This window comes from Phocoena phocoena, chromosome 6, assembly GCF_963924675.1.
Source record: "Phocoena phocoena chromosome 6, mPhoPho1.1, whole genome shotgun sequence".
NCBI lineage: Eukaryota > Metazoa > Chordata > Mammalia > Artiodactyla > Phocoenidae > Phocoena > Phocoena phocoena.
This window is the reverse complement of record NC_089224.1, coordinates 64,480,894-64,552,982: the sequence shown is the minus strand read 5'-3', so window position 1 is coordinate 64,552,982 and position 72,089 is coordinate 64,480,894. Positions and strand designations below refer to the sequence as shown.

General features: G+C 37.4%; 2 protein-coding genes across 13 annotated transcripts; both read right to left on the bottom strand.

Moving 5' to 3' along the window:
* Positions 1-9,263: 9,263 nt before the first annotated feature.
* Positions 9,264-10,826, bottom strand: LOC136125056 (forkhead box protein D4-like). The gene is given in 3 exon segments (XM_065879894.1): positions 9,264-9,660; positions 9,720-9,928; positions 9,930-10,826. Coding segments are annotated over 3 exon segments (1,503 nt in total).
* Positions 10,827-18,854: 8,028 nt separating this feature from the next.
* LOC136124345 (zinc-regulated GTPase metalloprotein activator 1A) lies at positions 18,855-62,466 on the bottom strand. Of its 12 annotated transcripts, none has more exons than XM_065878980.1 (15): positions 62,239-62,466; positions 58,424-58,510; positions 56,480-56,576; positions 55,255-55,346; positions 49,140-49,199; positions 47,911-47,948; positions 42,385-42,431; positions 40,437-40,523; positions 37,325-37,369; positions 32,470-32,526; positions 29,618-29,669; positions 22,109-22,177; positions 21,941-22,006; positions 19,691-19,820; positions 18,855-19,169 (listed from the first exon to the last, which is right to left on the bottom strand). In XM_065878980.1, the coding sequence occupies exons 1-15, from the start codon at positions 62,393-62,395 to the stop codon at positions 19,099-19,101; spliced, it is 1,155 nt and encodes a 384-aa protein (XP_065735052.1). In that variant the 5' UTR covers positions 62,396-62,466; the 3' UTR covers positions 18,855-19,098. The 12 variants fall into 12 exon arrangements, with proteins under 12 accessions (XP_065735052.1, XP_065735053.1, XP_065735057.1 ...); XM_065878981.1 differs by having other exon boundaries at positions 19,099-19,165; positions 19,687-19,820; positions 62,239-62,395; XM_065878985.1 differs by lacking the exon at positions 22,109-22,177 and having other exon boundaries at positions 19,099-19,169; positions 62,239-62,395.
* Positions 62,467-72,089: the final 9,623 nt, after the last annotated feature.

The following is a 72,089-nucleotide window of genomic DNA, read 5'->3' as shown; positions in this document are numbered from 1 at the left end:
AAGGACAGAAAGAATAGTTACAGAAATAAAGGTTAATAATTGTCCAAATGCTCAGGTAAGACCGTGAACTAGTTACACGCTTACGTTTAAACACGTAGATTACCATGACAGCAACAGCTACAAATGCAGACCATTGCAGAAAGTGATTCAAACTCAAATACCATGAATGGTTTTTTGCCTTGGGTGGGACCCTCCGGTATATTTCAGGATGTTCCTCAACCCTAAACCTCACCCGAAAAAATGTCAGTAATGCCTCCCAATCACTGCACCCAAAACACAAGAATCCCTCCCTAGAGTGAGGTGCCACTTCTCTGAGGGCCATTGGGCTACAGTAGACAAGGACCAGCAAACTATGGGCTGCATTTGTATGGCCTGTGACCTAAGAATGATTTCACATTTTTTAAAGATTGTGAAGAGAAGGAGAAGTACGAACAATAGTAGAAGGAGGAAGAGATGAAATAAAGGGAAAGAGACAGATTATAAGTGGCCCAAGAAGCCAAATATAAGATTTTGCTGACCCCTGGTCTAGACTCCAGAGGGAAAAGGACATCACGTGGCCCATTCCTGCAAGGCGTTTATAACCTAATGGGGAACGCATCTGTTAGGATTCAATCCAAGAAGCAGAACCATGATAAGCAATATGCAATAAGGGATTTAGTACAAGGATTAGACTTTGTGCAACTGTGGGAGCTGGTGAAGAAGCCCATAGCAGGCTGATGCCTTCGTGCCCAGTGAAGGCAGGAGGTCACTGCAGGTAGACAATGCATCCATCTGGAAGAAAAGCTACACGCGATGTTGGGGAAAGCAAGGACAAACGGGAACCCACCAGAGCCAACTGCAACCGATGCAGACAAACTAGAATCTGCGTCTGTCTCTCTACATGTGCTAATTCTATTTTTTTTTTTTTTTTTTTTTTGTGGTACGCGGGCCTCTCACTGTTGTGGCCTCTCCCGTTGCAAGGCACAGGCTCCGGACGCGCAGGCTCAGCGGCCATGGCTCACGGGCCCAGCCGCTCCGCGGCATGTGGGATCTTCCTGGACCGGGTCACGAACCCGCGTCCCCTGCATCAGCAGGCGGACTCTCAACCACTGCACCACCAGGGAAGCCCGCTAATTCTAATTTTTAACGTGTTGTGGTGACGCCGTGTTATTATGCGGGGCTTCATTGACAGGCAAGAGCATTTCTCGTTGTAAACAAGGAGAGTTTGCCCAAAGGCTATGTACTTCACTATGCTGGTCCTTGGGAAGCAATGGTGTACATGCTTGTCCCTCACACCAGAAGGCTGAGCTAAGCTAGCAGGAGACCTACACTGGGAACCTTCCAGCAGGAAAGAAACCGCATGCCTTGTACATCACCCATATGAGGCAGGAACTACAGGACGCCCACCATGTAAAGACTGACCAGGACTCAAGAAAGAGGGTATCAGGGAAGGTTCCACCGATACTTAGGGACACATTACAGTTATTATCATCACTAAATAATAGCTGACATTTATAGAGCATTTAGCCCGTGCCAGGCTAACCATTCACATGCATTATTTCATGTAGTCTTTACAATGAAATCTATAATTATCACCATTGGATAGATGGGGAAATCGAGACTTTGAGAGGTTGTTTGTCCAAGATTGCAGCATTAGTAAGAGACAGAACTGGAATGCAAACCAACACACTTTTCATCCAGAGACCCAATTCCTCACTACCATCTATCCTTGGAAACTGGGCTAGTCCCTGAGAAAACTTGAGTCTAAGTTTTATTTTAACAAACAGAAGCTGTTTCCCTACAGTAGGTACTTTTTTTAAATTGGGGTATAGTTGCTTTACAGTGTTGTGTAGGTTCTGCTGTACAATGAAGTGGATCAGCTATATGTGTACATATATCCCCTCCCTCTGGGACCTCCCTCCCACCCCACCCTCATCCCACCCATCTAGGTCATCACAGAGCACCGAACTGAGCTCCCTGTGCTATACAGCAGGTTCCCACTAGCTATCTATTTCATACATGGGGGTGTATATATGTCAATACCAATCTCCCAATTCATCCCACCTGCCACCGCCCGTGTCCACATGTCCATTCTCTCCCTACAGTAGGTGTTTAAATGGTTTTAGTAAACATGGGAAATCTACTCCAGGATTAAAGTTTCAAAGCTATTGAATATAAAATATATACATATATTTGTATATGTCATATACAGATATGATATGTGATATCATATTAATTAAGTGCTGAATGCTGTGAATCTGGAAATTCAGACAAACAAGAAATACCTAACAGCATCATATAAAACACCAGCTGCTTACCAAACAGGTGTTGAATGGTTAAGAATGTGACCTATTCACAGGGATATCGGCTGGGTGCTTTGTGACCGCCTGGAGGGGTGGGATAGGGAGGGTGGGAGGGAGGGAGACGCAAGAGGGAAGAGATATGGGAACATATGTATATGTATAACTGATTCACTTTGTTATAAAGCAGAAACTAACACACCATTGTAAAGCAATTATACCCCAATAAAGATGTTAAAAAAAAAAAGAATGTGACCTATTAATTAAGGTATTAGAATATCCAAATCTAGTTCTACCTAAAATCTCTATTTGTTCTAGGCAAATAATACTTTTTGAACAACTATAATTTGAATAATATTTACATCAATCTAAACTTAAAGCAGAGCCCAATATATGTACCCCCCTTTTACCCACATCAATATTATAGATACAATAGATTCAAATTAATTTCACGTGTAGTTTTGAAAACGTGCTGGGAATTGTTTGAGATACAAAGATGACTAGAATTTGGTCTCTACCTACATAGGATTCCAGAGATTGGGGGACACAGAAACTTCTGCAAAGAACTGCAGAAGGAGACAAATGGTAATAAAAGCCCAATGTACAATGGAAGAATGGAAATGGAAATTGAATTTAGTACGCATACTCATTAAAAAAATAAGGAGCCCCCAAAGTCGGCTACTTTTAATTTTTATTAAACATGGTTCTTACATTAAAGTGAATTTTTTTCTGTTCAGTCTAATTTCTTTCATATCCTAAGTCTGTGCGATTTAGCGTTATCCTAAAATGAATTTTCTTCTCATGAGCACATTTATGAGATTTAATGTTACCACTTTTCGTTCTCAAATACGTAACAATATAAAACATAAATTTTTTTTTTTTTTTTTTTGGCCATGCGGTATGCAGGATTTTAGTTCCCCGACCGGGGTTTGACCAGGCATCAAACCCGTGCCCCCTGCATTGGGACCACAGAGTCTTAACCACTGGAGCACCACGGAAGTTCCTAAAACATAAAATTTTGCAACATAAAATGTCTTTGGAACTTCAATTAATATTTTAAAGGTGTAAAGAGCTTCATTCATGCCAAAATAAGACTAGATTTAAATTTTTAGATGAAGTATTTGATTGGTAATTTTATATTTCTATAGATACATGGGAAATAATCTCATTTTTAAAGTTGTAAGAAAATGTGATCTCTACATTTAGGAAAAAATTACAAAGCTTTCCCAGATCCATGCTTACCCTAATAATATAATATTTTCTCAACAGCTGACTCTTAAAGGTATCTTAACTAAGCCCTGCCCCTCTACAAACAATATTATTATCAATATTTGCTAGTATTCAGAAGTCTAAATAAATTATCCCCGGTAATATCTTTAAATATCATAAAAATATTGCTTGTAACCACAAGATCAAGAAAGTCAAATTCTTCCACCTAGAGGGGTGGGATACCGAGGGTGGGAGGGAGACACAAGAGGGAGGAGATATAGGGATGTAGGTATATGTATGGCTGATTCACTTTGTTATAGATATAGTTATATAACACACCATTGTAAAGCAATTATACTCCAATAAAGATGTTTTTAAAAAAAGTCAAATTCTTGAAGATAGTCCAGTTTCTTCAACAAAAACAAAAATACAATTTTAAAAAGAGGATTGATGAAACCTAAAAGGAAGAGACTATAAGAGACTATATCAGCCAAATATAATGTGTACCCCTTATTTTCATCTTAATTCAAACAAGCCAACTAATCAAAAACAGTTTTGAGAGAATTGAGGATATTTAAGTATAGCCTGGATAACTTGATCCTATTAATGAATTACTTAGGCGTGGTGATTACTTAGGTATGGTGATATTGTGGTTACGTCAATGGAATTCTTATCTTTTAGAGAATTGTTCAAAAATATTTGTGGATGGAATGATAAGATATCTGGGATTTGATTCAAAATAATCCAGTGGGAGAGGACTGTCAGAGGGTAAAGATGAAACAAGATTGGCCTAACCAAGGGGTACACAGAGGTTAATTATATTAATCTCTTTACCTGTATATATGTTTGGAAGTTTCCATTATAGTAAACTTTTTAATAAAGGAAAAAATAATCATTGCTTGAAATATAGCACAATATCTCTTATACAACAGATACCTTGAATAACATAATAATACAGTCACCGTCATTTTAAGAACAAATGGTCGTAAGCATGGCTTTGAATACAAACATAGCTATAGGTATCAAAATGACAGTACCTGAAGAAAAGGAACTCTCTCATGCTTAATTTAATCTCATTGTTCTCTTTGCCTGGAATTGGGAATAGAAACTGCTTCGCTGGCTGAATAAATCATAACTATCCCCAAATAGTCTTCATTACTGATTTCAATAAGCATACCCCTGCATTCTAAGGACAAACAAGTAAAGGAAGTTTATAACCAAGTACTTCTTTTATAAGCATTCATTTTAACATATAAATCTTGATTATGTTAAGGTAGCTGAGCAGCAGGAAACCGGTGTTAAACTGATTTTCAGACTGGGTCTTCAAAACCTTTTTTTCTGTCACCTAATTTTCTTGGGTTTTTATTGGGGGGGCAAATTTTGGTATTAATAGATAAAAGCTATTTAAGTTCTTTGCACCTAGTGATGTATATGACATCAATGAATGTTTAAACCAGAGAATAATTTCAGTGCTGATATGAAAATTAGGCCATTAAGACTAACCAATTTTTGTAGAAATTACAAGAAGGTGACATTAGCAATTAGAGTAGGATTACAGTTTAGACTGGAATAATATGTTAACGTGGGAAGACATTTCTGAACATTCTTACTAAGTGCTGGGGGGAATGAGAGCTAGGAGTTCCCCACACAATAAAATGTGAAGGACGGGTGCAAATTCTTAGAAAACAAAACTTGCTCTACCTCCCTCCCCCAGCCTTAGTTAAATCTTATCATCGTTTTGATTCTATTTATCCTAGCGTCTGCTGTGTCTCTAGATTTTCTGCTGTCAGTTATGGCATCCAAGTCAAAATGAAAGACAGGGGGTGTCCGGTTTAGGCAGACAGGAGATGAGAGAGGTTCCTGAATCACTGGCTACACTCCACTGAATACACAAGAACCATACAGCCGATGTACGCAGGAACAGGGCCAAAGTCGTGTTACCGCGGTGCCAGATCGCACCTGCGCGGGGCGTGCAAGCCACCGACAAGCGCCCAGGCTTGCAGCCTTCGACCACCTCGGGGGACTCCAGTCCGCCCGACCCACAGACGCCCTCCCTTCTTCTCTGCGAGGGTCCGCACCTGCACTCCAATTCCTGCCGGCTGGGACCTTCTAACCAGATGGTGACTGAGGGCTGGTCGTTCCTCAGTCCGGCGTCCCCCACCCCTCCCTCGCCTCTCCCCAGGCCGGTGGCGCCCAACAACCTGGGCACATCAGGGCCCCTTTCGCGCCGCCAGGATCCAGTGCCCTCACGGGGCGCGAAGCAGAGCGCAGGGTCCAGATTCCGGAGAGGAACTGTGGTTGGGCGCTTCGCGGGGCAGGAGGGAGCCCACCTCCACCGCCAAGGGCGGACGGCAGGGAGGAGGCAGCGGCTCTGGGCCTGCAGGCGGTCGGGGTTCGTGGTACCGCCGACGCCTATGCGCAGGGGTGCCTGGGCTGCTGGCGACCACGAGGGGAAAGAGCGAAAGAGGGAGGAAAAACTCACTCTCAGGACTCTGCTGACTCCTCACGGGCGACCTTGGGTTAAGCGAAGTCCTCGAGTTTGGCGAGGGCCGGTGCACTTGCCAGGGCCGGGCCGGCCGTGACCTTCCCGTCGCTCCGCTCAGGCGCTTCCTAGGGAAACGCAGAGCGGAGCCGGAGCGCTGGGCTGAGGATATGACCGTGCGCGGCCTTGGGGCGTCCGAGTCTTGCGGAGAGAAACGCGCTTCCTGGCGCGCGAGGCTGGATCCGGGAGCCCGGATGTACGATCTGTGACCGCGGCCCTCTCCCTGCCTCAGCCTCGGCGACCCACTGGAAGCCCAGGCATAAGAAGGTTGCTGACGCCCAGGGGGCTAGTAGTTGAGAAACCCGACAGAGCCCGGTGCCACCGCCCAAGGTCCTCGGGCGAGTTTCTTAATTTCTCCAAATCGCAAATTTCTTATCTGTGTAATGGAGATTCCATAGTGTCTTCTTCATTGGGTGCTGGGAGGGTTAAAGGGGAATCCATTGCCCCGCAGAGAGCAGGAGATAAGGATTAGCCGCTATTGTTACTATTATTAGTGTTATTATTAGCGGGCTGGACCTGAGGGACAGTCACTGTTCTTTGTTTCTCCTTCTGCCCTCGCCCGGCCTGTCTGCGCCTCCCAGCTCCTTCGCACTCCGCTCGAGCCCTTTAGCTCCACTACTCAGGCAGCTCTGGACGCTTCCAGTCAACCCGTCCTCAGGAAGACGATCCCGAGCGTAGGAGACGACCCCTGACCCTCTAGTCCTTTGCGTAACTCGGAAGCGCCGTGCACGCGGGGGTTTAAAATGGACCAGCGTTCTTATCCAAGCCTGGGGCCGAGGCCAACCGCGGGGCGGACAGAAGCCCCAGACCCGGAAGGTGTCCTGACGCCCCTACTCCGACCCCCCGGGGCCTGGGAACCAGAGCTGCGACCTCGAGCTCGACGCGGTACAGGACGCGGCCCGACCTGCTCACCGTGCCGAGCACCACGCGCCCTCGGCCCATTCCCGCTCCCGGCCGCCCCTGACCCGGGCGCTGCGCCGCCACAAGGCCGGCCTGAACGCGCTAGCCCGGCCCCGTAGTAGCAGCGGCACCAGGCGCCGGTCCGTTCGGGCGAGCCCCAGTGAAGGCCGGAGCCCTCTGCGCGGTCGCGGCGCTTCGTGCAGGTGGACCCGAGCGCCACGTGCGCTAGGAGAAGAACGTTTAATTTATTCTTCGACGGAATCGATATTTTTCTTGAAGATTGATCGTTCGATATGGTTTCATTCGGTAATAATTAGGAGCTTAGGGGCCGGCTGGGGCCGGATTCCGGGCCGCAGTCACCCACGTTTGTGGCTTCGCTGGTCTGGCCTGGGATCAAGGGAAGGAAGTAAACGGCGTCTCCTGCAGGGGGCGCGGGAGAGAGAGCCTCAGGGTCGGCTCTGGGCTCATCCGCGGCTGTACCCGGCGCTCAGACGTTTGTTGATCGAATAAATGAACGAATGTAGGCCTGGAGAGTTTCCACACAAAGGGCAAGAGGAAATTGGAATGTGAACGGGTGTGTTGTTGGCATGAAATAGGCTCCCGTTATATTATCCCTTGTTTCCAAACTCTTAGGTGAGCCACAACCCGCAGAATTTGCTAAAAGGATCTTAAAGCTGAGGTGATGAGGGCGAGACAGACTGAGTTCACGATTTGGCAAAGCCTAAGGAGGGAGAGGGGGATGAAGGAGATGAAGGGGGTTTGGAGGATAGCCTACAAGCCGAGGATAGGGGTCGACGTAGTCAACCGGTGGTGCTTGCCCTGCGGGCGAAGGCTGCAGGTGCAGAGCGAGGACAATTGAATCGGAAGCTCGAGAATGGCGGCTACCAAGGGTTGGGCTTGGGAACTTTCCAGAACACCCTCGGAACGAACTACTGCAAGCCAGGAGTCAGTGGGGGTCGTAGGCAGAAGTTCCGAGTGATGGGATGGAGATGTGAAGCTGGAATAAAAATGGGCCAATTAAACGGCTGTAAAAATGTGTGTCTCTATATGTTCCCTCCCTCCTGGAATGAGAAATTCAAAACTGGGGCTGAAGAGTAGATGAGGGGGCACGAGCTTCTTACACTCACGGGGGGGGGGGGGACTTCCTCCAAACCCGTGCGGAATACAGTTCTTTTGAAACGTGAGCCCTGGTCAGGACCTTGAGAGCTGCAGGGTCTCTAGAAATTTGCGTTCTCTGGCAGGAGTATTTCTTGATGGACATCTTCGTCTTGTTTGCCTCCCACCCAGTCACCTGAAACCGAATACAGTGAAACCTTTCTGGTTGCAAAGTCTTTTCAGAAATTTTTTTGAAAGAGAGAGAAAGTTCTTTCTGTTCTAAAGAAAAGGAATAGAAGTTCCTAGAAGGTACCTGACCTGGGAGTTTTTAAATTGCAAATGTCCGGGATCCGAGTGCTTCATTTGATATTCCCCTTTTCTCTGGGCCCTAGTTTTGACATTTCTAATTTTTTAAATTGCCTTTTATTTTTCCCGAATAAACTTTGGCCATTACATCTAAGATTCATGTCAAATCGCCCTTCAGCTTATTCAGGAGAAAAATCAACGCTTTAGAAAGATGGAAAGTAAATGGAGGATATATTTAGATGACCTCTAATTATTTTTCACTTATAGATTTCATACATACTAAATCCCATATTTTAAAAGCCAGAATTTTTTCAACTTCAAATATTCGGAAGTTTTAAAAAACATTTTGAAAATGGATTGTTTCTGACGTCTATAATAAATATGAATTGTAAAACAATTGTTTAACTGGGAGGAAAAAACTAAGTTTTAAAATAAGTTCCATTTAGAAGGCGAAATAATATAAAATAAACAATGTTGTGTAATGATTTAGCACTTTATTTAGTCCATATAGTTAGCTTTAATTTTAACACCTCTCCACGGAAGATGGCACATCAGACATACAGATCAGAAATAAATCCTCTGAAATTAAAATTCTACTCATATTACACATTGATTTCAGGAAGACAAAAAGGGCACAAGGATTCTGCACTGGATTTGGGAATAATACTTGCAGTTCCTAGGGAGTGAAGATGGGGGAAACGTTGTGCATTGGACGATTTATTTTCTTTGTTTTTCTTTTAACAACAGAACAAAATGCCCCACTCACGTTCATAGTTCCTCTGGAAATGTGCAAATCGGAAAAGCCTTGGAAGTCACGACTGGAGGCTGGAAAAGAAATGTTCGACGCTGACGCCATCGAACATTTACGTTCAGGTTGTCTTAAGGGAACAATAACCACTTTTCCTTTGTAAGTATTTCGCTGCGAACCGAAATTAGTGGTTGCTCCGCTGTAGGATGCAGGTACACACTCTTGGTCCCGGCTGTGGAAGGTGGAGTGCGCCAGGGCAGGCGGCGAGGAAAGCGTGACCCCGGGTGGCTCCGCCCTCCAGGATGGCTCCCTGTCCGCCCCAAGGAGTCGGGTCCAGGGCAGGTGTGGGTGCTATTCAAAAGGCCGGTGAGGTCCCCTCTCCGCCCGAAAGGGCGACCAGCGACGTCAGCCTAGAGCCCTCTACTCCAGGCTGACACCCCAGGAGCGCCGCGGTGGCGGACAGGTGCCGGCCCAGCAGAGCGCCCTTGCTGGGAGCGCAGCCGCTGGCAGAGTCCTGCTGCTGCTCCTGCTGCTGCTGCTGCTGCTGCTGCTGCTGCTGCTGCTGCTGCAAAATCGTCCGGGCAGCGGATGCGGCGGCGGCGGAGACATGGAGCAAGGGGGCAGCGGCCTGAGGATGCAACAGGCACGACGGGCGCTGCAGCAGGTGGCGGTAACCCCACGGGGTCGGGGGCAGACTCTGAGCGGCGCCTGTACCAGCTCCCCGGACCCCTTGCAGGATACTCTCGATGCTAAAGGAGGTGCATCCGCCTGCTGGCCGCGACGCCGGCCCCTTGCCCTCCTCCCAAGGCTGGGAGCCTAGCGTGGGCTGCAGCGCCGGAAGGGCGCTGGGGGTCACCAGATCCGCGCCTTGCGCTTTCCTGGGCACCTCAGCGTAGGCCGGGGCAGAGAACAGCAGGTAGCGGAGGGGATGAGGATGCAGCAGCGCGCACGGGCGGCTCCCGGGAGTGGAGGCGGGATAGGCCCCCGGGACAGGCTGCGGCGGGGCCGGGGGCCCGAGCAGCATGCCCGGGTAGGGGACATGCAGGGCGGCGGGCGCAGCGGGCAGGGGGAAGGGGTGGTGCAGGTGGGCTCCCGGAGGCGGGTGGTGGCGCTTGAAGCGCTTCCTGCGCCGAAGGAAGCTGCCGTTGTCGAACATGTCCTGGGAGGCGGGGTCCAGGCTCCAGTAGTTGCCCTTGCCAGGGTGTCCCGGCTCCCGGGGGATTTTGACGAAGCAGTCGTTGAGCGAGAGGTTGTGGCGGATGCTGTTTTGCCAGGCGGGGAACTTGCGACGGTAGTAAGGGAAGCGGCCACTGATGAAGGCGCAGATGCCGCTGAGCGTGAGGCGCTTGTGTGGGCTCTGCAGAATGGCCATGGTGATGAGCGCGATGTATGAGTACGGGGGCTTCGCCGGCTGCGGGGCGCCCGCAGAGGCCGCCGCAGACCCCATCGGTGCCCCGAACTTGGGGCCAAACTCGGAGGAGTCGCTTGGGCCGCCGCCGCCGCCGCTCTCGGTGCGCTCTCCGGGAAGCGCACCCGCGCCCGCGCCCCGCCGCGCCTTCTGCGGCTCCGGCTGGTGCAGCGGCTCTAGGACCCGCTGGCTTCCCTCGGGTTCCTCGTCTTCCTCTTCCTCCTCCTCTTCTTCATCTTCCTCCTCTCCCAGGATATCGATCGCACCGTCTTCCCTATCGGAGCCCCGGAGGCTGCGCGGAGGTGTGGAGCGAAGGCGCTCCGCTCTTGGCAAGTTCATGAAGGAGCAGGTCTTGCAGATGCCGGAGAGGTGGCGGCCGCTCACCTGGCTCTGGGTGGGTTGGGCTGGAAGCCTGTGTTAAGAGCGTTCCAAGAAGCAGAGACGCTCGAGGTTACCCTTTTAGGTGGTGTTCTTTTTCTTCTGCCGATTTCTCCTTTCCTATACCATCCGGCAAAGATGCACTTTGCCTTTTATTGAGGCTTCTTCTGAGTCCTTGTGTGGTGGACTCCCCCGTCCCCCTTTATACCCTTTCTTGCCCTACCGCAGAGCGCTCTTCCTTCCTCCCGACGCCGTCCAGTGATGAGGGTCCTTTGAGCATTACCCGACGCGGCAAGAGCCTTCAGCTGGCCCCCTCCTTAGCCAGCAAGGAAGGTGCTTCACTCCTCAGGCTCAGCCAGCCAATTGCGCCAGGAGTTGCATAGGCTCTGTTAACGCACTTTGAAAACCGCGCAGATGAAAAAGGGGGTAGGAAAATATGTACCCGACAATCTAAGGCCACCTCCATATTCAGGCCTCTCTCCTGAAGGATAAAAATAGGAGGTGGGAGAGGGCACTAAAATATACACGGTGTTTGGCTGTAAAAGAATGTGTAACAGTAAATATGTTTTTGTGTTTCATAGCTGGTTAGTTACCCACTTTCACTGGCGGATTGTGTCCTCCACTCAGAATGAGGGGCTGAAATATTTTTAATGTTCTCACTACTTTCCCGAGCTCAGAGTGGAGTGTGAGAGGGTGTGGCCTTGTCCCTCTTACCCGCCACCTCAGCTTCCCAAAATGCTTTCCCTGACCCAAGTTTTCAGAAAAGACTGAAATGTCCTGTCATGAGGTTGTGGAAGTTCAGGGTGGAGAGAAAGCAGGAGGGCTAGAGAGAAGTCCCCTTCCGGCAGTGATTCCCAACTTCTTTGAACATTTAACCTCAGTATGAAGTAAATTTTACACCACGATCTTGCATAGACTTATGTAACTAAAATGAGTTTCATAAAACAGGTGATCACTGATATTCTTTCATTTCTTTTTTAATGGCCATGACCAACTAAACTGATTTTGCTGCATACCAACCAGTACAAACCCAGTTTGAAATATCCTTTTCACAAAAATGGCCCAACAACTCCAAAGTATACACCCAGTCTGAGACTCCATCTTTCTCTCTCTCCCTTCTTCCTTCTTAAAAAAAAAAAAGCCAACATTAAGCATTTTTTCCTATAATAATAAATTCTAATCTTGAAACTTATAGGAGGCAAAAAAGGGCTGCAGTTTCAGTGTCTTAAACTAATTCACCAGGTCATCATTCCTTTCTCACACTAGAGAAGAACAAGATGACAGAGACGCTCTGTGTAAGTCACTTGACATCCTTGGAAGTAACATGATTTTTAGATTGGCTTCAGTTAAATTAGTTCAGAGAATAAAGTAGCAGTGCAGTGCAATATCATTTAATGTGTGTTATATCACTAGGTATCCTATGGTAAAATACTAACAGTATATACTCATAATTTAGTACCTACCTACTTGTGAAAAGAATTTGAGGTGGCATCTAATAAAAATTCAGCATAAAAATATTGTATTATGCCATTGATTGTTACATAGTAAATCTTCTATTAGAGTTTGTAAAATGACAACAAATTTTCAGTGAGAAATCAGAAGCCAGCTAATATAACAAAAAATAGCTTAAAGGAGTTAGTTTCTTCAGGATAAAATTTTGAAAACAGCTTTCTTACAAGTCTTTTTAAAGTCTTATCCTCTATTTCTGAGGTGTTTACCCTCTAAGGCTTCTCAGTTGTATGTAGTTTGTTGAAGTAGAACAAATAACAGAAGTTTTCGAGCCTAACAGATTTGTGTTTGAATCCCAAATTAACCAATTACTACTTGTGTGACCTATTAAACTAAGCTTCAGGAGGGCTGGGACAGGTGTCTTATTCAGCCTTAGATTCCCAGATGCCTCCCCCTCAACCCCCTGTAGGTAAGGCACATTTCTTCCATCAGCATAGGAATCCGATTACCTGGGAAAGGGAGCATTGTTAGTTTTCCTACAGTCAACTTCTATGGGGATTTGGGTTATTTAAAAATGAAAGGAGAAAAGTAAGGGCACTAAAAAAAAAAAAAAAAAAGGCAAAACCACCCCCAATGATGGAAGTATGTCAAAGAGGGCACTGGGAGACAAGAAAGAGCTGCCAATGGCCAAAGCTGGGGCAATTAGAGCATCAAAATATAGTATTAGATTATTAACCAAAGCATAAAATATTCATGTGTCTATATTGATAAAAAATAGATGACTGAGTAAATTAATACATGGGGGAAAGAGGCAAATCTCCCTTGCAGAAAACTTCCAAATACATTATGTAGATATTCCACCCGCTAGGAGGTAGAGCATAACCCCCCAGTCTCTTACTGTGGGCAATGCACAATGACTTCCTTCCAAAGAGAACCATATGAAGTGGGGGAAGGGGGAATAAGTTACCGTGGAGAAACCTGACAAAGGTTTCAGCCAGGTGTCAGGTAATCAATGTCAACATCAACAGTCATAAATCAGGTTGATAGTATGTACCCTTGATATGAGGTGATAAAAATGGGAGACATGACTACCCATGTAGTCATGGTGGGGGGGTGGAGGAGGGTGGATGGATATGGGAATTCCCTTCTACTATCTGCTCTGCTCCATTTTTCTGTAAATGTAAAACTGTTCTGAAAATTCTATTTTATCAAAAAATTAAATGGGAGAAAAAGGGCCTAGTAGCCAAAAAGTAGAAACTCAAATGTCTATCAACTGATGAGTAGATGAACAAAATGTGGTATATAAATAGAATTTTATTCAGCAATAAAAAGAAACAAAATGCTGATACATGCAACAACATGGATGAACCTTGAAAACATTACAGTAGAAGAAAGGAGTCCAAATAGGCAAATCTAGAGACAGAAAGTAGACAAGTAGCTGCTGGGGAACAGGGGCAGGGAGAAATGGGGGTTAGCTGCTAATGGGTACAGAGTTTGAGAGCTATGAAAATGTTCTGGAATTACTGATAGATAGTGGTACTGGTTGCCACTACCTGTGGATATACTAAAGCCATGAATTGTATACTTTAAAGGGTAAATTTTTTTGCTAATTATATCTAAATAATATTAATATACAAAATATATCAATGTAAAAATAAATAGCTGTATCAAGGAAAACTAAGTTGAGTTCTTTGGAGATACTCCATTATGGCAAGTAATTCCTTAAGGAAAAAAAAAGGGTGGGGGGACTCTTTCTGTCCCACCTGATTAATTCTTTAATGTTGTGTTACTTTGTGCTCATGAAACACTAAAACATTTAACATGGGGTCCGGTGCCTAGTGGGCACTCAATAATATTTGGAGATTACTTCTTTCCTAACACTGAATAGGTTTTTTTTTCCTGAACAAATCTATCAGGGGGTCATAAATGCCATCCATCCCACTTTGAAAAACCAACCTCTCTAAACTACTGTACAGTAAAGAGGATGTCTGATCTCTCTCCATTTTGCTCTGAAAGTTAAAGGCAATTCAGTTATCAACCAAGTTGATTCTAATTTTAAATAAGTTGATTCTAATATTAAGACTAATTCTGAGAAAAAAGTCTAGTTCTTCTTTCTCATCAAAGTAGGGCAAGTTGCTAGACATTCAAAGACAGAATTCACTTCTTTCAGTATCACCTCCACAATGTATGGCATTTCTAGAACTGGGAAAGTCCTTTCAAAGAAATCTTAAAATATAATTTTCCACCTATATTACTAATCCAAAGGAGACATTTATTCAATTTGTAGCAAGCAACCAAGCCCACAAATGTTTAAAAGCCTTTTAGCTTTATTTTGTTGATAATTCCCTTCAAACTTCATAATCTATTAGGAATTAGAGACCCTTTCAATCCCTGGCCTTCCCTCACCCCCTGGGCTGACCCTTCCCACAGCTATCTCACACTCAGTACTAATGTTCTTGCCCCTTTCACTAAAAGCTGGAAAAGCCTAGGAAAGAATCATGTAAGAAGCTGTGCAGAAGCTTGAATGTATTATCAAGTCTTGCTGGAAAAGGAGAATTTACATTTACTGAAACTCGATAGTCAGGGTACTTTAAATTTAATCCCTGAGAGATTTGCACCTGAACTTTATGAATAAGGAAGCAAAGGTTTAGAGAGACTTAGTAATTTATCCTACATATTACTCAGTAAACTATAAACTTACAGATGAACTATGCCTAAACCCTGATTATCATCATTACCATAATCATAATACCCTGAAAATTTTCTATGCTTAGCAGAATAATGGCCCATGTTATTTATTTGTTAGTGATCTCCATTATAAAAATAAAATCTTCTCTCGAGGATATCTATTGGAGGTTCCAAACCCCTCTGAAGTACAGGTTAAACTGGTAATGTCTCTGATCACTGAAAAATACTTCATTTTGGGAAAAATAAGAACGAAGAACAGGGCAATGCATATTTAAAAGAACTTATAAATAACATAAAAATACAGTAAAAAAAAATCTAAATTAAAACAGTGAGATGCCATTCCATCCAGAATGGCAAAGGTTAAAATGTGTTAGCTGGGTTTGGAAAAAAGGGTACTTTCATACACTCCTGTTTTACGGCAAGAAGGTACAGCCATTTGGGAAGGCAATTTATCAGTATCTGTTAAGAACTTTAAATGTGCATATCCTGGAAGCCAGTGATTCCACCCTTACATATCTCTTCCAGAGAAACATTCTCACATAAAAACAAAGAGGCGCACATAATGATGTTCACTGCAGCACTGTCTGCAATTTCAAAAACAGGAAACAACTAGTTCATCTGCCACGGTGATCACAACCACATCACTTGTCCAGCTCAAAGCCCTTCAGCCACTTCCCAGGGCTTTCAGAATAAACCAAATATTTTGCTCTGTCCTGTAAGCAAAAAGCCCGGCCCTGGCTCACAACTCCAATCCCACCTCCTACCCTGGCTTTCAAACCTTCCACCACACTTGCCTTCTTCCTGGTCTTCCAGCACACTATACGGGTTCCCACCTAAAGGCCCTCTCCACTGCTTGCTCCCTCTGTGTAGAATCTTCTCCCTGACTTTGCATCAATGACTCCTTTTAACTCTGTTCTCAACTTAAAAGCCACCTCTGGCAACCTGGATGAACCTTGAGGTTCATTATGCTAAGTGAAATAAGTTAGAGAAAGACAAATACTGTAGGATTTCACTCATCTGTGGAATATAAAAAAACAAACTAACAAAACAAATAAATGAGCAAAACAAAACAAACCAAAACACATGGATACAGAGAGCAGAGCAATGGTTACCAGAGGGGAAGGGGAAGGAAACTAAACTGTATGAAGAAGGATGGAAACTAAATTTTTGGTGGTGAGCACACTGTAGTGTATACAGAAGTAAAAATATAATGTTGTACACATGAAACCTATATAATGTTAAAAGCTAACGTCACCTCAATAATAAAGTTTTTTTAAAAATGACAATTTTCACCAAATTGTACTATAGATTGAATTCAATTCAGTTAAAATCCTAGCAGCTTTTGAAGAAACTGACATGTTAATGATAAAATTTATATTGAAAACAAAAATACCTAAAATAGCTGTAACAACTCTGAAAAAGATAAACAAGATTGGAATATTTACACTACCTAATTTCAAAACTTACTCTAAGGCTAAAGTTATCAGGACAGTGTGGTAGTGCCATAAGGACAGACAAATGAAAATAATGTCCATGAAAACACACACACACACACACACACACACACACGCCACGTGATTTTCAGCAAAGGTGCAAAAAGCTCATTCAAAGGGCAAAAGAGTTTTCAAGACATAACGATGGAACAATTAACTTGAAATGGATCATGATGCTAAATGTTAAGAGCTAAAATTATTAAGTTCCTAAAAGAAAACATAGGAAAGATCTTTGTGACATTGGGATTATCAAAAAGTTCTACAACAGCCCCAACCCACCAAAAACAAAAAAGCCACTTCTCCTCAGAAAGGCTTTTCATGCCCACTCATTCTAAACTCAGTTTTGATTTTTATCAGCCTTCTTCAGGCACCTCGTATTTTCTCACTTATTTATATCCCTCCATTAGAATGTAAGCAATACAAACCTGGCTTTTAACCATCATGTGCAGTTTCAGCCCCAGCACTAATACTGGGCAAACTTGGAAGCTCTCAATGAATGTTTTTTTAAAGAAATGTATTCTATGCTATACTATGAATTTCTGTCCAGCAGTTAAAGACGTATTTATATGCATTGTCATGGAAAGATCTAAGAGTAATAGTTTTTTTTAAAGAGCAAACTGCATTATAATATGTAAAGAATGATTTTTTATTTAAAACACACATTATAAAAATCTTTCCTTGAGGATATTTATGGCAAGTTTGTAAGTTTCCCAAAGAAATTCCTTAAATGATAGCTTTATTATTGGAATATAATTCACTTTGGGAAACAATGTAAACCATAATGTGTGCATAAGTGAAAAGAAACATCTAAAAGGATAGACATTAAACTGACAACACTGCTTACCCAGAAGTGACAGTGACTGAAGGAGAAAGGTCAGGAGAGACTGACTTCATCTGTAATGCTTGTGTTTTACAACACAAATGTAGTCATGCAATACTTTTGTAAAGAAAAATATTTAAAGATTAATACATTATAAAGAAAAAAACCAAATATTTATCAGTTTAAAACAGATTTTTAGGAGTTTAGATTAATATTACTTCAAACATGTCTCCCACAACAGTACCATTAATTATAAGCCCTTTCTCATGGCCTAGAACAGATGAATCTAAATACTTATTATTTGCCAATAAACATTATGAAGTATTATCGTGACTACATTAATTATAAAACAAATTGAAATTGTTAGGAAGGAGAAAACATTTATGCTCTGTTGTGGGCCAGGAGCTGAGCTGGGTGTATTACAAACCTATTTAACCGTCACAACAAGCTTGAATGTTTGATATTATCACTGTCCACTTTAAAGTAAGAAAACTAATCTCAGAGAAATACTTTGCCCAAGATCATACAGCCAAGAAGCAGCAGAGCTGGAATTAAAGCCCTAGAATTAAAGATCTGACTCAAAAATCATCTTTCTATCAGGCAATTGGCTGCCACAAAATAAGCGTATTCTCTCAACCACAAGTTAAGAGAATAGATTCAGGAGGCAAATGGATGAACATAGAGAAGTTATATTAAAAAGGTACAGAACACAGGGGACGGGAGATAGATAATCTAATCAATTAGCCTGCCTCCAACTACTGGAACCATTCAAGATACATAGATGTAATTTTGACTTAAAGTTCTGAAAAAATATTCCAAAAGCCATTCTGACAGCCTTCTGATATTTAACAACCATTAACTCTTCTTTAAATTCCATTTAATGCCTTTCTCTTACAATCTGAATATAGTTAAGCTGACCTGGCCTTTAGCAGGAAGAAGAGAAAAGTAATCCATTGTATACTTACACACCTACCATTTATATAAAGATTGTTAAATTATCAAAAGTTAAATGCATTTACATCTGAAGTTTTATACCTTGTCACTTTTTAGTTTATATTGAAAAATAAAGAAGTTTAAAAAAAAAGATGAATTTAATACCAGTAGTAAAATCTACTTTAAAACTAAAATCTACTCTAAAATTAAAAGCTCTACAATTGAAATCTTTGAAATATATTACAAAGTGAATGGCTGAAGTTCCATTACACTGACTACCAGTAAGGCTTAGAATCTGACTAAGAATAAGAGAAAGTTTCAGTTAATTTCTTTGATTTAGGTTTCTTCCACTTATAAGTCTCTACCACTGTAAACCCTTTATTTCCTTTAATAAAAATGGCGACATTGTTTTTAAAAATGTTTGTTATTAACAATAAAATTACATCTACGCAATCAGCTGAAGTTCTAAGGGAAAATGACAATGTTGAAGTAAGTTTTCCCATTATTATTATTATAACTTCCATGAGTGAGAAATTCAGCATATGTAAACTCCAAAGCCAATTCTGCAAGATATGTTTATGAATCATCTGTCCACAAAAAAAAGTCAGAGGACAGTGTATTTTATTGTATGAATAACAAATGTTTTATAATACTGATTTACTATGTTGTATGTATTCTATAAAATAAATACTATTTTAAAGTTTACACTGGAATTCGTAAGAGAAGTAATGCAAAGAACAGATGCTTGAAATACATCCAATAGGAAACTTATTCCCAATTTTATCATCCAATCCTTTTGGTGATGCTTCTTGTGTTAAGGACAAACTTGATCTTCTTTGAAATGTGTTGTTCATTGATTTTCTGTTTCAGTCACAGTAGCTATAAATAGTTGTTTAAGAATATCCTTATCTAAATTCCTGCCTGCAAACAGAACAAAACATGGTATGAGTATATGATGCTTATTAAAATGACACAGTTTACCTATCAAGTCCAGATCATTAAATGCTTCATGAGCTTCAGAAATGTATAAAAACAACAGTAATTAATGATTCCTTCCTTAACTTTCTAATTAAGTCCCCTAGAACCAAGTTGGCATTTGGATTAATCACTTTTCTAAAATTATTTGAAGAAGAGTAAAAGGCTTAACAAGTTCTTATGATGTTATCTCATAATTAAGACAAATACATTAACCACAAGCTTATTCAGATTTACAAAAGAGGTTCAGATTGGTTAGTACTGCTTACGTAGCACATTATATCCCTTTCTCTCTCTCTCTCTCTCTCTCTTTTGCTTTAGAAATTTAACTGTCTATAAGGGAAAAGAATCTGAAAAAAATATATATGTATGTATAACTAAATCACTTTGCTGTACACCTGAAAATAACACAACATTGTAAATCAACTATACTTCAATTAAAAAAAAGTTAACTGTTTGTCACTTACCAATAAGGACCAATCGATTTGTTCTCTCACTGTCATCTTCCCAGCTCACTGGTGTCTCCTCCAGATCATACAGCTCATGGACACCCTGGACAATCACTTGTTGTGGTTTGTCTTTGATTGACACCAGCCCCTGCTCAGAGGAGAATGAGCAGTCAGCCACAGTTTGAATTTAAAAGCAGAAACCGAGCATCAATGTTCATGGATTAATTACTCCCATTTCTTTTTAAAATACAAACTCATAAAGGAGATGCTGTTAAAATTACTTAATTCCAGTTATTTGTGCATTAAAGTGTTTCCTAAATCCTCCAATTTTTGAAAAAGGCTTCTGCACACATTTTTTTAAAACAATCCCTATTTCTAATGCTAAAATTAATATATGTAATTAGGATGTTTATTCAGTGTTACCACAATGAAAACTGAAACAACCAAATGATAAAACATGTTATATCTCAAATTCTACCAATTATTCTACTTTTAAGGATTTTATACTTGTTTCACAGTTTTAGTGGGAAAATTTGAGAAGTTAAAGGATTTTGGTGATAATCTGTTTTTGAATGGGTTGTAATAAATGGAGTAGATAATGATGAAATAAAGGTAAAGAAAAACTATTATATTTATCTGAATAAAATTCATTTAACATTGCTTTGCAGAAATGAGGAACAAATTATCTGATGAACTGGCCTATGGGGATGAAATAATTTCTCTGAAATAATGTTTGTTATATATATTTATTATAAAAATAATATATATATTGAAAAATAGTAAGAGACAAACCACTGTCATTCCCACCACATAATTTTTGATGTATTCATGTATTGGGGGTACATGTTCTTCCAGTTTTCTTTTCTTGTGCAGAGTTTTGTTTTCTGCTTTTCAAATCTGAGTTTTAATATGTAACAACAAACTCCATGGACAGAATTACCTAAGCATCAATTTTATACTTGTATAAAGACTTTGAAGTTGTCAGCTGTTATTAGAGTTAACAGTTTAAACATGTTGATTATTTTCAGACTAGTATAATACTTTGTAACAGCAAAGAGAAGGAGGTCTATGAAGAGAAAGGCTGTGGTGCCTCAGATGTCCCAGCGTTGCTGTGATGAGAGGAAGGCCAAAAGAAGAACCAAGGAGGACAGCTGCAGAACAACTGTCATACACGAAGGACAAAATCCAGACTGGGATGGTGCAAGATGAGCCACTGAACTCTATACAGAGGTCTCGTTGCTGCATTAGTATAAACGCCCAAAGGGTTGCTTTTCTAGGTAACCACCCCCCATTCAGTACTAGGGGATAAAAGCAGTTACAGAATGAAATATGATCTTCCAATTAGGATCACAGAATGTAGATGGGGACACAGTCATAAAGAAGCAGCAGGATCTGGCTTAGTTCCTCTGCGGGGGAACGACTGGGGAATAGATTCAGCTGTGCTGCTCTGCAGCACCAATCCCAGGTGGAACCAGCACAGGGAGTGAAGAAATCTAAGCCAAAATAGTTTCCCGGTCACTCTAGTGGCCCTAGGAAGTCGGCTGCTAGCCAGAGAATCTAGCTACTAACAGTAATGATAATAAACAGTAATAATAAAACCTTATGCACACTTCTGGAAACACAGGAGTAGACACTCAAATGACTGTTGATTCGTTAAGCACACAGCCTAGAACCCACTGCTCCATGGAAAAAACACCTTTTGTAACATAATACCCAAATATCAAGTAATATGAAGGGATTTCCAAACAGAGCAAGAATTCTTCTAGTCCTCTGTAACACTGTCTCACAGTATAACAAATGTTTAGTGTCTGCTAAATTCATCAAGAAACATAAGGTTCAGCTGCGGCAAGATGCGGCAAGATTTCTAATATTACTCCTCTGTTAATGAAGCTCTCTTAGAAAAATCAACACAAGAAAACTTTCCGTTTTCTCTGACTAACCAAGCTGTGTGCCAAGGGGAGGAGAGTTTTAACAAGTCAAGCTCATTAGCCAGATAACTGCTCTGAGCACCGGGCAGTAGAGAGCAGGGGGTAACGTTTCAAAGCACACAGGTTGTTTTAGCTGCAACACTCAATGAAGCTGTGCAAATAAATCATGCTTTATGCAATGACTTCCAAAGCTTCTTTTCAGAAATGGAAATAAGGAAAAACAGACAAAGGTTATTTGGACTAAAACTAGTCCTTGTGTTTAAGACTAAATATGGTTTTGTGTAACAGCAAAGAAAGGGACTTTGTCCAAAAGTATAAAGCTGTAAGCTATGTACTGCACCTTTAGTCGTATGACCTCCATGCAGTCGTCATCCCTGTTTCTCACATTCTTTTCCCACAGAAGATTCTGTATCAAGTGACATATTTTAATAAGATCAACCACTGCTCATAGGAACAACTACATAACAAAACAATTGATAAATCATTAATCAGTTAAAATTGCATTCACCTGAATATAGACATTTAGACTTTCTTCCTTTGCATTTCCTGGTACTTCGAATGTGACTGTAATAATACTCTGTAAATCAAGAGATAGTCAATAATGATTTTTTTATAGCAATGTCAAAATATTTTTTTAAATCACAAGTTTTAAGATGAAAAGTAAGGAAACATTCATGGGCATTTGTGTTGCCTTAACAACTATATTAGGTATATCTTTTTCACTATATTTGCTGATTTTTGGTATCAGCAACTCCATGTTCTATATTCTGCAGAGTTAGTCAATGGCTTAGTATTTACACAGAGAAACTCTTATGAAAGGATACTCATTGTTTAATTCATTCTTTACAAGATTCTCAGCACTAAGAGGGAGGGTAATATAGAGAGCGTATCAACTATGTACTGGACGAGGTACTTTTGCCTGGGTCACTTTATTTCATCTTTTCATTTACTCATGACAGCAATCCTGTGGATTAAAGAGAACTATTTCCATTTTATAAATTGGGGAAGATGAGGCTTAGAAAAAATAAACTACAAAATGCAAACATTTTCTGGGAAAAATAAATATAAGTTAAAAGATTCAGTTTCTCTCTGACCAAACATGTACCATGGGAAGAAGAGTTCCTAGAGATGAGAATGATAATATAATGTCATCTTTGGTTTTAGAAGGTTGACATCAACATTTATAGAATGTTAACTCTGAGATTTATTTTTCCTCCTGAACTTGATAAACCTCTCACTGTCCACTCTAAGGAATCAGAAGCTTAAGATTTCCTCTAGCTGAGCACATAATTAAAATCCAAACCTCCGTTTGCCACAGTAACCCAAAATTTCAAAATTAATGATAAAAATACACAAGGGCTAAGCATAACACAATAAAAGCGCAAACACCACCTTGGATAATAACATGCTGAAACCAAGCTTTAAAACAGGCAGGACGAACACACTAATGCACAGCTTTGCATAACTGTCCAGAACCACATATCTTAACAAATAATACTTAAAATTCCATACCAAAATGTATAGCAAGTCATACAGCATATCAAAATATACAGCAAAAGGTTGCCAAATGAAACATAAGTTGTCAGTTTCAAAAGACAGTAGTAATTCAACTTTCAAAAATGCTTAAAATGTATTTTATTCAAGTTGGATAACTTGGCTTTTAACGTTGGGAATGTCTCAGTATAGGACTCAATATAGTCTTATTCTTAGCTTAAAGAATTTTGTATCAGGAATGATTTTTGCTTTTGGCAAGTTAGAGATATGACAATATCTCTAAGGGGTACAATTAACTGCAATGTGAAATTTTAAAAATGGTTTTAAAAATTAAGACAATGCATCCTGGGGCTCAAGGAGGCAGAGATACTTTTAGAACAAGATGTTTTTCTGTACCAATAAACTCTTCTCATATTAGACAAACCCTAAAGAAAACGAAACCCATAAATGCCCAGTGCATAAGATAAGGGTCACAATGCATAGTTCACAACTGGCTCTACTAATAAGTATACATAGAATTCCACCTGGGTTTTCTCATCTACCTTACCACCTTCCAAACCCAGGTCCTCTTTATCAGGATGACCAAGAAAACCATGAAAAATAGAGAAATGCATTAAACATCACTCAGTGATAAAACTGTAATGACATACATAATATGTCCTAGGTATTACCCATTTCAAACTTCTTTTTGAACCTAAAAAATGTTTATTTTGAACCTAAAATTAACTCTCCTTTCCCCAGACACAGAAAGAAGCAGAAACCTGAGGCAATAATTCAGAAAACTGAAGCAAAATAAGGTACTGCACCTAAAATAAAATTTAGGAATAACTCCCAAATTTTTGTAGTTTGCTGTGTTTTTTCTCTAACCTACCAGGTTATTTCCCTCAGTTTTCTACTCTTTTACAAACAATACCTAATATGCAATAATTTCTATATATTTTTTCATCTGGATAACTAAGCCCACTAACACGCTTGAACACAAAACCTCTGTCACCACACTCCACTCCTCTGCTCCTCTTTCCCTGTATCACCTCTGCTGTGATATCTTGCCATCAGGTACATAGCTAAATATTTGGTGTTTTCATCCAAATCAGTTTACCTTCTAAATTTCCCTATTTCTAGTAGGTTCCTCTTGTCTATCTAGGCTTGTTTCCCTTCACTTCTCTCTCTCCTTACTGCTCACCATCAGTTACTCAGGCTATTCATGCAAGCCTGCCTGTGCTCGTTTTATACCATTTCCATTCTCACTGTAACCAGCATGGATCAGGCCCTAATCACAGGGTATCTGGACTTCTGCAATATCTTCCTGCTTGGTCTCCTGACTCCACACTCCAATCCAGCTCACCGGACACTGTCCAATAGCAGAGCATGAGTTCTCTTTGTCTGGCAAATCAAAGCCTAATACCTTAGGTCAGGATTCCAATACCAAGCATTCACCAGGACTTCTGCACTAGAATACTGCTCTTCTAGAGCACTGTCACTTTCCCACTTTTAAAGATCTGGATTGCTCTTTCCAGTCTAAAAAAACACAAAAAACAAAAAACCTCCTAGTTTAAGGCTACTTTTTAGTGTATAAATCAGAATAGCAGTTACATCTTTGGAAGAAGAAGGGTTACCAACTGGGAAGGGACACAAGGGAACTCTCTTAACAATTTTGGAAATCTTTATCTTGATCTGAGTGAGAATTACAGAGATATGTGTTCATGTGTACATATGGACAGCTATATAGGCACAAATGTAAGTAAAGATACATTGACTTGTACTCTAAAACCCTGTATGCTTTATGTTAAAAAGAAAAAAGAAAAAACTATCTTTCATGAAGCTTCAGATCCACTAAACCAAATGAGACTGTTCATGCTTCTGAAACCCATAGTCCTTGATCTGCAATATTATATTATACTCTGCCCTAGGTTTATATATCTAAAGCAGGAAAGTGCATCAGAATCTCCTGCAGAGCTTTTTTTAAAAAAATAGACATGCCCTATTTACTGGTAAAATAACTTGGTAAAATAACTTAATGTCTGGGATTTGCTTTAATACATACCAGCAAAGGTGATGGGTATTTGCAGGTTCATTATACTATTCCACTTTTATTTATGCTTGAAATTTTCCATTAAAATTTTTTTTAAAACACTCCAGCAAAAGAAATGTTAGGAAGATGGATAAAATAAAATCAGCAAAATGGTAAAAGCCATTGCAACTGGGTCATCTGCACAGGGGATTGATTCATTTTAATATTCTCTCTACTTTTGTATATCTTTGAAAATTTCCATAATAAAATGTTAAAAATATACATACACATTAATTTGCACATACCCAAGGTCTACTCCTGGAGATGTGAGAGATGGGGGCCACTGAATGTCCAATATTTTTTAAAAGCCTACAAGTGATTCTGACCTACATCCCCATTTGAGAATCACAGCTTTTCATTCTTCACTGAGCACCCACCATATACCACATCCTGTGCTAAGCAATGAGGAATGTATATTTAGGAATTTATAGACTACCATAAGGGAAAAGCACTTCAACCCAAACTACAAGACATTATAAATGCCACGACAGGGGTACACTCAAGATACTGTGGGTATAGATAATGGCCATGATACAGGTTCTTGAAAGTAAATACTACATATTCTTCATCTTCTACTCCTATGACTCCTAGTATGATGTCCTTCACCTAGAAGAATGTGATGTGCTTCAATTTCTTCTTTATGACTAATACTGAGTATCATAAAGAATTTTTCTAAAAATTCTACCTCTAGGGACTTGTAACTTCTCTCGTTCACTCATTTGAAAGATAAGTAAGATATACTGTGCTCACGGATTTGAAGAATTAATATTGTTAAAATGTCCATACCACCCAAAGCAATCTACAGATTCAATGCAATCCCTATCAAAATACCCTTGGCATTTTTTTTACAAAACTAGAACAAATGACCCTAAAATTTGTATAGAACCAGAAAAGACCCAAAAAGCCAAAGCAATCTTGAGAAAAAACAAAGAGGGAGGTATCACACGCCTTGATTTCAAACTATATTATAAAGCTATAGCAATCTAAACAGTATGGTACTGGCACATAAACAGACACACAGATCATTGAAATAGGATACAGGGCCAAGAAATAAACCCACACTCATATGGTCAATTAATCTATGACAAAGGAGGCAAGAATATACAATGAGGAAAAGACAGTCTCTTCAGTAAATGGTACTAGGAAAACAGGACAGCTACATGGAAAAGAATGAAACTAGACCACTTTCTTAAACCGTATAAAAAATAAACCTGAAATGGATTAAAGACTTAAATGTAAGAACTGAAACCAAAAAACTCCTAGAAGAAAACAGAAGCACTACACTCTTTGACACAGGTCTTAGCAATATTTTCTTGGATCTGTTTCCTCAGATAAGAGCAACTAAAGCAAAAATAAACTACTGTGACTACATCAAACCAAAAAGCTTTTGCACAGCAAATGAAACCATCAGTAAAATGAAAAGGCAACCTACTGAATGGGAGAAGATATTTGCAACTGAGTTGTCTAATACATGATTAATATCCAAAATATACAAAGAAATCACACAATTCAGTATCACAAAAAACCCAAACAATCTGATTAAAAAATGGGCAGGGGCTTCCCTGGTGGCGCAGTGGTTGAGAGTCCGCCTGCCGATGCAGGGGACGCGGGTTCGTGCCCCGGTCTGGGAGGATCCCACGTGCCGCGGAGCGGCTGGGCCCGTGAGCCATGGCCGCTTGGCCTGGGCGTCCGGAGCCTGTGCTCCGGGACGGGAGAGGCCACAGCAGTGAGAGGCCCGTGTACAGCAAAAAAAAAAAAAAAAAAAAAAATGGGCAGAAGGTATGAAGAGACATTTTTCCAAGACATACAGATGGCCAACAGACACATGAAAAGATGCTCAATATCACTAAGCATCAGGGAAAAGCAAATCAATCACAATGAGATATGACCTCACACCTGTCAAAATGGCTATTCTCAAAAAGACAACAAATAAAAAGTGTTGCTGGAGATGTAGAGAAAAGGGCACTCTCATGCACTGTTGGTAGGAATGAAAATTGGTACAGCCACTATGGAAAACAATAATGAAGCTTCCTCAAAAAATTCAAAATAGGACTACCATACAATCCAACAATTCCACTTCTGGGCATTTATCCAAAGAAAATGAAAACACTAAATTGAAAATATATATGCCCCCCAATGTTCATTGAAGCATTATGTATTTACAATAGCCACGATATGGAAACAGTAAGTGTTCACCGACTGATGAGTGCATAAAGAAGATGTGGTATATGTGTTGTGTGTGTGTGTATGTATGTGTGTGTGTGTGTGTGTGTGTGTGTGTGTATGTATACACACAATGATTACTCAGCCATAAAAAGACTGAAATCTTGCCATTTGTGACAGTATGGATGGGCCTAGAAGTATTATGCTAAGTAAAATAAATCACACAGAGAAAGACAAATATCTTATGATTTCACTTATATGTAAAAACTAAAAAGCACAACAAACAAGCATACATAGCAAAACAGAAACAGACTCATAGATAACAGAACAAACTGGTAGTTGCCAAAGGGAAGGGGCAGGGGGATAGGCAAAACAGGTGAAGGAGACTAAGAGATACAAAGTTCCAAACTGTAAAATAAATAAGTCACAGGGATGTAATGTACAGCAGAGGGAATATAGTCAACAATACTGAAGTAACTTTGTATGGTGACAGATGGTAACTAGACTTACTATGGTGATCATTTCGTAATGTATAAAAATACTGAATCATTACGTTGTACACCTGAAACTAGTAATATCTTATTCTGTAATAACACTGTAGGTCAATTACACTTCAATAAAATAGATAAATGAAGATGAATATTCTATTAAAAGTTTTGCAGAGAAAAATGCCACAAACATGGTAGTATAGTTTCCATAAATATGAGCCAAAATGAAGACAAATGAACAAGTATGCTATTATCTTGGCCCTATTACAATTAATGACTCAAAAAATAAGTAACAGTCTCAAGATAAAGGAGAGAATGCCAGGCACACTGCTCACTCATATGCCCCTTTTTCACCGTGTTTTAAGAAGTTACCCTTTTTTTTTTCCTTCGATTCCATATATATGTGTTAGCATACGATATTTGTTTTCCTCTTTCTTCTTTTGCGGTACGCAGGCCTCTCACTGTTGTGGCCTCTCCCATTGCGGAGCACAGGCTCCGGACGGACAGGCTCAGCAGCCATGGCTCACGGGACTAGCCGCTCCACGGCATGTGGGATATTCCCGGACCAGGGCACGAACCCGTGTCCCCTGCATCAGCAGGCGGACTCTCAACAACTGCGCCACCAGGGAAGCCCTGTTTTCCTCTTTCTGACTTACTTCACTCTGTATGACAGACTCTAGGTCCATATACCTCACTACAAATAACTCAATTTTGTTTCTTTTTATGGCCGAGTAATATTCCATTGTATATATGTGCCACATCTTCTTTATCCATTCATCTGTTGATGGACACTTAGGTTGCTTCCATGTCCTGGCTATTGTAAATAGAGCTGCAATGAACATTTTGGTACATGACTCTTTTTGAATTATGGTTTTCTCAGGGTATATGCCCAGTAGTGGGATTGCTGGGTCGTGAAGAACCTAGGGGTAAGACAGGAATGAAGACACAGACCTACTAGAGCATGGACTTGAGGATATGGGGAGAGGGAAGGGTAAGCTGTGACAAAGTGAGAGAGTGGCATGGACATATATACACTACCAAACGTAAAACAGATAGCTAGTGGGAAGGAGCTGCATAGCACAGGGAGATCAGCTAGGTGGTTTGTGACCACCTAGAGGAGTGGGATAGGGAGGGTGGGAGGGAGGGAGACACAAGAGGGAAGAGATATGGGAACATATGTATAACTGATTCACTTTGTTATAAAGCAGAAACTAACACACTATTGTAAAGCAATTATACTCCAATAAAGATGTTAAAAAAAAAAAAGTTACACTTAAGCTCCACCATCCACAACTTGCTTAAAAGAAAGATGGTTACAGTGAAAATATACTTTCTTTGTTCCCAGCATCTGCAATATCTACCTCAGGAATTATAGTTTTAGAACATGAAAAACACCTTAAAGAGTTCAAATTTACAGTGCTACCTGAAGGTGAAATCAAAGTCAATTTTTATTTAAATTAGCCATGGATGCCCGTACTAGACTTTTCCTTAATCAGTTAGTTAAATATAGTTAAAAATAGGCTGCATAAAGAACCCCCAGGCTGCTTTTATATAGTAATTCCCTTCAGAAGAACTAATCAAAATATGTTGACTGACCTGTGGAATGGAGAAGCTAAAAAGCACGATTTTCTAAGATTCTAAATAACTCTGGTTTGATGAACTCCTATTACGCATTTAAATTCTGAAAACTGTCAAAATAGTTCAAAAATGCTTTATAAAAAAGAATTCTAATAAAACAATCCTAAACAGAACAATTTAGTTAAAGAGATACTTTTAAAACATTTTTTAAAGATTTTTTTACCTGATCAAGGTGAGGTTGTGTTGTTGGCACATTCTGAAGTTTTCTCTGCAAACTAAGAATAACTGATTATAAATTCAGAGCTCAATACACTTCTGATTTAACCTTATATATTACTGAGAGATACAAAGCTAAGCAAGGGAGAGACTTTCCACAACTGAATCTATTACACAGCTCTAATTTTACATGCTGTTTACATATTCTAATAGACAAACACTGGCAGACTGTTTAAAAACTTTTCTTAAAAATGTATATACATTTACATACATATATATACACATAATAGAGATAAAAACTAACCTTTAGCAACACTATTTGGTGTGGTTAAATATGTTAAATAAATTTCTTTTTTATTTCCAAAAGATCTAATACAGGCCTAGGAAAATATATATAAGCATTTTACAATTGCTCAAAATTTCATCAACTCTCCACATGCTTCCTCAGATGAAAATAATGCTGAACCTAAAGAAAATTAGAAGGGTAAATTTTTCCTTTATCAATGTTTTCCCTTGAATATACCTACTTAAAAAAAAAACAAAAAACAGTATCCGTAAATGTAAGCCTTCTATACAGTTACCAGTAGTTGAGAGAAAACAAAAGGTCAGAATCCTAAAAATGCATTGTTCTGATCTGGAAAGAGCAAAAGATCAATATGCCATAGATTATAACTATAACAACTGCAGCATACCTTTAGAGACTGATGGGGGTAGGTCGGGAGGAGGAAAAGGACTTAAAACCTTGCAGATGTTTTGCCTTGAAGAACAGTGAGGGGTAAATTAGTAACAGCAAGTTTAGGAAAGAGAAAAGGCTCGTAGGAACTGTTGGAGGGAATGAGTCTCCTTGGGGGGTCTTAATAGGGAAAGTGTCAAATTAAATCCTTCCCAGCTGGTTGCTCAGGAAAGGATTCTCTTGTTGAGCATCTAAGCACAAAGAAAAGTTATGCAGAGGCGTTATCCAGAACAAGGCTTCACCTTAAACAGCTGCTTCTTTAAGTGTCACTAATGCACTAAGTGTGGAATGAAATGACCTTAGAAAATGTTTGAAAAATTCTATGTTCTTTCCCTGTGTTCAATATTTAATGTTGGACAGTGACTGCCTACAACTTCCACAGGGAAGGAAAAAGTTTTCCTCTACCTCTTGAGTCCCTGGCTGGGTCTGAAAATTAGACTGACGAAGATTAACAACAGAAAAGCATATACATTTATTTAATAAAGGTTTTATTTGACAAAGGAACCTTCATAGGGAAATGAAGACCTGAAGAAATGGTTAAACCTGAGTGTTTTTGTGCTAGGTTTGATGAAGAGTGAAAAGTCACAGAAAGATATGACAGGACAGAGGATGAGCCAAGTGTAGCAAACTAGGGGAAACTCAGAGAGGCCTATGCCTTCAGATTCCTCGTGTCTCCCTTTGTCTTCAGAGATAGGATGCTCTTTTCCTCTGGGTGGAGAGAGGTTACCTTTCACATAAGGGTGTTATGACTCATCTTACTTCAGAGGAAATGGGAGAACATATTTGCAAATCATATATCTGATGAGGGGTTAATACCGAGATTATTTAAGAACACCTACAATTCAGCCACAACAACAAAAAAAAACAAATAATCCAACTAAAATATGGGGAAAGTACTTGAACAGACATTTCTCCAAAGATAATATACAAATGGCCAACAAGTAAATGAAAAGATGCATAATATCTAATTGTTAGAGAAATGCAAATCAAAACCACAGTGAGCTATCACCTCACATCCATTGGGACAGCTACTACCAAAAACAACAGAAAATGGCAAGGATGTGGAAAAACTGGAACACTTGTGCACTGTTTGTGGGAATGTAAAATGGTGCAGCTGCTATGGAAAACAATATGGTGATTCCTCAAAATATTAAAAACAGAATTACCATATGATCCAGCAATCTCACTTCTGGGCATATATCCAGAAGAATTTAAAGCAGGATCTTGAAGAGAGATTTGCACACCCAACCCATGTTCATAGCAGAATTATTCACAATAGCCAAGAGGAAGAAGCAACCTAAATGTCCATCAATGAATAAACAGATAAAGAAAAAATGGTATATACATAAAATGGAATATTATTTAGCCTTTAAAAAGACAATGTTGTCACATGCTACAAAATGGATGAAACTTGAGAACTATGTGAAATAAGCCAGTCATGATAAGACCAAAAATGTATGATTTCACTTATTTGAGGTACCTAAAGTAGTCAAATTCTTAGAAACGGATAACAGAATGGTGGTTCCCAGGGGCTGCAGGGAGGGGAACACCAGGAGTTGTGATCTGATTGGTATAGGGTTACAGTTTTGCAAGATGAGAAAGTTCTGTAGATCCACTGCAAACAATGTGAATATACTTAACACTACTGAACTGTACACTTAAAAATGGGTAAGGATGATTAAAAAAGATATCAATGTCCAGGGAAAAACCATTTGTTCTTCTTTCCCTATCAAAAGGATTCTCTCTGGGGAAAGAGGCAGGAAACTGATCCATCACTACAGGAAAGGGAGTATCTGTGGGAACATGCCGAACTAAAATTTTCTATGTATTTCATACATTTTCTCATGGAAAGAATTACACATAGTGGTTGGTAAAGAAATATTAACAATAAGTTTCTAAAGTTAACTACCATTTACACTATAATTTCTGTAGGAGAATACACGTGATTTCTGAACATACATTTAGCAAAACTTTCAAGAATGTAATCATTAGGAATGGTCGTGTATGCCAAAGAAATGACAGGAAGCATAAATCAAATGTGCATCTGTGTAAATCATTCCTGTAACTCCTATAACTGAAATAAAAAGTACATTATAATAAAAGTGACCAAAATACAGGAAACATACCTTATTCCAGAGAGACTGTCAAAGGCATGAAGATCTAATATACTTGAGAGATCAACTCTATAAGAAAGAAAACCATTTTGAAGTGTTAATTTCTGTAAAATATGTTCAATTAATCAAGAAAAAAATCTCTATTCTGCTAGAAATGCAGACATAAATGTTAATCAGTATATACTATTTTGGGAAAAATAAAATGACAGGCAAGGAACAAAAAGCTGTTGTAAAAAAATTTTTATGCAATTTATAAAATTTTAAAAATTGAATAAATGGTTTAAGACCAAGGCAGAAAATTACTTGGTTATTGCTTCAAAAAATTGTAGTGGTTTTTTTGGTTTGTTTTTACCTTCAATTATCTTTTCAATCCTGAAAATTTGAGCTTTTCAAACTATATTTTTATAACCAAAAAAAAAAATCAGTTAAAGAACTGAAATTTTTCAAAAGTAGCAGTTTATTACTCAAAAGATGAAATGAGGGAAATTGAACAAATGGAAATAACACAGTAGTATAGGTACATTGGAATTTCTGTATTTCTTTTACTCCACCTCCCTGCTTTCATGATACAACAGGTAGTATCATAAGAATATGAGGAGTCAAACAATCAATGTATAAATATTCACTCTAGGACCCTTATCTACATCTAAAGAATGTGGTTTGATTTTATTTCCTTCAGATGGGGTTGCATATAGACTGAAACTTCTCAGTTAGTGCTCTGTCTGAATAAACATTATTTCTATTATAATTATTTGGTGGTAATTAAGCCTAATTTATTAGGAAAGCAGAGATTAAAATCAGAAGAGATTATATCACAATTAGCATTAGGTTTGGTTTAAATACATAAAAGTAAATTTATAAAGACTAGTGATTTGAGTTCCAAATTTTATGTCAGCCTATGAAACAGTAAAGGACAGTGATTTCTCCATAATCAAAGCTATAACGAAGGGATGTTTGAAGAAAATGACAACTATAATTAAGTCTCAAAATCATACTCCAGGGATTTGCCAAACATTTATTAAATTTTCTCACAAGGAAAACAAAACCTTGCAAATTCAAAACTTTTTCAAATACAAAAACATGTAAAAGCCATCCCCTTTAACTTAGGGCTGACCAGCTGTGTCTGCTTTGTTCATTCTCAACAGGCTGCCATATATTCATACTTGTGGCAACGATACTGTTAGATTGTGAACACCTCTCCTGGCACAAGGCAGACAAATTCCCATCTTATTAAAAGAAGAATACTCCAGAGTTCTATATTAACAGACTGTAACATTTCAAATTCTGGACATTCTAGATGAACAGAATTAGGAAAATAATCAAGCAAAGAAGTAAATGTTCCATGAAGAAATTTTTGAATATCAATTTACATAAGAGACCAAAGCCTTAACATTAAACCTATTTCCTTTCACACCATCACAGTTGAGCAAATATTTATACTGACAGGTGCCAAATGGATGAAGTTTTCCACCAAGTTTATCACCTTTAACTTAGGAAATAGCTTAAAGTTTAAAAAGTTTACACATGCTAATTGTGTAAATACCAAAATTCAGGTCAACTGTGTGAATACCAAAAGTCAGTTTGAAACACAAGTTTCTAAATACACTACAATTTTCACTGCAACAGTGTCCTTGAGAATACATATCATAGATTTAGAAATAATTCTGCTCTGTACCCAGATTCTTTTGATATTTTCAAAACAGATAGGATCAACAAAAGACCTATACAGGTTAAATTCTACAGAGAATAATAAAATAGCAAAGTCTCTCAGTGTATCTCACCAGATTCTCAATGGAGAATAAAAGAGGAAAAAGTCTAAGGTTCCAGATAAAAGTTGCCATGGACTTTAGTACCACCATCAAAAATAAATTCCTTCACTCATGCAAGGCATATAACTAGAAAACTAATTTTCATGGCATCAAATTTTATTTAACTTCCCCCTTCAGAGATAAAAACATCATGTAAAAACTGAATGGGAGAATGAAGCAAACAGAGGGGAAGGAAAAAAGTTCCAAAGCTCATCTTTTCTTCTAATTTCTTGAACTATCCATGCCAGGAGTATCTAATCTCTTCTCTATGAGGAGCTTTCAATTATCCGTATGTCTAAAGACTGCTTTAAGTCGCTTAAGACCAAGGACAGGAGAATGAAAAAGGAAGAGGGCTCTGGCTGTCTCAGGGGAGGGGAGTTCAGCTACTACTCCAGAGATATAGTCGTCTTTTCAAAGTTCAGTGAGTCTCAGAAACAGGGGCCACCAGACCACCCCAGACCTACGAGTTGTTGATACCATCCAATAGTAAGTCTTGAACTCTAGAGCTAAATTTCCAAATGCCCTCCCTAGTGGCATCTCAAACTCAATGTTTACAAAACGGAAATAATCCCCTTTACCAAACCCACTGCTATCACTACCCTACCCCAAAGTTGCCCCTCCTTCCTGTATTTCCTAACTTGGAGAATAGCACCACATTCAATCCACCTCCCAAGAGTCATACTGCTTTTTTTTTTTTTTCTGGTACGCGGGCCTCACTGTTGTGGCCTCTCCCGTTGCGGAGCACAAGCTCCGGACGCGCAGGCTCAGTGGCCATGGCTCATGGGCCAAGCCGCTCCACGACATGTGGGATCTTCCCGGACCAGGGCACGAACCCGTGTCCCCTGCATCGGCAGGCGGACTCTCAACCACTGCGCCACCAGGGAAGCCTTCATACTGCTTTTAAAATCCTTCATTAATTCCTTGCTGCCTACAGGAGAAAATCCAAACCACATGTCATGGTGTTCAAGACCCTTTGTGGTAATTTCTCCATCTCCACAGTCATACCTCTTTTTCTCTCCACAATATAACACAATGTGTTCTAGCCATTCTAAAACATTCACAGGTTCTGGAATACAAAATCTTCCTTATGTCAAGAAAGCCACTGCTACTCTTGTCCATCTGAAAAACTCCTATTCATTCTTCAAGATTCAAGTCAATGATAACCTTACCAGTCAAAATAGTCTGACTCTTCATCAAGAAGAGTTGAACAGTTGTTCCTCTATCTTCCTGATCTTATAGGATCCTGTGCATTTAATGTTACTGTTATATTGATAATATTTAATATATTGATTTTTGCTTGTTTTCTTGTCTCTCCCAAATGAGTAATTTTAAAGGCAGAGTTTTTACCTTATACATTGCTTAAATCCTCAACATTCCATGAAATTCCTAGCAACTAGTAGAATGATCAGTAAACTGTTGAATTGATTAACTTATTATTGATCAACTGGACTTTGGTTTTCCTCTATCCAGTCCACTTAATCTCCAAGATTCAAAAAAAAAGTCTGGAAAAGATAAGAATGGCACTTCTTCTAATCTTCTACTCCTGAAGTCCATCAGAACTTCCATTTGCCTCAAAATCAACTTAAGTCTCACCAATGAGACCATACTACGCCATTCTTATTTCTTAACTTAAATACTCAAGGTAAGCCTTTTCTACACGTTTATAGCAGTTTTATGACTGTCATTTTACTATTGTAAGCGTTTGCCAAACACAAGATGCTTAAGAGATTAAAATTTTTTTAAGAAAGAAAATTAAAATTTTTTCTTTATTTAAGAAAGCTCCTAGATTCTCAGATGTACTGGCAAGAAAACTGATTTACAATATTTGTAAATACAAACTGAACAAATGCTATTACAACAAAACCACAGCTATTTATGGGTATGATTTTTAAAAACTTAATTAAGCATTATGTGGCTGTCTTTGTGTCATTTTGTAAAAAGCAGAAAATTTAAGAAGAAAGAAAATGGTAACGCAACAGGAAGAAGACAGATACCAAGGAATGGCTCATGGTATGAGTTAGGTTATCACAGACCTTCTACACTGGAATTTGAAATGAAGGGAGCACATGTGGTATATGCTTATAGAGGACTTAACACTAAGGCATTCTTCTGCTACCTCTACCAGCAGAGTGGCTTCTGAGAATGCATGCCAAATTAATTCCCCAGCTGTTCACATGCATATAAGCAGCTGCTGCTGTTACTGCCTAACATCATGGTAGTCTGTCAGCACCTCTAATCTCTACCATGGCAGACAAGCCACTCAACTAAGGCCTTTGCTGTACTTCCGAGGACAGAATCTCTGAATTGAGAACTGGGTGGCACTAGACTGCCAGCTGTGAGCCTCAGAGCTTCTAGCTGCATGTTGCTGGGTCTATCAGCTGCTAAGCCATTCTTGCTAAAAAATCAGGTTAATAAAAATACCTCTGTACAGAAATCTTCTGAAATCATGATAGCACTCAATGCAAAATAGAGTTCAATCTACAGAAATTCACTTTACAGATGTTTTAAGAACACATCTGTTTTATAAAGTAAGGCACATCTGTACGAACAAAATTAAAAAGAGAGAAGGACCTATAGGAAATCAAAATCAAAATATTTAAAAAGAATGCATCAGGAACTTAAATGTAAAGGTTCCATGTATTTTTAAATGACATTATTTTTGCAACTATTAAACACTCAGAAAGTTTTTAAAATATTAAAAAGCCATCTAAATATCTCAAATTAAGATAAGATTCCTAATAGTATACTTTTTCAGATTTCTATATTAATTACTTCCTTGAGTGGTTCAAAATCCTATGTTTTCTTCCTCATTAAAGCAAAAGCACAGTTACAGTGTAATCATGGCTCTGAGGTCTTAGTTACAAGACCTCAGTTACAATATATTAACTAAATATGCCAAACTAATTTATAAAGAGCATTCAAAACAACCTTTTGGGCCTAATTTTTTTTAAATGCACATGTATCTTCCTTATATTAGAATCAAACATAGTTATCAATTACTTAATATTTATTAACTAAAATTATTTATTGTTAATATTAGTAACCTCTTTTAAAATTACCTTGATTTTTGTGTTTCTAAAATTTTTCCCAGTCCATTTGTTGATCTGAAATAAATATAAAAATGAGGAAAGTAAAAAAATGTTAACTTTTTAAAAAACCATTCTATCACATTATTTCTAAAACATGAAGTAAACATATACAAATATATCCTAAAGCTAGAGAACAATAAACAATAAAAAACAAACTTACATTTTTCATAGTTTAGTTTTTCCTTCTAATCATAAATCAGGTACATTCCACTTATGCATTAAAACATGATATGCAAAAATCTACTGCACAACTGAAAGATTAGGGGCTACTTTGTGATTTATATAAGGACCCTTCACTTTAGAAAAAATGATTTATAAATAGCCAGTAATTCTAATATTCTTAAAATGAGTAGATAAACTTTTAACTGACACCTAATTGTCCTCAACACACACTGTGGAAATGGCTATACACACACCAGATATAAAAACCTAGTTACGAGTGGCTTTGACCCCAGCCTGTCCTCAGTATTCAGCCATACATCCAGTTTTTTTTGGTTTGGTTTTGTTTTGTTTCTGCGGTACGCGGGCCTCTCACTGTTGTGGCCTCTCCCGTTGCGGAGCACAGGCTCCGGACGCGCAGGCTCATCAGCGGCCATGGCTCACGGGCCTAGCCGCTCCACGGCATGTGGGATCTTCCCGGACCAGGGCACGAACCCGTGTCCCCTGCATCGGCAGGTGGACTCTCAACAACTGCGACACCAGGGAAGCCCCACATCCAGTTTTTTAATAGAATACCTCTTCAGTTCTCTCGCTAGGATCTCTACCTACTCTGCCAGGCCTCCCCTTTCTGATACAAAGATAATGAAATACGGCTCCCTTTTGTATGGCGCCAAAAATACTTATTAAATCCTTTGCAGTAAACTGTACACCTCATCTATTTATATCATCAGTTCCATTGCCTTTAGGGTTACTTGATGAAGATATGTGCTATTTGTTCAAGCTTGTTCTCATGGGTAAGGCTTCCCAATGATTCTGAGGCAAGTCTCTCTATTAATTCACAAAACTCTTAAATCTTCTCTTTTGAATATACTCTATAACCTGAAGGCTATTTCCTCTCAAACATGTTTATCTTCTTCCAACTCTTCAAATCTAGTTCTGAGTAAGTCGCAAGTCTGAGGTACAATGGAGGGTAAAAAGCCCAAAGGGTCTGTAATTTATCAAAGTGCTTTGTCAAATTCTTTTCTGGTATTGCTATACAGTACAGGCTGGCAACAAGCTGGCTAATGTCAATACTGCTCGTGTTAGAGATCCAGCTTACATAGTCAGTATGGGGATAGAAATGTCCAGTAGTAACAATTTCTCTTTTTATGCCAGAAATGTTTGTGACATAGATTATGTTCCCCGTTCGACATAGATTATGTTCCCCGTTCAACAATCACAATGATGCATAGGATTTTGAAAAGAGAAACAAAATTTAGGAGACTAGTGTCAAAAGGGGTAAAAGAAATAATCTCCATTCACCACTTTCATCTTTCTAGACTTTTCAAAAATATCAACCATCTTTCTATTTCTTTCATTTTTTTATTCACTGTAATGGAAATTACTATGTAAACTAAGAAAAAAATCTACAATCTAATAATGATAATAATAGCTAACAGAGCACTTACTATGTATCAGGCACTGTGTGAAGCTTACCAACAATGCCTCAAACCAAAGGCAGATTCCAAAGTCCATGATTTTAAACATTATTCAATACTACACAGCACTACCTACCCTCCACATGGAGACATTCTTACAGCTTTTTATAGTAAAATCTAAGAGGATATTACTACTAAAATAAGCCAAATAAGAAGAAAAATATGAATTCTTTCTTCTGCAATCATTAACCACTGCAGCCAAAATCCTAATGAGCTTTACCTTTACTGATTCAATTCATAACATATATTATATGAACTGGCACTGACAAACTCAAAATCTGATGTCAGCAGATTGTACGCACTGAAGATGACCAATAATAAAAGCTATCAAACGTTTCTCTGTAGATGGCTTTTATCAGTTTAGGTCTTACAAAATAATTAAAAGTCCCTGAACTCTAACCTCATTTGAAAAGTCCAAATGACTGTTGGATCTTTTAACACATATCTGAGTACCATTCATATTGTCCTATGTTGATTGGCCTTGGCCACGGACACTGAAGACATTAAAGCTAGCTGGAAAACAGGCATGGTTAGATGACAGTTAAGGAAGACCAAAGTCAATGAGGGTTCAGGGAAAAGTGAAACCACCTGAGACAGGGAAGACTTCGCAGGAAGGAGAGAGAAAGAGGTGGGAGGAAGGGATAAGTTCCAGAGAATGGCTAAAATAGCTTAAAAAAATAAAAGAAAAACAGAGAAAAAGAAGGAATTCAAGGACTGACAGAGTGAGAGTTGAGAATACATTAAGAGTAAAGAAAGGATTTGGTAACATACCTCCATGAGAAAATAAGTAAACCGTCCTGGGTAAAGTTAGGGCACTTCATGTAGGGAAAGAGTCAAAGAGAAGACAGGAAAATGAGGAGGGAGTCAGAAGACCCTGAATATCAGTCATGAACTTTGAACTGTAGTTGACCATGGAACAACTTAGGGGTTAGAGGCACCAAGCCCCCTCACCATCGAAAATCCTCATACTGCTATCTCTGCCTCAAAAACAAAGGAATTGATAAATGACTTACCCAAGGGCAAGAAGCTGAAAGGGTTTGAACAGAATCAGGACTCAAACCCTAGTTCTTTTAATTCCACATATTATGATCTCTAATTGAACACAAACTTTTCCCCATACTTAGTTAACTTAAAGATCTGTACAATGAAAACACGGATACTATGTTTATTGGAAAAAAATCCACGTATAAGTGGACCTGGGCAGTTCAAACCCTGTGTTGTTCAAGGTTCAACTGTATATTCTGTAAGCAATGGGGAACAATTTTATATATCACTATTTACATAACAGCCAATTAGGGAACAACAAAATATGTGATTCCCTAATGATACCTGAAGCAAGTCAACCTTGAACCTTAAATTTCTACAGGGCAATAGTCATGGTAAAAATATTCCGTACAGCACATTTTGAATTTGTAGGTACTTAACAAACATTTCTAATTTTGTACCTAACAGTTGTTCTTAATTTGCTTAAATCCTCTTCTGAAACCAAGTCTGTTTTATTGAGGATGATGATATCCGCCAAAGCAACTTGCCTAAAGTAGCAAACAAATAACAGATGTCAAGAGAAATGTTAAGAAATTAAAAATAAATAAGAAACACCTCCTCAAGATCAATTAGCAGCTAAGAAGGATATAGTACTCTATGTAATGATTTAATTTACTCCTAAACTATTTATCATCCTTCAAATAGTAAGGATGAATTATATTCATCACTATATAAACTCAGATTTCAAATTATTCATTCAAAAAATATTTACTAAGTGCTCTTACTTGCTACTCTGAAACTACAAAGATAAGCCTCAAAAAGTTTACAATCAAGGATAGTTTACAATTAGGATGATTTTCAACTCATGATTTTCTTTGTAAAGAAATGCATAAAATTCTGATATCCAATGTGGTACGAACAAAGACACTCTACTTACTAAAATATTCCACGTAATAATTACCATAATTTTCAAAGAAATACAAAGAACAAGTTCACTTAACATTAATACTACATTGAACAGTTTTTTTAAAAAAACTACACTTGGATCTTGAACAATTATCTTCATCACTACGAATATTTATTTTCTCTGTAAAACAGATAAACTACAGAAATTCAAGTTAAAGAATCCAGTTGACACGATGCTGGATAACAAAATAGCTTACTATAATTAGAAACTCTATTTTCTATTAACAGGAGTAGTAAAGCTGAGGATTCTTTAAAATTTCCTCAATTCTTCAGGAAAGTTTAATCACCAGACTATTTGTTCCCAATACTGGTTTTATGCTACCTGAAGGTATAGCTAATTATTTCAAAGAACAACCAAATTCTCAAAAATAAATCAACTTCAGTTCACTGAAAAGCGGGTTTCAACAGTATATACATCACAATCCCATTTTTATTTAAGTAAATTTCGTAAGAATAAAGATTGAATGTGCACATCTCAAAATATAGACAGTTGCAATCTTCAAATTGGAGGGCTCCTATATTTAACTTTTTTTTGGCTTTTATAACATTTTGCTCTTTTCTATTTGGCTTATATTTTCTATAACAAACATATTTTAATAAGGAAAAAGTTACAAAAATATTTAAGTTCAGTCTAATGTGAATCATAGCTAAATATCAAATGAAGTGTTCAGGCAGGATTACAAAACAACAGAGTACCATATTCTAAAATGATAGGGAATCAATCACCTCCTTGCAGTCTATTGTTTACGTCAAGATCATCTGTAGCAAATCTTGGAGTGGAGGGAGACCTCCCTTTTAAACCCAAGAGCATATTTAGTGACTGTTGTCTATCCCAAAACTCTTTTCCCATTAGCAAGAATATGCTTAGGGTAGGCAAACCAATTTAAATATTCATTAGTCTAAAGAGAACCCAATTAGGAACATATAGGTATTTAAACAAAAAATGTTCTAAATGCCAAATTGCAACTATTTCCATATTTATTCCTCTGTTGCTCTGAGTAACAGTGAACAGTTGAATCAACTGAATTACTGTTAAAGAAGACAGGAAGTGAATAAACTCTTTTTTTTTTTTTTTTTGCGGTACGTGGGCCTCTCACTGCTGTGGCCCGGACCGGGGCACGAAACTGCATCCCCTGCATCGGCAGGCGGACTCTCAACCACTGTGCCACCAGGGAAGCCCTCAACTCTTTTTTAATAATCATTTTCAATCCCAAAGAAATTGTATGAGAACAAGAAAATATTTTTAAACGTGAACATCTTCCAAGTTCCTCACAAAAAACTCCTGTGCTCAGCACTCACTTTATGCTATAATATAGTTTTAAATAGAGAAAAGATCTTCCTTGACTATGTTTTTATGTTTCTCAGTTTGTTTTGTTTTTCATATCAATCATTTTCTTTTTCCATTTAGCCAGTAATCAATATATACTTTAAATAAATGAATACCTAGAAGCTTCATTGATAAGGCCATCAGGTTTTTCTTCTGCTAAATGCTAAATAAAAACAAAGTTTGAACAAAAGTTACTGTGGTGTAACACATAACCTAATGTCAACACAAAGAATTTTACTTTAGGGACTCCTTGCTTGCCTCTAATAAAAACTTAAACAAGTTCTATTACTGAATACCTAAATTCAGGACTAACTTTTCTATCTGAACGCATTTTCCTCCTCATTTGTAATTTTCTCCCTACAGTGAACCTGTGAGGTGTGAGGGCTTAAACTTTGTCCCCTGACCTCTTTTTTTTCGTAAATGGAAAACCCTCCAGATTTAAATAATGTCATAAAAACACAGCACATTATAGTTCAGATTCTAGGCAATTTCCTTTTTACAAGACTGTCTTTGTTCTAAATATTCATTATTACTTATTTTTAAAAAAGAGATAACCACTGAAATTGTACTTTTAAAAAGTCTACTAGACTTTCCTTCATCCTACCCCACCCCCCAGCCCCCACCGCAGAACCATACACACCATGAACTCATACTGGGCCCTTCCAATTCCCTAGAAACAAATTAGCTGTGGGAAGGACACAGCCCTATATCCAGCATAAAGCAGGTTATCATTTTGAAACCCACACTTGAATGATTTGGCCTCTCTGGGCAACTGTTTAGTTTGCACCCTGCCAGAGTCAAGGTAGTGCCAAAAAATACTTTGATGTTGGCTTAGAAGCCCACGAGGTCATTTTGATCTCTCTGGAAGTAGTTATTATTTTTCCATAATCTTATTTATATCCCTAAAGTCACCAGTGTCATAAGGTTCTTCTCTGAAAAATGTTCCATCTTCATTACCTTAACCCTCAATAGATGTTTCCTGTCACAATAAAAAGCTGCCTACTGATGTCAGAGGCAATTTGATTATATAATACTTTTTGTATTTGAATTGAACTCCACAAATTATTAAATCCTTTTAAAAACATTATCTCATTTAGCCTTCATAACGATTATGGGAAATGGCTATTCTCAATTTATAAAAAAGAAGCTAAATCTAACACTGTCACCATCATGGGATACCTTACCATAGGGTGATTTTTCAAAAATGAAAATGGCCTCAATAGAAGGAAAATGAATATAATTTTAAAATCTTTGTGAAAGCTTTTTTTTTTTTTTTGCAGTACGTGGGTCTCTCACTGTTGTGGCCTCTCCCGTTGCGGAGCAAAGGCTCCGGACACGCAGGCTCAGCAGCCACGGCTCACGGGCCCAGCCGCTCTGCGGCATGTGGGATCTTCCCGGACCGGGGCACGAACCCGTGTCCCCTACATCGGCAGGCGGACTCTCAACCACTGCGCCACCAGGGAAGCCCTGAGAGCTTTTGATGTCATATAAAATCAGTCTTGCAAACAGCATTACACAAATGTTAATAACTGCATAAAAGTATATGTATAAAGATTACCTAAAAGTTATATTCAAAATTATTTCATCAAATCAGTTTTACAATTCATGAAGAGGTAGATCATTAAGGTATTTGGATAGTTTGGGACCTAAGAGCAAGTTGGTAATCATTTTATTTAGTAGTCTTGGTAAAATCCATAGAGAAAACCTTTTTTCTTCTAAAAGTTTGCCAAATTTTATTTTTGGGGAAGCTAGCAGTAATGTTTTAGTTTAAACTAAATGTTTTAGTAAAACTAAAACTAGAGTAATGATGTACTGATCTCCACTTTAGGTACAACCTTATAAATTCAACTGCAGACCCACTCTGAAATTATGGAAATCACAGAACTTTAAGAATATTGTATTAAAAATTGTTTCTTATCAAAAGACCAAGTTTACTATTTTTGCTAATTACTGTTGGCCTGAGGCTATAACAAATCCTTTCATTACATCCTCTAGAGAATAAGGGCTATTACCATCCCAGGAATAGTACCTGGCACCCAGGTTCAACAAATACTTATTGAATGAATTCTAGTTAACACCTCCTATTTGTTGACATAGATACATGGATGTTGTTATCTGAAAAGTTCTACATAATGTGCAGCAACAACTCCCTTTCATTTCAGCAGTAAATCTGTTTAGTAAAGATGGATTTTTAGCAAGGTATCTGTCTCTGAATGATCCTATAATATGGAAGTTCTTTTACATTTTTGAAATATTTGCAAAATATTGTATTTTTGACCTTTTGGAAGATTTATTTATATATGAATTTGGGACTTTTTGGCTGTGAGCTGGAGATGTATAAAAAGATATGGTAAGAAAATTAGAGATTTGTTTTTGAATATCCATACCTAAATGTAACTAATAAAATAGTATTAATATTTCACAAAGTAACTCATGTTTTTAATGCATCTAATCTAATCTCCAGAAGATTAGAAATTTTCACTCAAAGCTAACGGGGATGGACTAACATTTCATGACCTCTAGGAAGTCAAGAAGTATCAAATATAAAAACACATTAAAAGTCCCCATAATAAAAACCTGCCAATAGGTACAACTCTATTAAGAACATGATATGTAATAAACATATAAAAAAGCAGAAGAGATAAATGTCCCTGGTTCTATGCACATATGAAGGCTATACAAACATAAACAAATAATAAATGCACACTAACATTTATTTTCTCTGGATATCAGCCCATTTCCCTTATGCAACTTCTTACCTTCCCAAATCAAACTTTGCAAAAAGACTAAAACCAATGTCTTCTATTCAAAAGGACATTCTCCAGTAGCACATTATACACCATTAGTCATTAAGTCAGATGACTCCCATTTACAAAGTGAAAAAATGGAAATTGTGACATTCTATTTTACCTGTACAGGCAATGAAGGAAAAAATTTTTTCAAAATAGTGTGTGTGTGTGTGTTGTGTGTGCGTGTGTGTGTGTATATGTGTGTATCCCCAACGGATTCCTCATCTCTGCTTAGAGACTGTGGCTTTTGCTTATATATCAAGAAAAAGACCAGAAAAATTTTGGTACTAATTAATCCAACGTATCAAAAAGCTTAAGGTTCCACCCTCTAACTTAGCACAGCATAAGAAAGAAAGGAATCCTTTGAAATAACACCATCATATGACACAACTTCATTAAGGGCTTTTCTGCAGAAACAGAAACAAGCTGGAAAGAAAGAAAGAAAGAAAGAAAGAAAGAAAGAAAGGAAGAAAGAAAGAAAGAAAAAAACACTGTTGTTGACCAAAGTGGAAAGAAATCTAGTGTCAAAGATGTCAGTGACATTTTAAAAAAAAGAAGCAGCAGCTATTTCTTTCCAATGGATTGGTTATAGATCTAACACTATTTTAGCTTTTAAGAAAAGATTATTGCATAATGTCAGTCTATTTATTTTCTTGTCTTTTCCAAGCCAAACTGTTTTCTGACTGAACTGTTTCAACAGCTTGTGCAATATAACAGAAGAACCAAAAAGAAACCTCTGACTTGACCTTTTCTGTGTAACTTCATTCATTGATTCTATTGCATTAAATGCTGTCACTTTTGTAGAACTGAAAAGGACAATGTCAGTAGCCTGGGTGTCAAGTCCTGAGAATAGAGAGCTGTCATTTGAAGTTGTCCAATTATTTGCCCATGATTAAAAAATGAATATTTCAGATCAATGGGTGACAATCCCATTAGAGTGATAGCCCATGATATCAATTACCACTTCAGTTTCAATTTGGCTGGCTGGCCACAAGGTACCATTTCTCAGCTTTACTTCTGATGGGCTGGCTCTGTGAAGCATGACACCCTTAAATTGCTGCCCATTATCCAAGTGTCATTACTTGTACTGCCTCAGAATTCTCTGAATCACAAGCAGCTACTGAGGCCAAGCTTTGCAACCAGAGGAATTAGACAAGTTGGCAAATCCTTTATATAAAGGAAAAGTTATTTATTTGGCACCTGACTTAGAAAATCTAAAGTTTCCATTATCCTGACAGTATGTCAGTTTTGTGTAGGTATATTGATTTAATAATTTAAGATGTTTTATCAAGGTGGGAGGGGGTTAAACGTTTGCTGTGTCTGCATTATTCAGAATGTTGGTTTGGGTTTTTTTTGGCCTCTATCACACTCATGGTAGATTCTATTTAACTCCTTTCCACATCCAAATATACATATAAAATTATTCCCATAATCATAAATACATAGAGTTTGATTTTGGGTCTGGTACTGTAAGTCTATCAAAAAAAAAAGATCCTACTATCCATCCTGAAGATATCCCAAATTTGGCAATAAATCTATATAGGAGATGGATTCAAACATGCCCTTTAATAAACATTCAGAGTAGAGAATTTGACTTTTTTTTTTTTGCTTCCTTTGTAAACATTTTGCTAGAAATATCATGATTTCAGAACAGTTGGAATATTTCTGAGTAAAAACTGTAACATCTGGGGTCTTTCTTTGGTTCTTAAGACTATTAATAAATTTTGACTTAAAAATCTAAAAAGGAATCATCTCCCAAACTTCTCAAATTAGGGTGCTCTATCCCTGAGGGAACTGAAGGGCCAATGAAGGGGTATTGGTAACCATTTGACAAGCTTGCCATACTAATTAAAGGTTTGGAAGAAAAACAAACTTGTTCAAATTAAGAAATTCAGATATATTGTCGGGTAGAATACAAAATGGACATGAATTTTTAAACATTAAATTTAAACTTCTAAGAAATGATTACTTTGGGCACTATTCATATCGCCAGACTAGGTCAGGAGATGGAGGATAATTTCACTCTTCTGCCTCTAGTAATTTTTCACTTGGAAAGTTGAGAAACACCACTTTACTTTATGCGGCAACATGCATTTTAAAATCTTACTAAGTGCATTTTGTGAACTGAAATTCATTTAAATGCATTTCAGGACCTTGCTAGTCGCAAAACATTCACAGCAAGATGCCTTTTAAAGGAGAGTTTCTCCTCCCTAAACCTAGGCATAAATCCTGATTTCTTCAAAATATGGGAAAGCAATATATTTTTTAAAAACTCAATCATCTGCAGCTTGTGTCTGACAGCAGTTTAACAAGAAAAATAAGCTCTCATATGCTTTATCAAGCTCAATTTCCTCTATCAAACAGAAAAACTTATCAACATTGGGGCTGAATCCTAGTGAGGGGTTACACATACCCAAACTTTATCCTGTATTACCCTTATTACAAAATATTACACTTCAAACTTTTATCACATCAAGCCAGAGAAGCAGAAAATAAACATTTAACTTAGAAACACAAAATAATAATTAACACACACAAATTTCATCTATTGATCAGGATACTTTAAAAAAAACTTTTTTTTTTAACTGTAAGTATTTGCTTTATTATTCTTCATGCTTTTTAAACTTCCAAAATATGATATATTAAATTAAAAATGTAACTCACTGGCATAAGACACACAGTTTCTGACAATATTACTGCCACTTTAAAAAGTACTATCTTTTACATTTACAGTAGAAAAATATTTTTGTTAAGGATATTTCAAACAGACACAAACATAGAAAAACTAATATAATCAATCCCCATACAACCAGCTCTTAACAATTAGTAACTCATAGCAATCTTTCAACTTACATTTAATCCATATTTTGCATCCACAACAGTTATGATACCTACAAAGGAATAAATCTTTTAATCATCTTTATTTTTAAGAATTAAAACTAGTCTATTTCAGTTCACAAATGTCGCTCAATAAAATACTGTTTTTTTTCCTCTTGCCAGCACAGCAATTTAATTCAATTCCATTAGTAAGCAGATGCATTTCAAACATGAACCTAGCACTATTTTAAGGCACTAGATGGGACATAATCAAAACAAATATTTAAAATTAAACAAACAAATAAAAAGGAAAATAAGATTTCTCTGGCCTTTAAAAAGCTTACAATCCAAAACATGAGACAAATTTCATAATATAAAGTGGAATGTGATAAATTACACAAGACAGCTTATCTTTATTTTCACATAATCAAAATCGAGACTTTTCTTATTTAAATTATTGCTTAACAAATCTGAGGCACCTTAGACTATCTCTCACCAATCTAACTCACACAACTGTTTTATCTAAGGTGTACCTAAGTTTCCAAATGATCAATTCGTTTGGCAATCTCCGAATTTATATGCTAAATAATTTTTTCGAAGGACAACAGCAGAATGAGTTTGATGACGCCTAAGGAATTTAACCAGCTACATTCCATATATATTAGGGCAAAATGATGAGGCCCAGCTTCAAACATTCTTAAAGTTCACCCCTTAGTCTATGAAAAATGTGATCTACAGAAAGGTGAAGAATCAGGTGTGGGGTGTTGCAGGGAACATATTTGCCTAATCCAGAAGGTTTCTAATGTGTCTTAAATGAAGTCTACGAATAAGATTGCCCAAAAGTGTTATGGTAAAGAGAGCAAGGCGTAGGGGGCTTTGTTTCATTCTTATTTTTAATGGAAAATGAAAGCAGAAATTTGATCCTCATACTACATATGTTATTTAAAATAAAAAGCTCTAATATATACTAAGCACATAAATTAAACAACAGGGAATATAGAAAATCTACATAGTATTTTAAAAGGAAAACCTTAATGGAAGCACTAAACTGGTAGTTGAGATTATGACTGATATCTAGTTCTACTACTGTCTGGGGCTTTAGAATCAGTATGAACAAAGACTTATTTCATCATCAAACTAAACAAGCTTAAAAAGAGTACCAATACAAGGAATTAAAAGTATAATATGAATAAACAAAAATGATCTTAACCATAACATTAACATTTTACTTGAAAATTTTTTTAAAAATTCATTTCTAAACTTACCATCAAGATAAATATCAACCCCTAATTCAGCATCAACCCAAAACATAGAAGCTACAGCACCTGAAAATATATGATAATATTCATCAAATAAAAATATTTCTTCAAACTAGGAAACAAAATTCTATCCATAATGTTTTAATTTGCCCCAATGGAATTAGCAGGCAAACACATATATGAATTAAATATGGGTTTTCAATCTTCTTAAGGAAATTACAGTGATAGAACCATTTACTATTTTATACCCACTTCTTCCCCTCTCTCTACTTCAATAAACAAAAAAAAACAACTCTTATTACATACAAACCCAATATCAAGTTTTCACCAATGCCATAATAATTTACCAATAAATAATATCAAATAATTTGGGCAGAATGGCTGTGTGCACACAGGTCTTATTTTTATTTTCTCCCTCCTGAATATAATAATCATACAGTTCACAAATAATTATCTCCCTAAAGTAAAGCAAAGCAAAACATAAATCCAAAATCACTTGTCCAAAAATTTTTTTAATTTTTTAAAATTTACTTGTAAGTTTTACAGAAGAATAAAAGTAAAATTATACACTCTACGTCCTTACTAATAAATCCTTATACTATTTATTAGTACTGATATAAAATTTGGAAATTTTTTTAACTGAGGAAAAATAATTTCTAAATAAGATATTAAAACTTGTTTTTGACAAAAACTGGTTCAATACCAAACCACACACCCTGATTAATATGCCACAACACAAGAAAAAAGAAAACTGACAGTAAAGAAAGAATTTGATTCTTCAAAGCATCACAGGTCCAGTTAGTGACAGAGCTGTCTAAAAGGATGAGTCCTGGGGAAAAACAAGGATAACTGAACTCATTCCAATGTCTAAAGCTGTCCACCTACCCTGATGAGATGTGGTCTCCCAAGCATCACTCTGTGTCAACAATGAAATACCTGTCAGCAGTTTACAGTGATTACTCATGCAGGATATAGCAAGGGCCACAAGATCTAATGGTTTCCTGATATGTATTGATTTTTTTCCCAAAAACTTAATAGTTTTCCAATTTGACTGAAATAGGATTTGTGAGTAACAGGGGCTGAATCAATGCCTGTCCTTTTCAAGGAAATTACTTTACCATGACAATTATTTAGCTTAGAACTGGAGAGTGTCAGTCTTCTAAACAGGAAACAACTGAATTGTCAATAAGAATTTTCTTCACTTACTTGGCTAACAACATGATTTTAATTAATGGAGAAAAGTAAATCTATTGTGAGTATCATTACTCCAAACAATAAGTTATTTTTAAAAAGTATTAATTTTTTTCACTCAGTAAAATTCCCAGCACTGTACATAAATCTTTTTTTAAATTCATTGATTTCTATTCGGAGAGCTTATAAGTCCGATAGTTAACATTTGCCTAGCATTAAGTTGAACTGTAAGAGTGTATTAGAGCTTTTATTCTAAATCTGATGTGTATCTTTGGCTTAATACTTACTTACCAGACTACAAAAGAAAGAACTACTTAAAATTTGGATGCAGGTGTTTAACAGGGGGAGTAAAGACGAGAGAATGAAGTTAATTAGTGATTCTAAACCCAGGGTAATTTTTCTCCCCAGGGAATATTTGGCAATGCCTGGAGAAATTTCTGGTCATCTAAACTACACGAATGCTACTGGCCTGTAGTAGGTAGAAGCCAGGGATTCTCTTAAACATCCTACAATACACAAGACGGCCTCCTAAAATAAAGAATTATTCAACCCAAAATGTCATTTGTACCAAGGTTAAAAAACCCTGAGCTAAATTATAGAATCTCCCTTCTTCAAAACCTAACAAAACAAAAAATAAAAATAAACAAAATAAAAATTTGAAAGCCAAATTTTATCAGCAGCAACCAAATATACAGCTTCCTGCCATAATTTCTGAATGATAGTAAAAAGAAAAAACACAAAGTTCTATGTGATGTATGACAGTTGTTAATTCTACCCCAATATTCAACAAGAGGTTATAGATAAGTAGTTTACAAAATCCTAATATTTATCAGAAATAGCTTGCAAAATGGTGAGAAGTAGAACTGAGGGAGAAATAAGCAATACAGGAGAAAGCCAACAAAGAAACTTCAAGGGTAAAATTTTCTAACCGTCTCCACACTTTCACGGGAGGGGGTCACTTTCTAGGGCTCAGAGCAAAATGAAGAGAGAAGTATGAAGCTCAAGGATGTCCCTGCAAAAGGTACGGGAAATCTATTCATGAGTAGTTTGAGCTAAAAGAGGAGGGGAACACTTGGTATTGTAGGAGAGCAGAGCCTAAAAATCATATTGCCCATCTGGCTCTCTCAATCACTTCATTTCTCTCTGCTTCCCCATCCCCGCTCCCAGCTATACCCAGCTTTCAAACTAAGGCTCAAGAGAAAAACAAGTTTAGGTAACATGGGTAGGGTATTTAAAAAATTCATGAACACCACATCTAAGTAGACAGTTCTCTGAGCCTCCTACATCAAGCATAAACATGGTGAAAAAACTATGCACGTTACTACAGATTAAAAGAAGCAAAAAGCAGATAAAAGGAGGGACAGAATAAAATGAACAAATGAATGGGGAATACAGATGGCAAAGAACCTGTTCTGGAAGGAAACATAATTGAAGAAACCAAAGAAAATTCCTAAGGGCTTCTTTATAATAAGAAAGATAAAAACAATATAATCTTAATTAAAAACAAGCTTTAGGGAATTCCATAGCAGTCCAGTGGTTAGGACTTGGCGCTTTCACTGCTGTGGCCCAGGTTCAATCCCTGGTCAGGGAACTAAGATCCCGCACGATGTGGCCAATAAATAAATAAAAATTTTTTAAAAAGATGAAAAAGAAACAAGTAAAACTATTTTTTTAAAAAAAGGAAAGAGCTTAAAAAAAAGTCTCCAAAGCAAAATAAAACAGAATAATATGAAAAGGTAGTTTATAATGCTGAAGAAATAAAACTTAGGGCCAATGTACCATTACTTAATCAATTAATTCATTTAAAACATCAACAGACATTGGTGGAAACAATTACAGGCAAAAAGGAAGATTTGAGATGATTACAGTAAATGCAGAGGCAAAAGACATATCAAAACAATTAGAAGATAATAAATATGGAGAACAAAAGAAAATTCAATATATGAAAAATTCGTGTCATAAAGAAGAGAACCCAATAATTTGACAGAAAAATTCTTCATGGTAATAAATAAGGAAAATATCCCTAAATGAAGCACTAACCCTACAGACTAAAGAGTATATTGTAATCCAGGAAAACATGATTATGAATGACACCTAGATGTATCTTGGTTATATTACTGAACTTTAAAAAGAAAGAAAATTTTTTTCAGGCATTTTAGATGAAAAAGCAAGTCACTTTCAAGGAGGCAGGAAAAAAATCAGATTTTTCTCTAGTAAAATTCATTGCTCCAATATAATAAAATGACCACAAAGTTCTAACAAAGGTGTTCTCTGAGGATATTATGTCCTGCCAAGTTGTTTTTCAAGAATGAAAACCACAGGCAGACATTCTCAAACACTAAAGGAAACAACAGCATTGAAACTCAAAGAATAAAGCACTCAACAAATCCTTCCCGATGAAAAGAGAAAAATACTGCACAAGGAAATCCAGCCAATCAAAAATACTATGAAATCATGATGCAACATTTTCAAAGTTCTGAAGGAAAGAAATTGTGATACGAAAATTTTATACCTAGCCAAGTAATCCTTCAAGTATAAAAAAAAAAAAAAAAAAAGACAAGCATTCTCAAGCAATGAAATATGCGAGATCTAAAGGAATACAGCACTGAAAGCTTGAAAAGATTACCTGACCATGAAATTCAGTCAATCAAGAGATTGATCAACTCAGGAATGGAGGAGCCATAGTGCTGGTAAAACAGTTTAAACACAGGACTAAACAAAGTATGACAGAATATAAATGTAGAAACCTTGACAACATAGCAAAGAATACAATGAACCAAAACCAAATGGGAGAAGGTGGAAGTGTTTTAATTCCCTCATCCTTTATGCCAGAGAGTCAATAGGTACTACCCTGAAAATTTAAACACGTAATTTAAAAAATAACTTGTCCAATTTACGTTCTTTATAATTTTTTTTCCTTAACTCATATCTCTTACAGTGAAGAAGCATTTATCTGACATTCAGCAATTCTTTTACTTCTTTCAAGTTCTCTTCTTTTAGGTTCAAGTAGAACTACATTAATAATTATTTAGAATAGCACAAAGAATGTGATCCTATTTTATAAAATTACTTCTGCATATTTACACATGGAGTGGGGTTTCCCAAACTTATGTATGTGTAAGAATCACCTGGGGGGCTTATTAAAACAGATTGCTGGGTCCCACCCTTAGAGATTCTGATTCCATAGATCTCAGATGAGGCCCAAGAATCTGTATTTTTCCCAAGCTACCAGCTGAGGCTGATGCTGTCATTCAACATACCACAGCAAGTAGCCCTGGCACGGAGAAATCCTTGGAATAAAATTTACCTGCTTGTATTTTACAGTAGTGAGATATAGGACAACATTTTTTTTAACTTTCTTCTTTGTATTTTCTTAGTTACTGTTTAAATTTTTTTTAATGATCAATGTTTCATTTCTACCCAAACAACAAAAATCATTATTCTAAAGAAAGAAGAAACATCAAACTGTTTATACCACAAAAGCTTTTTGTACAAAAGCTTTCTCTGAGATTTTTAATTTTTACTTCCCCTGAAAAGCTACACTGTGTTTTAGTAAATTCACCTACTCTCAAAATTACAAGAATTTTTCTCTATGCAGTGGCTACAATGAAAGAAACTGATATTTTCTCTTTCAAAAAGAGGCACACAATATCCTTTCCCATCTTACCAGATTTAAATTAATATTTAACATCAATGTAATGGTCCAAGTCCTATCATCAGTCAGACCTCTTGGAAATGTACGAAAATGTATGAAAAATTCATGCCTACTGTAAGGACCAAAAGAGCCTAACTCAATCCTAATCTGAAAACATAGGGACAATGTTATTACATAATACTTCAAAATAAAGTAACAATTGATTACATTTGAACCTTCAGTACACTCCAATATTTCTTTTAAACAATTATGACCCCTTCAATAAATTATTCCCAAACAGTTCTTTAATACGGTTTTATGGTGCAATGCCATAGACCCAGATCAAAAAACAAATAATGGTATGGGTCAGCCTTACAAAACTAAATGTTCTGCATACTTGGAATAAAGATGTTAAGGAACAGAAACCCATTGTTAGAAACAGGTAGACTTTGTGTAGCTTTCAACAGGGAAGTTTGGATGTAATTCCATTCAGAGGTAAAAATTTCATAATCATTATTAATTGCACACCAGAAAAAAAGGCTTGATTTAACTCTCTACCTTATGACAATATTTACAAACAAAATTATTTCAAGTTTAATAGTAGAAAAACAAAATGCTAACAATTAATTTAAAGGGAATAAGTATTTCTGGGATTTAACTCCAAAAGTCCTTAGATATCTCTAAATGACCCTCTATGAAAACTGGATTAAAAAGCAATCAGGGGCTTCCCTGGTGGTGCAGTGGTTGAGAGTCCGCCTGCCAATGCAGGGGACACGGGTTCATGCCCCGGTCCGAGAAGATCCCACATGCTGCGGAGCGGCTGGGCCCGTAAGCCATGGCCACTGAGCCTGCGCGTCCGGAGCCTGTGCTCCGCAATGGGAGAGGCCACGACAGTGAGAGGCCCACGTACAGAAAAAAAAAAAAAAAAAGGCAATCAGAATTAAGATCTCTGTAGAGCAGAACCAACCAAATATATACTAGAGGTAGAATGTCTCCTTTTTCCCTAAATTTTATTAGATTTTCCTAATATTTTTAACAACTTTTGTTCATGCCAATAACCCTAAATTAATCGATAGAACTTCAAATTTTATTAGCATGTTAAAATTACCAAACACTTTGATCATCATTCATCTGCCAAAGAAACATGACAACTCAGTATTTTTTCTCCTTTAAAGCAAAATAACAAATTTTTAATCTAGAGTAAAGCTTTAATACTCATTTTAGATATTCCTCTAGTCCATTTATTTTTAAATGTTTAAGAACTATATTCTGGTTATTAATAATGACATTTCTTACCAGGATCTGCTAATCCAGTGGTCTCTAACAGTATGTAATCAAATTTCCCTTTCTTCTGCATCAAATTCTCAATAGCTTTAAGGCCACTGTCCCTGGAGAATGCCAAAACATGATATACATTGATTGCCTGAATATTTTAAAGTGATCATCACAAACATTTAAAAATATATTTAGCAACCAGGGATAAAGATCTCTTTAGGCATGTGGAAATTTACCTCAGTCCCAAGCTTCTAACATGTCCATCCAGTATTTACCAGTTTGGGGGAGGGGAGGGAAATGGATGCATATATGCTGACAGGTAACAAGAAGTCAGATACTTGATGAGTTAATACTTTAATTTTATTAAAATTAAAAGCAGAGGGAATTTTAATATGCCTGACTAAAGTAAATCAGAACCTGTTATTTTTATAGCTTTATGAAAGAAAAAAATCCATACAGAAAACGACAAAATTTAGGAATTACAGTAGCTTAATACAACAGCTAAAGGGACACTATAATTAAATACCTTTCAATTCTGTTCTGAATTAGAGTAGCAGGCTTTAATTTCCTTTTTTTCTTAATAATATCAAAAGTGCAAGAAAATATTTAATTTTAATTGTCTAAGAAAATCTGTTAAGTTTTAGCCTTGTTAATACACTTGACTCAAACACCTAAGATAGTAAATGATGTAGAAGAAATTTAATTCACTAGAATATACAAAATCAACCATATGGGTATTAATTTTCCTAATTTGCTCAACAAACATTTGAGTGACTACTATGTGTCAACTCCTTTTCTAAGAGCTGTTATATTGGTGAATAAAACACTGTCCTTGGAAACAACTGTAACTGGTGGAACAGGATGTGAGGTTTTTCTCTTTTTTCATGGTCATTTATTTTTGTTTTTAGAGGTTGAATTCTTGGAAATAAGACCAATGACTTATTAAATTCAGAATCATTTTTTACCCATTAAATGAGACTTTCATTCATCACAGGGATTATTAATTAAACCCTGACATCAAAAACAACAACAAAAAACTCAATAAAAGGAACCACAGCATTAGAGCAGATAGAAAAACAAGGCATCAAGAAATGCTTTAAGAAAATGCATACTAATAAGTCGTTTACTTGAAAATACAGTGAAGATTATGTAGATTCAGTTAATTTACATAAGGAAATCAAAGCTAGAAATATAACCAATAAACATTTCCAGAAGCCAACAAGCACACAGTAAAAACATTCCTCACTTTACGGAACAGCAGAGGCAACCGTTTCTAAGTTCCAGCCATTCTTCGTAGAGTTCTCCATCTTGGCTGACAGCTAAGGATTTCTCCAATGCACTTCCTAGAATGATTAACAAGAAGCACTCTTTAGATTATGTCCACTAGTCAACCAAAAACAAAGATGAATATACTCAATAATGGAGCAGATTTCAAAGCAGACAATACACTTTGTAACTTTTATTCTTTTATTCTATTCAGGCTGCCTCAATATTTTAAACTATACTACTCTAGATTATTTTAGCTTTTCTTTCTTTTAGAGAATTTAAACCCCTAAAGAGGCAAATGTAAAATCTACTTCCTCTTTAGGCCTCTTACTAGCCTGCTCCCATTTCCTAATAAAGTAGCTATTTTAAAGGTGTTCTTTCTTGTCCATGGCCAACTCTCTAGATAGACCAGTATGTTTATATATTGGTTTTTATATGCCCTTCAATCTCTTACCTATGTTTTCTTTTCATTCTTCCTCTGAATTGTTTCTGTGTCTACTAGACAGACTGTTCAGTATTCCCCATGAGTTATACCCTTAGTTCATTTTGAGGAAATTTTGCTTGGCCAGGGTACCAATGTGCTCACTTAAAAATTAAATTTTAATCAAATACACATTTCCTAGCAATGCTTACTTGAGAAAGGATAAAGTATATTTGAGAGTCTGAGACGCTTGTTATCAAATAAGAATTATTTAAAAGTCTTACTTTTCCTCCAGTAAAGAAACATACCCAAGCCAGGAAAGAGTTCTAAATATCCAGTAAAGCAAATGACCAACAACAACAACAAAAACCTGAATAATTTTTCACTTACATATATTTTTTGTTTATACTTCAGTTAGGCAATGATAAAGAGTTTTGAAAGGGGCTGCTACAGAATTCAGGGTGTAGAGAACGTTAATAAAATGAAAAGGAAAGTATTACAAATGCTGTAAAGGACAAAGTTGTGAAAAAGGTCCAGAAAGAGTGAAGAAAGATAGTAAGAAATAGTAATAAATGTAATCAGTGTCCAACAGAAGATCAGTTAATAAGAAGTTAGAATTAAAAACTATGATTAAAAAAATCTTAGGATTTTTATTTTTGTCTAACAAGACTCTTTGGTTTACTGAAACTATCTTCAGTTTACTAAAACCAGAAATAAAGTTCAACTAACAGGCCTCCCATCCTGTTAATAATCCTAGCTCCTTAACCAATTTGTAACTGAAAAAAAAGTATAATTTAAGAAATACCCTAACTGAAGTTATATTTTTTGGCTAAACATGAGGTCTATTAAAATTCACACTTGAGCAGAAAAGCTTATAAAAGAAATCAGAGAATTGTGTCTAACACTGCTGTATACATTTTTTTTAAACACAGTTCAATATTAAAGACAAAAAAACTGGAATGTTAAATATACACGTTTTCACAGATAAAGGAAGTTGCTTGAGGATGGAGACCACATGTTTAACTTATTTTTTAAATCTTCTGTTTTAACTGTTTTGCAGAATAATAAACGTTCAACAGGATAAACTTATAAGCCTGAAGCATTTTCAAATATATTTCAAAAGTTGCAATTATACAATACAATCAGTACAAAAGGACCTTCCTAGTTGGTACAAAAATCTTCCTGAAAGATATTCTTTCATATCCTTAGATTTTTATTTCTGGAGATATTTATTTTATGCAAAAATCTAATTTAATTCTGTTGGTATGAATTCTAAAGTTAAACAAAATAAAATTTTAAAGAAATTATCTTATTTCAGTATCTCGAATCCACACAAAATAAAGCTTAACATAAATGAATCTAATTTTTCCAAAATTATCTACAGCAATGTGTTCACATTATCATGTCTTGCCTTTTCATTTTAAAATATGGAATATCAATTCACCAGTTGAATTAACTGTCCAATAAATTCTAGCAGCATGGCATTTACTGAACTTTACTTACCTTCCCCGAATTCATTTAAAATCACTGCTATTCTTTTACTATGTTGCTCTGTCAGAATATAGTTCAGAAGTGTTGTCTTCCCAGCACCTATAAAATATGTTTTAAATAACAAAATTCAAAGACTAATTTTAGAGACACAAAAAAAGATATAAAGGGACTTCCCTGGTGGTCCAGTGGTAAAGAATCCGCCTTACAATGCAGGGGACGCAGGTTTGATCCCTGGTCAGGGAACTGACCCATATGCCGCGGGGCAACTAAGCCCGAGTGCCACAACTACTGAGCTTGCGGGCCTCAACTAGAGAGCCTGCGTGCTGCAAACTACAGAGCCCACGCGCCCTGGAGGCCGCGTGCCACAACCAGAGAGAGAAAACCCGCACACCACAACTAGAGAGAAGCCCGAGCGCTGCAATGAAGAGCCCATGCACCGCAAAGAAAGATCCCACGTGCCTCAACAAAGATCCCACATGCCACAACTAAGACCCGATGCAGCCAAAATAAATTAATAAATTAAAGTCTTAAAAAAAAGATATAAAGAGTCCTAACACTCTTTAAAATTTGCATGCTATTCAAATATTATTTAACAATGGTAAAAGAAGATTCTAGAGGAAAAGATTAAAGTATCCTTTGAAAGCTATTAAAAATGCTTTATGCTAACATAAAATTTTATAAATATTTACAAATACTCCAACAAGGTGCGTCACATAGATTTCTTTGACCTCATATGACAAAAAAATATACCTTCTATATAACTTACACAACTAATGTAAGGGCATCTAAATTTTCTATTAAATAAGGAATTATTGAAGTAAGGGCTCCTAAGGAATAAAGTATTTGTGTAGTTTATAAAACATAAAATATTTAAATCCCTTCACACGATGACAATGTTTCTTAGTCAAGAATATATGGTTTACTTCCCCAGAATTTACACATAAAGACCTTTCTTTTATTTTGACATTTACCATTAACCAGACACAAATTCAGAATATCTATATGGCTACTTTTAGTATGCTTAAAGCAATCTATAAAATTGATTACACACACACACACACACACAAAATGGAGAATGGATCTAGGAAATGTTAACAAAAGACACAATAATCAGTATTGGGAAAGAAAAGTTCATAAAGCTATGCTAACTCTATCCAGTAGGTGGCATATTACACCTAATACATTCAGCTCAAGCAGAAGAAAAACTTGTCTTGTGAACCATACATACCAAAGTCCATGGAGGGGAAAACAAACAAACAAACAAAAAACCCTAACTGCATGCACATACTAGTGCAGTTCAACTGTATAAATATGTCATTTATTTACCTATTTTTCTGCTGGTGCGCATTTGGGTTGTTTCTAGTGTTTTGCTATTACAAATAATGGTGCTAAGAACTTTTATAGGTAAGCTTGTACACATCTTCTGAAGTACATTTACAAGATTTCTAGGGTATAACTAGGAGGGATTTCCTGAGTAATAGGGTATTAATATCTTCAACTTTTTTGGGTCACATTCGTATAAAGCTATCAAAGGGATGGAAGGCTTGTATTTAGCGGGCTTTAGGAAGCTCAGTATCACTAAAGGTTGACATTTAGAATGGAAGGGACAGACCTTAAGGACACAGGGCAATGAGAAAATTCTTAAAACCAGTCCAAGTGTGAGACAGGTGCCCTGAGCATGAGTGCTGCACTAAGCAGTGGCAGTGAAAATGGAAAGGAAGGGGTGGATGTAGGAGACCTAACAGAATTACTAGAGCTTCATAATTAACCATATTATGAAGCAAAAGACCTTAAGACACAGTTCCGTCACTCAAAAGTCTCCTATGTACCAGATTTTATACTGAGCCTTGGTGAAAAGTGTACAAGACACAGACAAACTCTCTCTACCTTCAGGAAGCTTAGAAACATTAAAGGAAGTGGGAGAAGGAGGGGAATTCAGAGCAATAAAGAAGCAATTATGTCACGGGATGACACATTCAATAGACATACAAGATGTCAGGGAGCACCTAAAAGGGACATCTAGCCAGAGGACTAACAGAAGAAAGAATTCCTGGGGCCAAGACACTTGGCACACTGTAGAAGTAAAAGTCGTTCAGTGTGGCTGGGCCACAGTTTTGCAGGCTAAAGAGGTGGTCAAGAACCAGATTGTAAAGCTCTTGTAATTCATGTTAAGGAATTTGAACTTTAACCCAAATAGAAACCACTGAAGGGTGTGACAAAATTGATTGACATTCATAAAGATCATTAAGGCTCAAATACAGAGAATATATCAAAGGGCAGCATGACTCAAGACCAGTTAGGAAGCTTTTAGAATATTCCAGATGGTTGGGCTCACAGAAGCAACCATCATTCATGATGGGATGGTAACATGAAGTTTTAGACATGCTGAGTTTGACATGTCTGTGGGACATCAAAATAGAAACCAGCTGGGTATGAAGTTAAAAGGATGGACAGAGAGGGAAAAAAATAAACTTTATAGGAGAAGCCAGAGAAGTAGGTGGAAAATCTGATGAAAAATGTGATGGAAACCAAGGGAACAAGAGTTCAAGAAAGAGAAAATGGTCAAGAATAAGTAAGGAAACTATCCCCTAGATTCAGCAACAAAGTTGCTGGCATTAGTCCTCACTCCTAAGCTTCAGACCATTATCTCCAATGCTCTTCTGATCTACCAGTGAGCAAACTGGGGAAAGACAGGAGGGCAAGTCTAAACTATACTGTTTCAGAAAAGAAATCTGCTCAACTTCGCAGTAGAGCAGCCTCTGAATAACAGTGGGAAATTCCTTTATTAATAAATAAACTCCTTTATAAAATTAATCCTGAGTAAAAATGAAAATAAACTTAGTCTACAAAGCAACAAAAGAGAAATGCCAGTGATTTAATTCCTATTTTTATATAAAAGGCCCTCAGGTGCACCAAGTTTGTACTTGTCTGCAGCAGCATCTAGAAGTGGTACTATTTTCCCCAGATCGTTTCACTTTATCTACATTTCTTAACTTTTTCCACACTTTTAATATGGTATTTATTCTAGCCCTTCTAGTTAACTGTAAAGTTTTAAAATAATACTTCTCAAACTTTTCCAGGAAAGTACCTCTAGTGTAAGGGCATAAACTGTCCTTCAGGAAATTGTACTATGTTTATAAAGCTATGAATTCAAGTGATCCCATGAACTCCTGAAAGTCCTCACTTTGAGAAATATAGCCTTTGAGGGCACAGTAATTTTATTCTTACTCTTTCTCCTACAGTACTTTACAAATAGACCTCAAAAAAAAAAGTTTGAGATAGGAGTACTTTACACGAAAGGCTGGAAGAGACTGGCTCATGAGGAAGAGAAATATACTGAGGAATGGTCCTCCGGTGTCGGGCATTTTCAGAAAGGTCACACTTTAATTGGAACAGGGTTATACGGCAGGTATTTCTTGCCCCACTAAGCAGAAGAGAAAAGCAAAGTCAGACAGGTGACTGAAACTATTTCCGTTTTCAAGTGAGGCAGGTGAACTTTAGAAATACAAGGTAACTTGTTAGAGGTCACATGCATAATGAGGGGTGGGTCCGTGCTTCACACTGCAAAGCCAGAACTAGTTTCAAAAATGCGAGGCGAGGCTAATTTTCAATCTCACTTGATAAATGTGACCCTAACTTAGAGGGGTCTGAGCATAACCTCTGAGATGAAAAGCAACCCAGCCGGAGAGCAAGTGACCCAGCCCCCACCTCAGAGACATTTGCTGTCGGCCAGAAGGCCCCGATGCCTAAGGAGAACAGGCACCGTCAGCCTCAAACTCACAGGACAGCAGCATTCACTGCATTTTCTGACCGGGACTGCTAGTTACCTAAATACCCGGTGATAATTGTGACTGGGATCTTAGCGCCGGGACGAGACGTTTCCTCCTTCTCCTCTCTTTGCTTCGTCTTAATGGGGACCAATTCAGGACAATCCTCCTCCGCCTTCTCCTCTTCCCCATCCGCAGAGCCAATAGCATGAAACATCCTGGCAAACAGCACAGCACACCTCTACCTAAGAGAAACACCTGGAATCAAGACGCCGGCCCACAGCTGCGCGTGGTAAGCGCGCGGCGCGTGCTTGACGTCATCATGCCGCGACGCGTGGCGCCTCCTGATGCCGCCCACGGTTATCACCTGGTCTCCGGGTGAGGACCGCCTCCCCTCTTAGACACGCCCCCAGGGGAACTGGGCAGGTCCCTGGGGCGTGTTCTCTGAACCGCACCCAAGCGAGGCGGATTTGTTGGGCCCAGACCTGACGTCGTCTCTGTGTGCGCCTTTATCCTTAAAAGCTAATGGCTGGTTGATGGTAGAGTTGAGTCACGGGTGGTTGGAACCTGGAGTGAGTAGCCTGTCCTAAACAGCTCTCATGAGGAATAGGCTTTATCAACTTGACATTTCTTAGTATCATTAAAAATTTTTTTTAATTCATAGGAGAAAGAATGGGAAGCTGTTAACACTGCAAAGGTAATTGTAATTTTTCTGCCTGAACTAGTGAAACTTTTTTCTTTTTTATAACTGCAGATTTTACATGTATATCCAAATTTTTACTACGTACATGCATTATTTTTATTTATTTTGTCTTCTCATTTTTTTATTTGGACTCAGGTACCCTGAGTTCATTTATTATATTCTTTAGTGCATGACACTCTCATCAATAATCCATGGATAGTCTGGACAAAGAATGTCACCTGCCATATCAGTAAACAAAGGCTGTTGCAGCCATCAAGCCGTTAGCCTCTGCAGCCAAACCAACAGTGCACCCTGAGGGGACTCAGGATGGAGAAAAACAGGATACGGGCCCTAGATAGTTAAGGTGCATATCAAAGGAATGATTTCATTAAGCCCAGACTCTTTCATCTTCCCATACACAGAAGAGCACTAAATTCATTAACTTGAGATGTCTGGCTTTCTTTAATTAACAGTAATCTTTTGACGTTCTAACTACCTGGTTTCGGTTTTTTGGTTTGTTTTTTTCTTTGTTTTGCAAAAACTCCTAGATCCTGGCTCCTCCCTTACATCTTCGGAACAGTCCCTTAGAGCTATCGGAGAGGCTGCTCCTGGGCTTAATTCCTCATGAATAAAACATAATTCTCAACTTTTAGTTTGTGCACTTTTTTTAGTCTACGGTAGTTCTCCTTTATATTTACATATATATTTATGTATATTTACAATGAACTCCTTTGACCTCACCTCTAACCCAAGAACATTACCAATAAGTTACACCTATTCATGTGGCTGTCTCCTATTCCAACCCTCTGCCTCTCCTCTGAGATAGTAAGCACTCTCATAGTGGTTGATCATAGGTGACTTACTTCCTCTTTTCTTTTTAGTTCTATCACACTTATATATGAACTTAGACAACATGATGTTTAATTTTGCTTGTCTTTGAATTTCATAAAAAGAGTATCGTACAATATATAATCTCCTAGGGTTAGCTAGTTTTCCAACTCCACTGTTGTATTTTATCATTATATGACTCTGCAGCAACTTATTTATCCATTTCCTGTCAATCATTTTCAGGTTTTACTCTTATGAACAGCATTGAGTGACACTTCAGCATTACTGCCTGAACAGAAGCTGTTACAGCTGTGACTTCCTTCTCTTACATACTTCTCAGGCAAGTTCTTGCAGATTCCCTTACATGACTCTGGCTGAACATTATACTAACATCTCTTATCTCTCACCAGGAACAACGTGTGCCCTTTAGCAGCTCAGTCAAGAGGATGGACAAGTACTGCTGTAACAGTGTGTAGCCTCAGTCAGGAGCAAAAAGAGTTTTATACAGTGGTCAAAAGTTAAAGGCACCCCAAATGTCCATCAGCTGATGAATGGATGAACAAAATATGGTATAATGGAAAAGTATCTCACAATAAACAGAAATAGAGTACTGATACCTGCTACAAGATGAATGAACCTCAAAAGCATTATGCTGAGTGAAAGAAGGCTTTCACAGAACACCACATATTGTATGATTCCATTTACATGAAATGTCCAGAATAGGCCGATCTATAGAAACAAAGTAGATTATTTATTATCAGGGACTAGGGGACTGAAGAGTGACTGTAAATGGGTACATTTGGGGGGTGACGAAAATCTTCTAAAACTGACTGTTGGTCATGGTAGCACAACTCTCTGAACACACTAAAAACCACTCAACTGTACACTTTAAATAGGTGTATTGTACCGTATGTGAATTTTATCCCAAAAGAGCTGCTATTTAAAAAAGCCTCCCAGGAGTTCCCTGGGGTCCAGTGGTTAAGACTCCAAGCTTCCACTGCAGGGGTCCCAGGTTCAATCCCTGATCAGGGAACTAAGATAAATAAATCAAATAAATAAACATTAAAAAAAAAATAAAATAAAAGAGTCTCCTCTGTGCATCAAAATGTGGTGGTGACAGTGTGCATTTGCATAGAAACACTGCCTTCAGGTCTTGCCTCCAGCAGTTTCAAGTTCTGGCCTTCTGAGTAGAGTTATCATTTGTGGTAATTTCCTACTTGAGACATACCTAGGTATGAGTATAAAGATTAGAGCTTAAAATTTTTCCTTTAGTCTTTTTCCATAGTATTCTTCAGCAAGATGTCTATCCATGAATTCTATGGAGTTCTACCATTTTCTTTTCTGACTCTAGTAACTGGACAGAATTTAGGAAGCACGTGTCTGAAGAGGTGAGGGATTTGATTTATTTAGTTATATGGCTTTCAATCTCAGCTCTTCTTGCATGTCTGAGTATGACCGTTTTTACTTCTATCTTAACACAGGACACCAATTTTATCCATTCTATTCTGAGTGAGACGTTGTTGTTGTTGTTGTTTTTATTTAATCCAAAATGCCTTTTAAAGTAAGTTTTTAAATGTCCTAAGTATAATATTGTAGAATTTATCACAATCTCTTCTATTCTATTCTGCAATCTATTACAATCTATTCCAATGTAACTTTAACATTTCCTCATTTTTGCGTTTTATTTAATCACAGTTGCTTTAGGGTAAAATGATAACAATAATAATAATGTGTGGATCCCTTACTAAGTGATAGGCATTATGTTGGACATATTAAATGCATTATCTCATTTAACTCTGCAAGATAAATATTATTTGTATACCCATTTATAAGCAAGGAAACTGAGGCTTAGAAAAGTTAGATATCTTGCTCAAAGTTGTACATTCAGTAAATTCAGCCCTGCAGCTCAATGCAGATCTTCCTGACACTAAGTCCCACGCACTTCTAAACCAGAGATCTGCAAACTTTTTCTGTAAAGGGCCAGGCAGTAAGTACTTTAGTCAATAGGAAAATTCAAGGATTTTATGTAGGTACTCGTAAGAGAGAAAACAAATGTCCACACGTTTTGAAATTTGAGCCTCATATAATTTTCATGTCATGAAATATTATTCTTTTAATTTTTTTCAACCTACAAAAAAATATAAAAATCATTCTGAGCTTGCAGGCTGTACAGAAAGAAGCAGCAAGCCATAGTTGGCCAACTACTGATCTAATAATGCACTGCCTTGTTACGCTGAATTTTGCAAAAACAGATCACCCTTGCTATTTTAAACTCAGTTTGTAAATCATTCACCATTGCAACCACTCCCCATCCTCAAAGGGTTAGGTACCATAGTATACTACCATACTAATATTCAGAGGAAGGTAGGTCTGAAACTGAGAAGTCTAAACTATTTCTCCAAGGACACTGATACCCAATTTAAAGAGCACCTGACTCTTTGCATTGTGGTAAGAGCCCTCTGTTGGCGCAGAGCTGGATTCCAGCAGCTCAGCTTTGTGGCAATAACCCTGCTATATGTCCTTTGGCATAATTCCCTGCTCCTCCCTTTTGCCTCATTTTTCTCCTTTGAATAATTATGATAGTTACCACGAGAAAAAGTAAGGACTGTAGCTACATCCAAATCAGGGGAAAGCTAAAAATAATGCCAACTTGGTATTGTTTTTTTCTCTCAATTTTGCAACTTCCTGCAAAGGAAAGAACAACACATCAGTGACCAGCAATAACTATTGGCTTAGAGAAAAGGAAACTGAGGGTTTCAAAATTAACCCAGTTCCTCTTATCTAGCTGTAGTTGGTAAATAAATAAATATTTCTTAAATGCTAATATTTATTGATTTATTTGCTATTTTTCATTAGATGCACATGAACTTAGTGGGAATATCTCTGAAAGGCCAGAGGCCAGTAGTTTTTATTCTTGTAACTGCCTTAGTTAAGACAGAATAACAATATTCAAGTATCATATAGTCCTCTGTTAAGATATAAAACCATTTTATGCACATGAAATAATATTCCTTCCCCAAAATATTGAAGGTGACTGGCAGGTGAAATAAGTACATTTCTATGTTTTTAGGGAGCGTGACTTTCATTTAAGGCTGTCAGTAATATTATTTGAATTCATTATCTTAGGCTGTTAAACTATGCTACTTATAAGGCTTAGTTTATAGTCCAGTCACTTTTAAATCAGCTTCCCACAAAATCTTTAAAAAAAAGAAAAGCACCATTCAAAGCCTGCAGGCTGGCCAACTTGAGTGGTGCACTATTCTCTCTAAAATATACTATTGGGCAAAGAGTGGGTGTTGAGCAAAACTAGAAAAATGTTGTGCAATGATTTATATTGTAATGGTTTAAGAGACAGTCTAAATAATATCCTCTTCTACTGTCGATAGAAATTTAGAAGTGACATTTGTGGCTTTATTTAAGTTTCACTTTCTAACTTCTATGGTTTTAAAGAAGTGTATGCCAAAATCCATAGGCACCTGCTCGTGATTGCTTAAATGTAAATAAAAGACACAGAAACAAAAGTGAAAGATCTCCATTCTTCCTTCCTCTTACTAATACTCCAAATTTCCTCAAAGACTGTTTAATTGCACTTAACTGAAATACTGTGCTATCAGCAAAGCCAGGGCTTCCTGGTTTCAAGACCAGTGTCTTTGGAGTCCCATAGCTCTGTCTCTCAATTAAGCATTATGACTTCACTTATGGAGGAAGATTCATGAACTTTCTTCAGATTGACTTACTTACTTTCTTCTTATTTTAATGTTTTTGTTCTGCCCTTGAGTCTCAGTGTAGGCTGCTCCAAATACATAGCAGCAAATATTTTCAAGCCACGCAGCCACTTCCGTATCTCTGTCTCAATCACATAATCTTTCTATGGGAACTTCCTTCACATCAGCACCCTTACTCCTTCTGCAAGCTACCTTTATTTTAGTGGTCCTTCCAAACTTATGTGCATAATAATTTGAAATTTCCTGAATTAGGTACTGTATGTTAGGTACATCCCCCTCTTCTTTAATAATAGCAGACCCCCTGAATTTTAAGCTAGGTACATGGCCTCTTAGGATAAAGATTACCCTTCCTAGTCTACCTTGCAACTAAGAATGGTCATGTGATGAAGTTCTGGCTCATGGACCAGATGAGAAGTGGTGTGTGGCAGTTTTGTAGAACCTAGTGTCCTTCATTTCTTCTTTCTCTTGCTGCCTGGGATACAGAAGTGATGGCTGGAGCGATTCTTGGTTACTAAGAATGGGAGCCACACCCCAGAGATGTGGGAGCAGAGACCTGGAAGCAGCCCACACCCTGGCATGGAGCTGCAAGAGAGGAAAATGAACTTTTGTTTTGTTTAAATTTCTGTTCATGCTACTGAAACCAACTCTAACCAATAGAAGGTTTTACTTGTTTGTCTTTAAAATAATATAAATAACACCTGAATGTATTCTAATTAGAAAAAATTCAGTGCCTGTATATATGAGATTGTACTTATTTACAGGTGTGTGTATGATGACATTCATGCAGTATGTTTGAAAGGATACACATCACTGTACTAATAGACAGGGGCAATGGGGGAAGAGGAGAAATGGTTACATTTTATTTTTTAATACATCTTTGTATCATATTACTGGTTACAAAAGACAAAAGGCATCTATAATTTTTAACACAAATACTAAACATTTTTAAATAAATAAGATATATATCAACAACCTTTTTATGGAAGGCAAAATTTTAAATAGCTATCAAACTCTTACTTTTATATGCCTTTTGACCTAGGAATTCTATGGCTAGAAATTTGTCCTACATATATACATATGCAGACATTTATGACATTTATAGTAGGTGTGTTGTAGGTAAAATGTTGGAAAAATCCTAACTATCCACCTGTAGGGGAGTAGCTAAATAAATTTGGCACATCCATACATTGGAATACTATGGTAAAGCTTTGCGTTGTATTTACATATGAAACTGCTAGAAGCATCTTTGTTTTGGACAGCCCCCAAGAAAAAGACAGGAAGAAGAGTCTGAATGAAGCTTTCTGAATAACAAGAGAATCTATACTATACACGATGGATTTCTTTCTGATCACAGGTGTGGTAAATTCGTGTACAGCTTAATTGAACAAATTTAATCTCCCATAACACTTGTATTCTATAGATTAAATAACCAATTATGATTTCCTTTAACAAACGTGTTTATAAGCTTTATGGTCATTACACGCTTTAAAGTTGAAGGTGACATTCCTAGGAGATTAAATAAAAACTTTGAAGCTAACAATTGACTCACCTGGAGAGCTACTTGCTCTTTTTCAGTAAACATTGAAGAGAAAAATTAATATAACAGGGATTAACATATACACACTACTATATATAAAACAGATAACCAACAAGGACTTATTGTGTAACACAGAGAGCTATACTCAATATTTTGTAATAACCTATAAGGGAAAAGAGTCTGAAAAAGTATATATATATGACCGAATCACTTTACTATACACCTGATACTAACACAACATTGTAAATCAATGATACTTCAATAAAAAATTAAAATTAATTTAAAATTAAAAAAGAAAGACCATACTCATAAGCACACATATGATAAATATGTCACAATAGCCATAGCGCACACATAGACCTTTGCCCTACCTGGCCAGTGCTCCTTGTTTCCTTGTTCATTGTGCTTCTGTGGTCACCAGAATACAAAACATTCACTTTATTATCTTAACTGAACAGAATAGTAACCAGATGAGTACTTCGAATTCTAAAAACTCTTGTGTCGATAAGATTCTGCCTTTCCAAGTTTTGCATCAAGTATCATTGTGACCCATAATTTCTCTTTTAATATTAAGCAAAGCAGAATCAAGTTTTTAGTTTAAAATGTTTTCTTTTGGGCTTCCCTGGTGGCGCGGTGGTTGAGAGTCCGCCTGCCAATGCAGGGGACACGGGTTCGTGCCCCGGTCTGGGAAGATCCCACATGCTGCGGAGCGGCTGGGCCTGTGAGCCATGGCCGCTGAGCCTGCGCGTCCGGAGCCTGTGCTCCGCAGCAGGAGAGGCCACAATAGTGAGAGGCCCGCGTACCGGAAAAAAAAAAAGTTTTCTTTCACTAGTACAAGAGTCACTAAAAAGATATATTCTTAAGAAGGAAAAGAAAAGTACAGAATAGTGCAGTTCCACTGGGAAGGGAAGAGCAGGAAAGAGAATGGTTAATATAATAATATTTAGTTTTAGTACTTCATTTAAAAATGTCTCTACCTCACCTTGTTTTCCTGCTTACCGCTTTCTGAGCAATGGGTAAAATTCTGGTCACTACTTCACCATTAATTTCTTATCAATCCATTGCCACTTTCCCAGCTGAAAGGTAAAACATCTTTTTAACCTTTAACTTTTCATTTTGAAACTACTTCAAAATAACTTACAAAAGTTACAAAAATAGTACAGAGATTCCCACATATACCCTTCATCCTGTTTCCCCTAATTTTAATATCTCACACAATCGCACCACAGTTATCAAAAGCAGGAAATTAACATTGACACAATGCTGTTAACTAATCTACAGACCTTATTCAAATGTTGCTCGCTGTCTTCTGTTTGCCCGCTAACATCTGTTTTCTGGACCGGGATCCAGCGTACGATCTCACGTTGCACTTAACTGTCACATGCCCTACCTTAATCAGGAGTATTTCTCCGTCTGTCATTCCTGAACTTGACAGTTTTGAAGAGTGTTTGTCAGTAATTTTGTAGAATGTCCCTCAACTTGGGGTTGTCATATGCTTCCTCAGGATTAAATTCAGGTTATGCATTTTGGGCAGGAGTACCACAAGCCGATGGTATATTCTTCTCTGTGTATCACTTCAGAAGGCATGTGATATCCATCCATCCCTTTACTGGTGATGTTAACTCTGGTCATTTAAAAGTACTGTCTGCCAGGTTTCTCCACCATAAAGTTACTGTTTTCCCCATTGCAGTTAATAAGTATCTAGTGGGAGATACTTTGAGACTATGTAAATATCTTGTTTTTCATCATACTTGTACTTTAGCCCACTAATTTTATCATCCATTATTCTTTTTTTTTAATTACAGCCTTTTTAGGGTATAATTTACCTAGCACAAAATTCACCCATTTTAAGTGTACAATTCAAGAGTTTTAATACATTTATCCAGTTGTACAACAATCACCACAATCTAGTTTTAGAACGCTTCCATCATCCCCTAAAGTTCCTTTGTGTCTGTTTACAATCAGTCTTCTCTCCACCTTGGGCCCCAGGTAACCATTGATCTGCTTTGCGTCTTTGTTTATACAATACACTAATCTTTTTCTCATTATTCATTTGCTTGACTTTCTACCCTGTTCATCTGCATAGGAGCAGATATAGGTAGTTTACGAATGAGAAAACTTCAATCTAACACATTGTTTGGTATTTGACACGGGACATTGATCAGCCTGAAAGTCAAGAGAAATGATGAATCATTCACTGACGTCAAACTAAACATGGCCTTTGGAAATTCTATATATTAGTAGGAGTTGAATGATCCAGATGCTTTAGATCTTCAATTAATTCATAAGTCTTCTCAATTAAGTTCCCTTTCTGAATATGCTAAGTCAAAGGCACAACATTTGATATCTTACAAGTGTTCAGTAATTCTGATTTTATCACATCAGCGTGACTTGGAAAAATATTAAGGTCCGGAGGTTTTGTTTCTTCGTTTTGTTTTGTTTGGCTTTGGTTTCTTAGTGTTATAGGTCTTCACTCCTTGGTTTGCTGTTTAAAAGTGTTTTCATCAGAGCCAGTTTAACTAACTCGATGCAATATAATTTCTGGGCTAGTATGTCTTTCCCACACCCTCCAAGTGAGTATGAAAAAGCTTCATCATTTTAGAACTGCCAGCTTGAACTATATAGACCAAATGTAGCTCACAGTTTTTGTTTTTTTTTTTGTATTAAGCAATGTTTAAAAAATCAGGACATTTCCATTTGTAAACATTTACATATTTGGCTTTTCTCGAGAAATCCTTAAATCTTGTGATACAAGGCTCATGTTTCCATAGCTAGAGCTAAGCAGTAGCAGTCCACTTGAGGAACAGAGCACGTGTTCAGAGCACATGCTCTTCAGTTTGTCACATACCACCAGTTCCTTATTCAAACTTACCAAGACTGCTTCCCTCAGTTAAGCTCCTTGCCCAACCCCATTCAGCATTTGAGTTTGCAATCCTAGGTTGAAACCTGAACAATAATTGTTGGATTTTTTTTTTTAATTGAGCCAAAACAGACAGAATAAAGCTCACTAATCTTTTTTTTTTTTTTTTTTGTGGTATGCGGGCCTCTCACCGCTGTGGCCTCTCCTGTTGTGGAGCACAGGCTCCGGATGCGCAGGCTCAGTGGCCATGGCTCACGGGCCCAGCAGCTCGGCGGCATG

Coding starts and splice junctions, on each gene's coding strand:
- LOC136124345 (XM_065878980.1), bottom strand. CDS start 62,395: ATGTTTCATGCTATTGGCTCTGCGGATGGGGAAGAGGAGAAGGCGGAG. Junction 37,370..40,436: donor AAATTAAGAACAACTGTTAG/GTACAAAATTAG, acceptor TATTTATTTCAG/ATCAACAAATGGACTGGGAA. Junction 32,527..37,324: donor TTAGAAACACAAAAATCAAG/GTAATTTTAAAA, acceptor TCTTTCTTATAG/AGTTGATCTCTCAAGTATAT.